Below are 55,390 nucleotides of genomic sequence, written 5' to 3'. Positions count from 1 at the left end.
TTGTCCTAGAGAGATCTACACGGTTATTAAAACGTTGCGCCAGGGTAAGCCTACATGAAATACAGCTTTTATTTTACGTGTTTCTAAAATCCCCTATCGAAAAAATGAATGGTGTAAAAATGATTGGAACCACTTCCCTGTGACCGCTAGGTTTCATGGGTATTATGACACCTCGACTGTGGGGCTCTATGGGAACGTCACACAGTTTTTCACAGGCACCATCAGGTTGGATGCTATAGGATTTCACAGTGGTTGGTTTTCAACTTTTGGCTCCACTTTTGCTTATGCGTCCCTGACATCCATTTCCTGGCACTTGCATTTGTTTAGAGTTGTGTCACTCACAACGCAGCGGCAACAATCACCTGACCCTACTACACTCAAATCACATGGTTTTCTCTGACTTGCATGATTCATGATGCCAACGGCTGATGTCACTACCTATCATGTTTAGATGCTGAAGATCTCTGAGATATGGCAGTGCTATGATACCTGTGGAGGGCACTGATGTTGTGATAAAATAGCTGTAAACTATTTTTATATGTGCGTCACTGAGAACTTGGAGACCATTATCAGCTTTAATGCCAAGACATGATTAATGATGATGATGATCTTGTTATTCGCTAATTACCTGTTGAGGGATTAGGACATTCTAGTGTTCGAACGACAGAGACATTTCCAATGAAATTATTTTGCAAATAAATATTCCCTTCTTATGCACCAAACTTTCCATTGCAAGCCTCGAGGCAGACGTCTAAGTGTCCTCTCTTGGACGAATGGCAGTTCCAGGTGAGTGGCTGTCTATAAGGACGTCTCTCACAGCAGCATCCTTTACATTCCTCCTCATCACTTTGTCCTTTAGCCTTGACAGGTCATTGAGGACAGTGGAGGCCCCTTACCACTGCCTCTGTATGTATCATTGTCAATATCATTTTTGCTGTCCATTTATTAGATTGAAAGTGTGAATTAATTTAGGCAGATGTCTTATCAGTATGTGCTAATTTTATGAGAATAGTCTTCTTCATCCAACTAGCTCCAATATGTTCATGCCTTGTACCGTATGGCTCTTTTTTCTGTTGGTAAAATAGTACCATTCATTCATACCTATCAATACACACTGAGGCAGGTCTCTAAGGTAAATAATTGACACATCGAAGCTACACCACCCTACCACCCACATGTGAGTTAGCGTACAGACTCATCCCTGTGCAACCCCTGTTTGCCCTGTTAGTGTTGGGTGTCAGCCATAAGGGGGTTGAAGGGTGATGAGAGGGGCGTCGCGGCGCTTGCTCATGAGGTGCCGCTGATATGGGGATTACCCCATGGCGCTGATCCATCCCTTCCAGCTCTCTCTCTCTCTCTCTGCGTTCTCTGGTGGTGCATCATCATCATCGTCTTCGCTCGTGGTGCCCTTCCGCCCCGCCAAGCTACACAGACACCCTTTCACCACCTTCATCGGGATTAAATTAGAGATCAAGTAGATGCATTTGCAACTTGCTCTCCGTGCCCGAACTCTTGTGTGTACATGCCCTGGGGGCCAAACGGTGCTCACTGTTAAGAAGCAGACTATTTGTTTTCCTTTTCTTTGGATTTGTGTTTTGCTCTCGGTATGTTGACTTTAGGCTCATGCTTTAAAGCTAGACAACTTTAAATCAAAGATTTCTTACATTGAATCGGAAAGACAGGAAAATGTTTAAGGACTAACTTACACAGTGCACAGTGGAGACCCAATGAATAAAATGGGTGATATGACAACAAACCTTACGCAAACCAGGAAGCAAACCATTTCCATTGCGAACGTAGGAAATCGTATTGTGCCTGGATGGTTACCAATTCCTTGACGTGAGGCTATTGCATTGTGTTCCAGTTTTTTTCTTTAAACACACAACTGATTTCCCCCAGCTATTGTGGCCTACACACAGATGTTCCCAGTGTTGCGTGTCTGCGGATGACACTGGTGAGTTGTAATGTTTTTATCTTCAACAAAGACAAACGAAATGCCTCATACAAAAGGCAGCTGAGAGGGCAAACAAACTGGTTGTTTCAAACACAGCTTGCACTCTCTCTCTCTCTCGGTCCCCGTCAAATCCATTAGCACTTCATTTTAGCACACAGACATAACATAATGTGCTCTGCTGCTCTCTACATGAACCAGGAAACAATGATTAACATGGATGAATGGGGGGGTGGTACAAGAGCAGGTTAACCTGAAAAAAAACAAGGGTGTCCAAGCACAAGCATGACACACACACACATATATATTCAAGCATGACACACACACACACACACACACACACACACACACACACACACACACACACACACACACACACACACACACACACACACACACACACACACACACACACACACACACACACACACACACACACACACACACACACACACACATTCAAGCATGACACACATACGTACACACACCTGCTTGTCTTCTCGTTTTACACCAGGTATATCTCATACCTGCTGACTTGGCTGGGGTTCATCTCTTTTGGAGGGTCAGGCAAGAATCAACACCCCCCACCCGGCAACAGGAGGACCAGTGGGGGCAACCCTTGCCCAACCAGCCAGCCTAATCCAGTTACAGTGATTTAGCGTTCACAAGGAGCTTATAGGCTGTTATGAGAAAGGGGGTCCAGTAGTAACGTGTCACTGTTTGGTTTGTGGATCTGGAGGGGTTCACAAGGTACAATGATGACACCTGTGGATAACATGGTCCCAGAACTGTTTGTGCTGTTTAGACAACTTCTATGGTTGTTGTTATGCTAAACTGGACCAGGCTAACTTGTGGAGGCCCCGACAACCTACTTACAGTTAAAATCGGAAGTTTACATACACTTAGGTTGGAGTCATTAAAACTAGTTTTTCAACTACTTTTCAACCACACAAATGTATTGTTAACAAACTATAGTTTTGGCAAGTTGGTTAGGACATCTACTTTGTGCATGACACAAGTCATTTTGCCAACAATTGTTTACAGACAGATTATTTCACCTACAATTCACTGTATCACAATTCCATTGGGTCAGAAGTTTACATACACTAATTTGACTGTGCCTTAAAACAGCTTGGAAAATTACAAAAAAATATGTAATGGCCTTAGAAGCTTCTGATAGGCTAATTGACATCATTTGAGTCAATTGGAGGTGTACCTGTGGATGTATTTCAAGGCCTACCTTCAAACTCGGTGCCTCTTTGCTTGACATCATGGGAAAATCAAAATAAATCAGCCAAGACCTCAGTACAACAATTGTAAACCTCCACAAGTCTGGTTCATCCTTGGGAGCAATTTCCAAATGCCTGAAGGTAACATGTTAATCTGTATAAACAACAGTATGCAAGTATAAACACCATGGGACCACGCAGCCATCATATCGCTCAGGAAGGAGACACATTCTGTCTCCTAGAGAGGAATGTACTTTGGTGCGAAAAGTGCAAATCAATCCCAGAACAACAGCAAAGGACCTTGTGAAGATGCTGGAGGAAACAGGTACACAAGTATCTATATCCATAGTAAAAACAAGTCCTATATCAACATAACCTGAAAGGCCGCTCAGCAAGGAAGAAGCCACTGCTCCAAAACCGCCATGAAAGGCCGCTCAGCAAGGAAGAAGCCACTGCTCCAAAACCGCCATAAAAAAGCCAGACTACGGTTTGCAACTGCACATGGGGATGAAGATCATACTTTTTGGAGAAATGTCCTCTGGTTTGATGAAACAAAAATAGAACTGTTTGGACATAATGACCATCATTATGTTTGGAGGATAAAGGCAGAGGCTTGCAAGCTGAAGAACAACATCCCAACCGTGAAGCACGGCGGTGGCAGCATCATGTTGTGGGGTGCTTTGCTGCAGGAGGGACTGATGCACTTCAAAGAATAGATGGTATCATGAGGTAGGAAAATGATGTGGATATTTTGAAGCAACATCTCAAGACATCAGTCAGGAAGTGGTCTTTGCTTGGTCGCAAATGGGTCTTCCAAATGGACAATGACCCCAAGCATACTTCCAAAGTTGTGGCAAAATGGCTTAAGGTCAACAAAGTCAAGGTTTTGGGGTGGTTATCCCAAAGCCCTGACCTCAAACCTATAGAAAATCTGTGGGTAGAAATGCATGTGCATGTGTGAGCAAGGAGGCCTAGAAACCTGACTCAGTTACACCAGCTCTGTCAGGAGGAATGGGCCAAAATTCACCCCTTATTGTATGAAGCTTGTGGAAGGCTACCCGAAACATTTGTCCCAAGTCAAACAATTTAAAGGCAATGCTACCAAATACTAATTGAGTTTATGTAAACTTCTGACCCATTGGTAATGTGATGAAAGAAATAAAAGCTGAAAAAAATCATTCTCTCCACAATTATTCTGACATTTCACATTCTTAAAATAAAGTTAAAACAGGGAATTTGTACTGGGATTAAATGTCAGGAATTGTGAAAAACTGAGTTTAAATGTATTTGGCCAAGATGTATATAAACTTCTGACTTCAACTGTATCTATATAAGAGGAGTTGGCATCGACGCTTTTAACTTTTCACATTTCATAAATTAGTTATGTTTTCCACCACTTTTGGTGGCGTTGTATCCTTGATCTGTGTCCTTGCAGCCACTATTCATTTTGTTTCGTTGTGATAACATGACATACATAACACTGATGGCCAACGCTCAGTTTCCCAACCTTCGTGATGATGAATCTGATGCATGTAGATACAGTAAATAGCATGGCTGTTGGCAGGGAGGACAGAGGCACACACACACACTCATGCGCGCGTGTACACACACACACACACACACGAAGGTCAATGTGATGAAATAGTAACAAGCTGTTCAGATCACACCGATAGAGAGGAAAAATGTGTCAGGACGTGAAAGAGAAATGATAGTGTTTATTCTCCCGGCGCCTTTGTGAGGAGACAGGCTGGACTGGGGGGGCCACGCCCTTCTTCTGTCTCGGTAGGCACTGTGGGAGTTTCTCCAGTTGTGAGACATCCTGTCCATGTCCTCAGCGTCTGCACCTGTCCTGTCTGTCCCCAGACAGTACCGTAGTCATCGTCAGTCTCTGTCGACCTCGATAATAATATTTAACATAACATGTTACATAGGTATATGGGGGGTTTAGGCCTGGTTTGCATTCACTTTGTACTTTCACAAATGTATTTGTAATAAACACAATAAATACAACAATTTGATTAACTTTGATTTAGAAGAAATCATAAAGAGTATGCACACCCCAAATAAATTCTGAAAGGCTTGAAGTAGCTTTTCCAAACAGTGGTCTGTTAGCCATGCTTGGTGTTGTGGCCTGCTGCCTTTGTCTCGGCCAATGCTTGACTTGGGCAGGAGCTCACCGGAGCTGAGTACCGGCACACCTCACAATTTCTACTGCTTGAGCTCCTGTTCCTTTTATAGAATATTATCTCAAAAGTATTGTGGAGATCCTGTCCCTAAATATAAATAGTACCGACACCTATTCCAGTCCTCTATGGTCTAGGCCATAGAGGACATACTATTAACAGTGGAGGTCACTTTGTGGTTTTACGTTATTCCTGTACTCTAACTGCTAATTCAGTAGAAGGGTTATTTTCGTTTTTTCAGATATTATCCATCAAGTTATGCTGTTTAAATATACCACAAACTTATGAACCTGACAGTTCTAGTTTTAAACATTCATTGTATGAGTGTGAATGTGGTTCTCATAAGTATGACAATTCTTTCCTTGTTGTAATATAGGTTGCGAGACAGGGTAACATTCAGTCTACATTTTTACAAACCGCACAAAAAGCCAAGAGCAGTTTCTTAGTCTGTATTTTCTCACCTACCATTCACAGCAGAGGAAGTCTTTCTGGTTCAGTTGAGAAGAATGAAGTTGGCTTACTCAAAGTTTATCTTGACGCAAGACAAGTGTGGGGTTGTTTTCTGTCATAACTTGTCTGTAGTTCACCGTGGCTGAATTTATTGAGTGCTTAAATATGTGAAGAGTTTATTTCCAAAATTCTATATCCACCAATTTTTCACATTTGTGTTATTTCATCAGAAATGATTGCCAATGGATACCTTCATGTGTGTGTAAAATATTACTGTTCTCAGATGTTTTATTTTGTCGATTTTATGAATGTGTTTTTTTGCAAAACGCTATATATCCATTGTTTAGCTGGATTGGAATGTTCATATCCTGTATATTTGACTGTGATGTGTTTGTCTCACAAAGCTATCTTAAGGTGGATTGCACTAACTGTAAGTCGCTCTGGATAAGAGCATCTGCTAAATGACTTAAATGTCAAATTTGAAAGTTTTACATACAGATCTCATATTACTGAATTGAATTATTATTATTTTATTATCTTATTTATATTGATGTCACAAATGTATAATTTGTACAGTTCTTTAAAAAAATGTAGTTATTTGTTACATTTGACTGTAAAACCTAGCAGTGCTACTTATTTCTCTGAGAGGCAGATATACAGCATTTTGCAAAAAAAATGGTTGATTATTTGTGTCTCTGGAATTAAACCATCAAGTGATAGATTTTAAACAAATACGTCTGTCATTGAACATGCCATAATAAGATAGTTAAAAAAACAGATCTTTTTCATAATTTCTTTAAACAATAAAAGCTCATTTACCAATGTTTATGAAACTGGATATATAGCATTTTGGAATTGAAACCCTTCATGTGTTGGTTGTAGGTGCAGCAGCAGTCTAGGTCTAATGTCTGCAACATATTCTGGTAAAACATTTAATCATCCTTCTAAACTCATGATAAGGATCGGATGACTGATCGCTGACCCCGAGACAGTACACAAGTGAAATGAAGCAGAACAGACGTTCTTGATGCTCGGATACAGGAAAGTGTTTGGTCACGTCTCAACCAAAAAGGATTTTCAGAGTCATTAGGTCATTGATGGATTTTTTTCAAGCATTGTATTCTCAATGTCAATTGTACTTTAAATTCAGCACTTGTATAATATGAAACTCATTCATTGGATGTACAAGTTTGTTATGGGATTCAGATTTTGAAATCATAGTTACAGTACATAAGGCGCATACATATGTAGGATCTTAATATGAGCCAGTTTGCTACATCAGGAAAATAATCCTGCAGCAACAGGAAATGTGAATTATTATGTGGATTATAAATAGACATTTTTGTAGGGGTTAATACATTTTTCGTGAAGGAAATTCAAGTCATACATTTGTGGAAGTGACAAACTTCAGAAGCCTTTTTAAACCGCAAATGCACAGCAATATTACATATATTGCAGGAAGGTTCTCCTGCAACCGGGGGATCAAATTAAGATCCTACATCTGTACATAGCACATATGTGCATAGAGCCCTATTTCATACGCTGTTAAACACTGTATGAAAGAATATTTGAACTAATGCATAAAATTTCATTTGTTCCTAGAACCAGGTTGAGTTTTTGATTGACATGTCCAGGTCCCATAGTCTTTTGTCAGTATGATACTGGTCAACTATCTTAGTCTGCCAGTCATCATATTTGCTATGTATCCCATACTTAAATTTATACATCATTGGTTAGCTACATGTACTAATCAAACACTGTGTTGATGCAAATCACTGGTTTATGCTGATACAATCTGGGACCATATTCATACGTTTGACTGTTTATCGCTAATGCTAAATTAGTAAACACAGGAAATGTAACTTCATGGGGATTAGGGATTAGTTCAGTCATTTGGAAATGAGGGCCGTGTTTATGTTCTGAGACATGAGGAAAGCCATTATTTAGACACCTCAGGGTGTTACTGTAAATGCTCTATGCTCTAAATACTCAGTGCTGCCTCATAGAATACCCTATGCAGGCATTGTCACTGTTAGCTAGTGCCCAACCACCTTGTCTGGTAGCAGTTTATAACAAAAGTGATGTAAAGAGGGCCAGTAAATTAGTTGACAAACTGTTATGATTGATAGCTTTAGCCCCATGCCATGTATTATGGTAACTAATACAAAGCCACAAATAGGTTGGCTAAAATAAAAACTACAATTTAACCTTACCTGGGAAAATGGGCTCCTTTTTGATGGCATTTCCTTCTGGAATCTTTTTTCTGGGCTCGGCAGGATCTTTGGCCCAAGTCATTGGTTTACAGACAAACAACCGATCCTTATTCTGCACAGGCCATATTTTCCCCACGTCCGTCTGCTCTTACCTTACCTGTGAAAATAGGCCCCATTTTGAAGCCCTTCCCTTCTCTAGTCTATTTTGAGTTAGTTCCTGGTGCCTGTTTGAGAACATTGGCTCAAGTCATTGGTTTACAGACAAACAACAGATCCTGACTCTGCAAAGATCCCAAGAATAGATGGTGATGATACCAGTTGGACATCTTCCTCTGGCAGTTTATACTATAAATGATAGCTTTACATTCTGGGTCCTCTCGTTAAGACCCGATAATGGAGGGGGGGTCAGAATTATTAAGGATTATTTTTCCATACTGACGCAGTCATTGACATGGACGTCCAAATTCTCCTTTGACACTTTTGAGTGTGAGGTCTCGGCATACCTTCAGAAATCCATCCACATGACCCTATACGAGATCCATTAACAAATCTTTCACTGTTGGGCTACTTTGTAACAGTTAGATGGAGATTTAACTCTCTCTGCCATTGTTCAGCCAATAAAAACAAATTGACACATGGATTTTACAGATTCCTGTACCGCATTTCTCTCTAGGCCTCTTTGGACTCATCTGTCAGGGCATTTATATTCCGACAGGTGTGGGGTGTGGGGGGGGAGGAGAATACGTACGATCCTCGGTACTGCAGGTGCTAATCTTTCCCCGTGCTGGAAGGCTCAGTTGGGGTTCAGGGGAGCTGTGAGAGGGGGAGATCTGAGACCGCGGCTGGTTTACTCCCAGCCCCGATGGAGCTAACCGAGCATGGCCGTCTGCTTTGTCCTTCATCAAACATATTTTTCCTCCATCCCCTTGCCTTCAAGGGGCTCTCAGCTCTCTGGAAGACTTAATGGTTCCATCAAAATCTTTGGCAAAGGTAGAGGAGAGATCTGGGAAAGTTTGATAGATGCGTTCATACTGGATGAAGGGAGGGGGACTTGAGTTGAATCTGTCAGACAACCGAAACAGGGAATTCATTGTGATAACTACAAAAAAAGATGCTATCTAGAATATTAAAGGGTTCTTCAGCTGTCCCCATATGAGAACCCTTGGTTGGTTCCAGGTAGAACCTGTTTAGTTCTGGTGTGATCATATAGTCCCAATACATTATCACTGCATATTGGCTTTACTTTAATTGACCTGCCAATGCATTGTTGTTCAGACCATTTTTTTGAGGTAGGCTATATGATCACACCAGTAATATATCAGTTGTGTATTACTTATGAGGCACAGCTGAGTGAGCTTACTTTTAAATCATTTGCTTTTTATTTTACTGGGCTGATGGTGCCTGCATCTAATGGTCAGTCTCAGCAGAGGGAGAGAGCAGCAGACTGAGGGTCCACCTTTTAACATCCCTCCGCTCTCCCTTTCCTCCTCTGACACTGATCAAAAAGAGACACCGTCTTCCAGCTGATGGGGAAACTAGTCGCACTGCATTATTTCTGCCTCATGGACAAATTCCTGTTGTTTCTCCTATGAACAGAGAAAGTTAAATATTCCTCAATATTAAAAAAGACCCAAGAGGCTAATAATAACAACGCAAGCTTATAGATACACTTTCAAACTCATTCATTACAGCTGCAGTGCTGGTTGTAGCGTGACTGGAAGTAGGGAGAACGCACATTTTGTGTGTTGACAGTGCTGAGTAAGAACTTATAAAAACTCACTCATAAAAACTGCAGATCTTTGCTGTATTCGTTGACTAGTCTCCCTCTAGTCATGGTTTTAAAAGTTTTGAAATCTCACAGTATCAACTTTGCTGTAGCTTTCTTTTACGCCTGATACGTTACTGCAGACACAGGAATCTGAGCCATCTGATTGGCCAGTGATAGGCCTATAGCAGTGGCAGTTGGTGCCGTTTAAGATGAGGGAGGATTACTTTTTTTATGGACATGGTCTTATTTTTATTACAGCATATTGGATGACTGTCATTCATATTCTATTCACCCAGCTCAATGAAACATAGATAGGTTTAGGCAACTGCATGACACTCACATTTTCCCTATACCCGTCACAACCTAGCCTATGAATGAAAGTTTACAACATAGGTGCACAGGTAGATAACATTTTGAGTAATCAAGGTGACAGACAGTGACACATTCAATACCGCTTTGCACACTTTTGCATGCATTCTAGCTGATCTAGGGTGTAATCATTAGTCCAACAGTTGCAAACTAGAGTTTCTATTGGACAAATTCAGTTATGTTTATCCCTGTTTCATTCCATTTGCTTCTGTTTAATATATATTTTTCAGCAGATTTGGCGGAATGAATACACCCTTGATCACACACTTCAGTTTCATAGCAGCCACATAAAAACAGCTTGATCACTTTTCTCGTTATAAATATACAGTGCCTTGCGAAAGTATTCGGCCCCCTTGAACTTTGCAACCTTTTGCCACATTTCAGGTTTCAAACATAAAGATATAATACTGTATTTTTTGTGAAGAATCAACAACAAGTGGGACGCAATCATGAAGTGGAACGACATTTATTGGATATTTCAAACTTTTTTAACAAATCAAAAACTTAAAAATTGGGTGTGCAAAATTATTCAGCCCCTTTACTTTCAGTGCAGCAAACTCTCTCCAGAAGTTCAGTGAGGATCTCTGAATGATCCAATGTTGACCTAAATGACTAATGATGATAAATACAATCCACCTGTGTGTAATCAAGTCTCCGTATAAATGCACCTGCACTGTGATAGTCTCAGAGGTCCGTTAAAAGCGCAGAGAGCATCATGAAGAACAAAGAACACACCAGGCAGGTCCGAGATACTGTTGTGAAGAAGTTTAAAGCCGGATTTGGATACAAAAAGATTTCCCAAGCTTTAAACATCCCAAGGAGCACTGTGCAAGCGATAATATTGAAATGGAAGGAGTATCAAACCACTGCAAATCTACCAAGACCTGGCCGTCCCTCTAAACATTCAGCTCATACAAGGAGAAGACTGATCAGAGATGCAGCCAAGAGGCCCATGATCACTCTGGATGAACTGCAGAGATCTACAGCTGAGGTGGGACACTCTGTCCATAGGACAACAATCAGTCATATATTGCACAAATCTAGCCTTTATGGAAGAGTGGCAAGAAGAAAGTAATTTCTTAAAGATATCCATAAAAAGTGTAGTTTAAAGTTTGCCACAAGCCACCGGGGAGACACACCAAACATGTGGAAGAAGGTGCTCTGGTCAGATGAAACCAAAATTGAACTTTTTGGCAACAATGCAAAACGTTATATTTGGCGTAAAAGCAACACAGCTCATCACCCTGAACACACCATCCCCACTGTCAAACATGGTGGTGGCAGCATCATGGTTTGGGCCTGCTCTTCTTCAGCAGGGACAGGGAAGATGGTTAAAATTGATGGGAAGATGGATGGAGCCAAATACAGGTCTCCTGAGGAATCTCCTCCCAGACCTGGACTAAAGCATCCGCCAACTCCTGGACAGTCTGTGGTGCAACGTGGCGTTGGTGGATAGAGCGAGACATGATGTCCCAGATGTGCTCAATTGGATTCAGGTCTGGGGAACGGGCGGGCCAGTCCATAGCATCAATGCCTTCCTCTTGCACGAACTGCTGACACACTCCAGCCACATGAGATCTAGCATTGTCTTGCATTAGGAGGAACCCAGGGCCAACCGCACCAGCATATGGTCTCACAAGGGGTCTGAGGATCTCATCTCGGTACCTAATGGCAGTCAGGCTACCTCTGGCGAGCACATGGAGGGCCGTGCGGCCCCCCAAAGAAATGCCACCCCACACCATGACTGACCCACCGCCAAACCGGTAATGATGGAGGATGTTGCAGGCAGCAGAACGTTCTCCACGGCGTCTCCAGACTCTGTCATGTCTGTCACATGTGCTCAGTGTGAACCTGCTTTCATCTGTGAAGAGCACAGGGCGCCAGTGGCGAATTTGCCAATCTTGGTGTTCTCTGGCAAATGCCAAACGTCCTGCATGGTGTTGGGCTGTAAGCACAACCCCCACCTGTGGACGTTGGGTCCTCATACCACCCTCATGGAGTCTGTTTCTGACCGTTTGAACAGACACATGCACATTTGTGGCCTGCTGGAGGTCATTTTGCAGGGCTCTGGCAGTGCTCCTCCTGCTCCTCCTTGCACAAAGGCGGAGGTAGCGGTCCTGCTGCTGGGTTGTTGCCCTCCTACGGCCTCCTCCACATCTCCTGATGTACTGGCCTGTCTCCTGGTAGCGCCTCCATGCTCTGGACACTACGCTGACAGACACAGCAAACCTTCTTGCCACAGCTCGCATTGATGTCCCATCCTGGATGAGCTGCACTACCTGAGCCACTTGTGTGGGTTGTAGACTCCGTCTCGTGCTACCACTAGATTGAAAGCACCGCCAGCTTTCAAAAGTGACCAAAACATCAGCCAGGAAGCTTAGGAACTGAGAAGTGGTCTGTGGTCACCACCTGCAGAACCCCTCCTTTATTGGGGGTGTCTTGCTAATTGCCTATAATTTCCACCTGTTGTCTATTCCATTTGCACAACAGCATGTGAAATGTATTGTCAATCAGTGTTGCTTCCTAAGTGGACAGTTTGATTTCACAAAGTGTGATTGACTTGGAGTTACATTGTGTTGTTTAAGTGTTCCCTTTTTTTCTGAGCAGTGTATATATAGCTAGCTCTCTCTCACTTCTTAATTTTGGAACAAACTGATTTGATCAAAAACTGTTAAACTATTTTCTTTCCCTCTTTGAGTCAACTACTCACCACATTTTATACACTGCAGTGCTAGCTAGCTGTAGCTTATATTTTCAGTACTATATTCATTCTCTGATCCTTTGATTGGGTGGACAACATGTCAGTTCACGCTGCAAGAGCTCTGACAGGTTGGAAGACGTCCTCCGGAAGTTGTCATAATTACTGTATAAGTCTATGGAAGGGGGTGAGAACCATGAGCCTCCTAGGATTTGTATTGAAATCAATGTACCCATTAGCCCAGCTAGTTGTCCTCCGTCTATACCATGGTGCTATGCTACAGAGTTCTGCTGAGGCTAATGTAGACCTTCATTGCAAAATGTTTTACTCAATTATTTGATTTTGTGTATATATTAAGTATAGTTTTATCTAAAAAGGACAACTTTAATGTTTCACAGTTGTTTTATTTGATTAAATTCACTGAGGAGCCTCCACTGGCCTATAGTGCACTTGAATTGCTCTCTGGGCCCGCCAGGAAGGGAGAGTTTGTACCTTCAGACACATGAAATGGTTCAAAATGGGAACATTTCACCTACCCGGCACGCAGGGCTGCTGAATCGGATGTGTCTACCGCACGGGAGAAAAAAAATAGGAACGCAAGGCTTTATCGTTGGGCTTTTTATTTAAATCTTTGGCGATCGACTAGGAATGCCTTGGAGATCGACCAATCAATTGCTATCAACCTGTTGGTGACCCCTGTCCTATGGGGACGAAGAACCCATTTGGAAACCTAGTCTAAGAGTGTACTGTGTTCCATCCACATTTTAGATATTACTCAAAAACTGATATAGCTTATATTGTAGTGACAGTCATTCAAGTGACAATACAATACGTTGTATCCATTTCCCATTGACCATTTAAACCCCTTTTGGGGGGCCCTAGTGGAGATGTTAAATACTGGCAGGTACATCGGACATGCTCTGCACTCTTACAAATTACACAACACTTAAGCTGCCAGACTGGGCTGTCTGCTGTCAACAGCAGTTATTGATATTACAGTCCAATGCGGCAGATGAAGGTTTAATGGGAAACAATAGGCACAGGTTTTGTTTTTGCAGGCGTTGTGGTGACATGGACTCTAGCGCTCAGCGCCCTTTAGAATCGGTTTCAGTTGATTTATGTTAATGATACATGGCCGCCGCATTCAGCAAAGCACCTGCATTCCAGCAGCCTTTCAGGCAGAGATATCAAGACCTGGTATAAAGAATAACCTGTCCCTAACCATCTATTCTTAACAATTATGTGACATCTTCAGACTGGCATGCCTGAGATTCTTGCTTCGGTTCACGGCTAAGGGCAAAACAACAGAATCCATCAGGTGCGACAGCTTCCTAGGCTAGCAGACTTACAGTACGTATCTGAAGACCAGATGTGTGAACCGTGGCATGATTGTCGTTGACTGTTGTTGTTTGAAGAAGAAGCTAAAAAAAAACAGAGACTTAACTTGTCGGAGATTGATGAGTTTTTAGTTAATTATTATTGTGTCACAGATCAGTTTCATCTGCATTTATGTCTGGGTTTGACTGGAGGTAGCTGTGGTGTGATGAATCAGCTTTGTGTAATCTAGAGGTGGAACAGAATGTGTTTCTGGGATCTTCAAGAGCAAACTGTATAGAAGTCACTCATCAATGGTTCTCACTTAAAGGGATCAGAAAAGCTGAAAGGCTCAGCATTTGAGGCCGTGTGTGTATGTACACGCTTTACTATACTTGTGAGTACCAGAAGTCCTCACTTGTAAAAAGGCTCATTTCGTTTTATGGATAAGGCAGTTAGGGTTATGGCTTAGGGAAAATAATATGTTGATTGGGAATCGATTGTTGGTCCACAAAATGTTTATGCGCCCATCAGTGTGTGTGTGTGTTTTATTTATGCGCCCATCAGTGTGTGTGTGCGTGTGTGAGGTACACTCAGACAGAGAGAAAAAGGGCTGTATAAATGGCCTATTTTTCTGGCCAGGAGCAGCTGAGGCCCTGCACTAATCAGCCTGAGTGACCTGTAGAGAGAGAGAGGCCTACAGAGCTAGACAGCACCTAGCCTGCCTGTGCTGTGTACCACTACCACTATCACTACCACCAGCTGCTAATGTAAAAGTAGTAGAGGGTCTGTTGAGGAGCGTAAAAGGCTGTCGCTCAAGCTGTTGGAAGGCTGGTTCAGTGGGCCCACCACCTGGGACCTTCCATCTTCATTTTCACAGGAATGCTTTTTGGACAAATACTCAAAGCCCCATTCTTTGAGGAGAAATGTTGAAAATGTGCAATGGTAAAAAAGAGACATGTCAATGCAGAAAGCAAATGTTTGTTGTTTTTGAAAGGGAAAATTGAACCATGAAGGTACAATACAATGCTTTCCTACTGGTAGTCTATGTTTACCAGTTTTACAGCAGAAATGTGCAATTTATGTAAAAAGCTGAGGGATGGGGCTGGAGAAATGTAACCACTCAAATTTATAGAACTATGGATGCAAGGACGTATTCTAATTTATAAAAAGATTTAACCATGTTTTGAGGCTATATAGTGATTGTTTACATTTACTTTGTTTACAAACATTGGAGGTAAGCAAGTTTATATTTTGGTTTTGGATCGGGTACGGCAGTTGAACTAAGCTCATGAGGCATTTATAAATTTACATTTACATTTAAGTCATTTAGCAGACGCTCTTATCCAGAGCGACTTATAAATTAAATTCTTAAAGAATCAATGAGTACATATCATTAATGTATAAGTCCAAAAATGGATGTATAAACTGCAGATTGGCCCTTTAAGTTACTTTAGTTTTCCCAATATACATGTTCTGTACTGGACACTGCAACCCTCGTTGTTCGCAATGCTTGCCAAGGCCCATAATGTGTTCAACAGTCAAAGGCATCGTCCCACTTCTGAGTGGCTTTTGGATCCCTTTGAAGCGCTATATGGTTGGAGAGATAACCTGGCACCTGCTTTTAAGCATGGCATATCTCTATCCCACTGTTTGTAAACAAAACCTCTTGAAGTATGATGGTGTAGGATGAGGGCTGGGGGAGGAATATAGGGGTGGCTGCAGATTCACCAACATTAATCAGGCACCCATCAGCCAGCCAGTGCTACAGCCCTGACAGCAGTGCCGTGGTTCTGTACCTTCTGAGTGGAGCATACTAGCTTAGTCAACCCCTCAGTGGAATTCAAGACAGGTTTCATGAGAGAGAAAGATCAAAGGTCAAGCAGGGGTCAGAGGCCTAGAGGTTAAAGTTAGCTGTGTTTGGGTGAAGAGTAAAAATGTCACATAATGTCACATATTATATGGGTTGTAATCCACGTGTTCTGGAATGTTCCCTAATTAGGTTATTTGTACTATTATTAGCTACCACCACCACTACTATTTGTAGTACATGTACTACAATACAAATCGTTGGTAGTGGTGAAAGTTATGTTGATAGGAGGATGATTATATGTTGAGGGTCAAAAACAGAACAATTTGACTTGTTTTTCATCCAGTGTGAATGTTAGTTTAACACAGCTTGAGTCAATGCTTGAAAGAAAATACTGACTTCTATCCAAGTTGTAACCTACAGAAACCATCTAAAACTGGACAGTGAAATACAGAGTTACACACACATCAGAGCCTGGTTCCTCTCTAGTTTTCTTCCTAGGTTCCTGCCTTTCTAGGGAGTTTTTCCTAGCCACTGTGCTTCTATATCTGCATTGCTTTTTGTTTGGGGTTTTAGGCTGGGTTTCTGTGTAGCACTTTGTGACATCGGCTGATGTAAAAAGGGCTTTATAAATACATTTGATTGATCACTCATTAGAAGAAAGCACTACAACATCAGTATGTAGGCCTGCAATTTGGTACCAGGAGGGCTGTATTCAATCCGCATCGCGGAAGTTCAGCTTTACAGCGTGATTGAAATGTAAAGGCAATGTTCCTGCTTTAGCGGAGACTGCATTCACAGCTGAATGTGTCAATTAAATCGGAAATGACCTTCACATTTCTACCTGCCGGGAATGTGTAATGCTTCAGCATTACAGATTTAATAGAGCCCCGAGTTCATTTTTTGAGAAGTGCTAAAAAGTATCCATTATCACAATTTCGTTGTAAATACTGTACTAAACAAGTGGAAGCTGAAACAGGACTGTGAAATAAAGCCAGGACCCATGTTTTTGTTAGACATACAGTCCTACAGAGGGGAATTGTATTGTTAATTAGATGTACAGATGCACCTCACAACTAAACAAGTTAGGTTTGATGAATCACTCAAATGAGCCAATCCTGTTTTGTGTTGTACTGCAGTACATTATTTGTGTAAGTAGGGCCTACAAATAATACACTGCACTGTACCGTGCACTGTAATATAATCTATGATTCTAATATACTATAAATCAGCCAAGTCTATAATCTTGAAGAGAAGAAACAGGCTAACAGTCTGTACCCATCGTCCTGGCTATCCAGTCTCATGAGCTCTACGTTACATTTAAACCTTTTTACAAATATGTTGTATATTAACGTTTATGTTGTCAAAATGTTGTATATTAGGGGTAGCTGGCCTACAAACCCAGCTTAATTACATAGAAAAGGCTACATCTCTGTACAATTAATCCAATACAAGGTAAGAGTTTTGTGAAATTTTGAAACCGAGCCGTTATTAGTCATCTGTGATCAGTCTGTCTGACAAGGCTTACATTATGTCTCCTGTCAGCACGCAGTTACACTTAAAAGGATCACACATATGGAGAAACTGATTCAGGGCACCACCTCGGTCCTTACAATAATAGAGAGTCATTTGTTTATCTAGATGGGACATCAGAGGAAAAGTCCCCGGCGGAGTCAGAGTGTTGAGCTTCGAAAAGAAGCGGCGCCACTTCCCTGCTGAACCGTCCGCGAGGAGAGATACTGTCAGCGTCAGGTATTACCGGCATTCTGAAAGGAGGGGAGAAAGACTCATCTCTTCTCCCTCTATCTTTCTCTCGTCTCTACCCCAGCGTGGAGGGAAATACTTGTCAGGGCGCCTCTGAACCACAAGATTGAAAGCAACCCGATGACAAACCTGACGATTAATTGCCCAACTTCATCCCTTTTGACACGAGCACATCCTTTTCTGAGTGAGTGAGTGTGTGTGTGGGGGGTGGCAATGAGCTTGTTTTTGACTTATGTTCCTCACCCCCCAGTATTTTAAGACAGTCGATAACAGTGTAATTACTTTGTTTAAACTGCAAGGTCTTGCAAAGGGTTGGAAGTAAATGAAGTGAATTTGACCAAACAAAAGGCAACATCCATAACCACAGCATCAGAATGTGTCAAATCTATGGTGGGAGCTCATTGAATTTTTATGTCACATAACAATGTTCACAAACTGTACAGTTGAAGACTGCATTTACAGTTGCACTGTACCACAAGCATTTTCATGATACTTTGTTGTCCATTCCCAGTCTATAGAACATTTATTTCAGTGCCATAGGAACATGATGTGATATTGTAACAGACAAAATACCTTAAGAATACATATTATTCATATTCTACAAACACATTTAATCCGATTTTTAAAAAAAATCCAAAGGCAATAATAACTACTTTGTGGCTTTTTCTTATGCATTAAATGGGGAAATGTTGGGAACATCCTAGAAGAGTCTAGACTCAATGTAGTGTCATCACTAGCAGTCCAAATGCAATCCAACATCTCAAATATATAAATAACAAGAGCTTTACAAACCTGATAAAAGGTGGCAGAAAGTCTGTTCCAAGCGTTCTTTCTGATCATTTGCATAACTATCAAATCACAGTCTTTGTTTTGGTGGCTTCCGCTTCAATTAGTAGTCCCCTCCGTCGTATCTAAATGGATGAGAAACCCTGTCGGGATAGCTGTTGGACGCATAGTTGCCGTAACGGTAAGTATCAAAGTTCTCAGCCCTCTCGATTTTAGCTGGCAGGGTTTCCGGCTGGTACGACAGCGCAGACTTGATGACCCCAGAATCTTCAGGAGTCTTGAGATCGGAGTAAGAGGTGGGCGAGGTGTCCTCGAGCAGGGAGCTGCAGCTGGGCAGGCCCTTGACGTCGTAGATGTTGTCGCTGTACTTTACCACAGAGGACTTGGGGCAGGGCTGGTAGGACACTTTGGTGGTGGTGGTGATGATGGTCTGCAGGGCAGCGGGCGTGGCTGGCGCTGGGCCAGGGTACCTGCACGGGTACTCACTGTTGTAGTAGTGGTGGTTGGTGTTGCCAGGAAACTGTCCATACTCGCCCCGCTCGCTGTACGTCCCCTTGCCCAAGATCTGTTTCCAGCCGTGGTGCTTGCTGGTCGTGTCATAGTTGTTGCGGTCGTGGCCCGAAAGGACCCCGGTGGTGTGGGGTGTGGCCGTGCTGGTACCCAGACCCGAGCTCACCTTGCTGGGCTCAGGGGCCTCTGCCTGGGGGCTACTGGGGTCCTTATAGAGGGCTGTGTAGGAGCCCGAGCCTAAATAGCTCGGCACGGCAAAGTCGTAGCCACACGGAGGCCGGGGCATGTACAGACGGTGGTTGGCCTGCTTCTGGAGTGTGGATGGGGCCTCACCCATGTTGGTGTGGGCATCGTAGGCAAACTTGTAGGGCTCAGGGTTTTGGAAGGGAGGGTAGTGCTGGGTCTGGATGGGGAAGTTGGACTCAGCGATGATGCTAAAGCGGTCTGGGCCCTCCATGCAGGACAGCTGGTGCAGGTTGGGGAAAGGAGTGCCCAGGTCGTGGTATCTCCCAGTCTGAAGAATATTTAGTACATATTAGTGATTGGCTAGGCAAAGACAGTCTACTGCATCTACCAATTTAATAAAAATGGCATGTGGGTAGTTTGTGAGTTATTTACTTTTCAGTCACATTGTATGTGCAAAGAAGTGCTTTTACGGTATTCAAAGTACAGGTCACAAAGTGCTTACTGTTTCTGTCACCCAAACTAAACAAACAACCACAACGAGAAAGCAATGGCAACAGTGGCAAGGAAAACATCTTGAAAGGAACCATCCACCTCTGGCTGAGCAGGTAAATATTCAAAGTACACTTGAACAAAAATATAAACACAACATGTAAAGTGTTGGTCCCATGTTTCATGAGCTGAAACAAAAGATCCCAGAAATGTTCCATACAATCAAAAAGCTTTTTTCTCTCAAATGTTGCGCACAAATTGGTATAAATCCCTGTTGGGGAGCATTTCTCCTTTGCCAAAATAATTCATCCACCTGACAGGTGTGGCAAATCAAGAAGCTAATTAAACAGCATGATCATTACACAGGTATACCTTGTGCTGGGGACAATAAAAGGCCACTAAAATGTGCAGTTTTGTCACACAACACAATGCCACAGATGTCTAAAGTTGAGGGAGCGTGCAATTGGCATGCTGACTGCAGGAATGTCCACCAGAGCCGTTGCCAGATAATTTAATGTTTAATTCTCTACCATAAGCCACATCCAATGTTGTTTTAGAGAATTTGACAGTATGTCTAAACGGCCTCATAACCGCAGACCATGTGTATGTTTTGCAGCGGTTTGCTGATGCCAAAATTGTTAACAGAGTGCCCCATGGTGGCAGTGGGGTAATGTTATGGCCATGCATAAGCCACAGACAAAGAACACAATTTCATTTTAGAGATGGCAATTTGAATGCACAAAAATACTGTGAAGAGATTCTGAGGCCCACTGTGAGGCCCATTTTTTAAAGATATCTGTGACCAACAGATGCATATCTGTATTCCCAGTCATGAAATCCATAGATTAGGGCCTAAGGAATTTATTTAAATTGACTGATTTCCTCATATGAACTGTTGCATGTTGCGTTTGTATTTTTGTTCGGTGTAGATATGACTATTGAGGGCAACGTTTCTTACATCTGTCTCCATCAACCTCCTCTTCTGGGAGAAGTGTGGAGAGGACATCCTCCTCTTCACTGCACTCCTCCGGACCTCCGTCTCAGACTTACTCTCTGGTCTGGGGTGGTCATGGACCCCCTTCGCCTGCAATCACATCAATACATACTAGGATGTTACTTTCTTGAAATTAGAAACATCTTTGGTCACATTTAGGATTACTCTTAACTAAATACATTGTAATATTTGTGAGGGAATGTTTTGCACAGAAGCTCATAACTAAAAATGGTTTGTTTATTGTTTGATTACTTTAATTAACTCATATCGTTACATTTCACTAATAAAACAACAAATCCAGGAAGCCATGTTAATGATAGTTTATTGCCTAATATCGCAAAATAGAAATAATAAAAACATACAGTACTTGTAGGTCTGCTTATAAACGGCTAATAAACATACATTGATAAGTAAATGTATGTATAAGATATGCTGTACTGTACAATACATTACAGTACTATACATGAATTATTGTATGAATAGTTATATTGTATTAACAATTGATATACAATGATTATCAAAAAGTTTATTAATGGTGACAGACTATTAAACAATGCTTAAAAAACAGTTAATAGAGAGACCTGCAAACGTGTTACCTCTCAATTTAGAATATGAGCCCACAAACCTGGAAGAATATAGCTTTTCCATCTATTCTCCAGAAGTTGGTGACGGGATAGCCACTGTGTCCTCTGCATGGCATCAGCTCCAGGGCAGAGTTACAGCTGGGGCACAGCTTCTCTGGAGAACAACCACCAATACACACAACCACACAGTTTTAAACAAAGCCATGTTGGCTAATAGTATAGAAGTGATTTTTGTATTCAAGTATTGTAAGTTTACTTATGAAATATTATACTGTTATGGGTGTGAGGAGAAGCATCGTCTATTATGTGGAGGGTGGTTGAAAGTGAATACTGAAAAATACATTTTTTACGATAAAAAAATACATATTTACTATGAGGGGTATTATTTTTAATTAGACCGTTTTTTTCAGTCAGACCAACAATATCTGAAGTTGTTTAATAAGTAGGTGTTCTGTATATAAAGCGTTATTGAGTTTATTTTATTGAAGCACCAAGTGTCAGATTTCTATAGTGTATCAAGGTCATGACGATGTGAAAGAATGAGTCAGATGTCAAGTGTTACCAGGTGTTAAGTTTAATAGTTTAATCTCTTTACAGAGTGAGTGGAATTATGGGCTATTCTCAAAAACAGCCTACAATATCGACAGGCCCAATAAGTAGACTATCATTATGAATAATTTAACTGAGCTCATTAAGCTTTGAGAATAAATAGTGTTTATTTAGACAATAGGAAATTATTTGATTCAACATCAACAAGTGTTTTAATGTCTTTCTTGTTTTTCCGAGGAGACGGGTCGCCAGGTGTATACCATATGCATGACAGCTGTGCATAATGCATTTACTTACTTTGTTGTTTTTGTCGTGCTTTGTCGCAGATAGCCGGTCGGAGCTGGAGTTTGCTTCCGTCCGCCAGCGTGCAATTTCGGCCACAGACTACCACGCCGAGGCAGGACTTCTTGAGAATCTGACAGTTGTGGTTGTTGGTGTTCCGCATGGCCCATCCGCTTAGGTGCCGCTGTGCGTTCTTATCCTCGCCAGTGTAGATGTAACGAACATACCCATCCGTCCACTCCTGGAAAGCGTCATACTGCTTTGTGTCCTGTCAGAATTAGGGAAAAATATAGATTTTGATAGATTCATTATTTTCAAGTGCTTTTTTATTAAAATGGATAATACGGTTAAAACAACAACTACAGGCCAATTAATATAATATTCCTGTAAATAGTGTTCATTGTGACGAAAACCAAAGATATGGACAAACTGCAAATGAATATGTTATTTGATATCTGAGCTATGAAAGCATAGGCTATAAGGCAAATCATGACAACATGCGTGTCAACTAATGTATCATTAACTCTGCATATCTTTACAAATGAAAACTGATTTATTCGATTCAACCGTGAAATACTTTTATTTTATAGACTACCAAATGCTATAGAATGTTATTTTAAATAGCTGTCACTGAATATATTTTAAATGATAGCGTCAACTGGCGTATGCAAAACGTCGACATTAGCCTACCTGAGGCAGCTTTGGGTCGTTGATATCCCACGTTAACTTCATACCAAAGGAAGAAACACAGTCGGGGTCTTCAAACTGATCCGAGGACTTTGACATCTTAGAATCTCACAATTTTACGGTTTTGAACTTGACTCATAGCAGGACCCACCAATACAGATACCGTCCCGTAGCCGCGAACCTTACGAAATCACTTCCTTTGTCAAAAATAAAGCATATGACAGACAACGCTAAAAATGAAAAAGAATTAGAGAATATATGTCCAGAAGTACATGATCTTTATCCGATTTCCTCTGTCTTTTCTCGGTGTTAATCCAAAATTCCCTTGTGTCCTGGGGAGTGTGTCACGCGATGCCAACGGAATAGCAAGGTGAATGACTGTAGGTAAGGGCTGTCTCGTCTATGTAAAGGAGGAGGCAGGACTAGGAAATATGTCTAGCCTCAGCTCTGTTGAGGCTGAGCGCTGTGCACTTTCAGTTCACCTGATCCGTGGCACTGACCTCCACTTACTGCATGTCCGTTTCCCCGAACGTTTATTTCTAGCACTGGGTATGCATGAAACATAAAAAATATTCGGCTATTATGCTGTATCTCTATGTTGAACTGGAATACACACAGACGTCATGAAATTTCCCAAGGCCGCCCACAAACGATGGGAATTGGCCTGGGCTGTTTCCTGTGGGTCTATATTGTTATTTTTCGATGATGCTTGCAGTTCTGACAGGAATATTATCTGTTGTAAATTTCAAACCTGTTGGTTAGGATTCGCGAGTCCTCTAAACTCGCAAATAAGCAAAAATATATGTGAATAATCTGAATGTGAAATAGCAACATTCAACGGTTACACAAGTAGCCTACATTGACAGGTGTCAACAAGTGATCTATCTGAGATCATTAAGAGTTGTTGTATGTAAACCTAAAGCCACACTGACGTGTAAACATCAAAACAGCTGGGGCTGCACATTAACAATAAACAAAGCATCAATCATTCGGCATTGTTAACGAATGTCATGTTTTAGAGATTTTTGTAGGCTACACCAATGTCTTTACCTATTGTTTTATTGTGGAATGTTGTTCACTTTTCTTTTATTTGGGAATCAGAATTTGGATATTTTCCCGACAGCATTTGGCAGAGTATAATACACATTTGAAGCATGTCAGGGATTTGTTTGCATGTTTCCATCCGTCAAATTGGCACTGTTACTACTTGAGGCTGATCAAAACATAGGCTACTGTATACGGTTAAATGTATTTTTTTCCGATTATTATTCTCCTTCATGCGAAATTAAAATCTATTGCTGTCCATTAGGCTATTCATTGAGCGAATTACCAGAATACCTAAATAGAACCACTGGCGTAGCACCCCCATCCAACCCAAACATATAACAACATGTATTATTTATATATATTTATTTAATCGTTTGTTTGGGGTCGCCCCAGAGGTAAGCCCCCGCCCCTCAAACTCTCCAAAAAAAGTGTTTACAATACAAAATAAACTGGCCATAATGGATATTAACTGGAAAAGGATCTTCTGAAGTTTCTTGCAATAGCCCTCTGTGACTAAGGAATATTTCTCTCAAAACGGTGATTCCTATAATATGTGTCTGGAGATTTGGTCAACTTGTCAGATTTGTCCAAAATTAAACAGTAATGAGTAGGGTCAGCTATAACATAATTATTCATGTCCTCGTTACATGTAGTGCAACAAGGCCACTCTGTAAAGTTCTCTACTGTTGATAGATTTAAACAAACAATATTGTAATCACCAAGGTCACAACCATAAACTGTCAGCTCCATCTGACTGATAGGTTAAACTAGAATATGCATTTTGGCACAAATATGTTACATTTAATTAGGTTTTAAAGTCATACAGCAACTGAGGGAAAACAAAATTGCTACTGTGTATACCACTTGAATGAAGTAGAAAAAAATAATTTGTCAACTCAGTAAGACAACCAGTCAGATTTTTCTCTAACTTCAAGTCCGTCACATTGCTGAAACATCTGATAGTGGTAAAAAATCCACGATAAAAACTATTTTAACTGTGAAAGTCCCATTTTAATTGATCAAAATTCGAATGTTATGCACAACTTTAGATGTTTGTTTGGCCATTATGTATCCTCCATATGCAAATAAGATCGAATGGCTTCACACACAAAAAAAAACTAATGTTTTTCCGCACAAAAAAGACTTTCAAACACAATAATGGATTCAAATTGCTGTTATCATGAAAACGTTCACAGTTTCACTTAGTTTAGGTTGAATTACCCGTAACGAAAAGGAGATTACAGCATGTATTTATTTGGACAGATTATGGTCCTTCATGCGCGTCTTTTCTAGCGATAGTTCACTAATTAGATTCACCTGTGGCAAAATGGTCCCAATAGCTACACTCGCACACCGCTAATTATGAACGTAAGTTTGTTATTTTTTTTAAACAATTATATGTAATCGTTTCTTCGTGACTTATTGCCTAGCTGCCTAAAAAACGGCAATATTATCGTAAAACATGGTAAATTATGGAAATGAATTTAGATTAGCTTATGTTAGTGAATAGGACCCCATTGAAGAGACCAGCGGTGTAACGCTAACTATAGGCCTATCTATTACAATCATATTGATCAAAACGATGCGTATTTTTCACATTTTCTATCAGTTCGAAATAATTTTGGAGGATGCTTTCGTCAGCAATAATGTTGGAGCCATCACAGCAGCACTTCTGAGGGAGAAAGCCTCCAAGTCGTTGGTTAACAGATTGAACAAAGTCGCTAACAAGGTAGCCTATTTTCTCACATCCACATCCATCAAATTATTTAACCCTTTGTGGGTATGGAATTCCTGCTTGAAGTAGCCTATTTATATAAAACAATGATCAGTAAAACCTTACCAAAGCATATTGGTTCCACAATAAATGTGCTTTACAGTTTTGTTAGAATTGTTAACATTCTCTTCCCCGTTCTCCTCTGTGGATTGCAGGAACTTGACAGAAGTGTGTTCAAAAGTGTCACTTTGCTTTTGAGAGCAATTGAAGATGTGTGCCAGTATGATGAAGACTGCTTTAACTGCCTGGCCAGGCAAGGTCTCGTTTACAAGATAAGTATTTAACACACACACATATATATATATATATATATATATCTCTCCAGAGATGTTCAAATGTAATTTATCGGGTTCTGATGAGTCTATTTGACTGTGTTTGTTCATGTCCACGTGTTGACGTGGTTTGAAAGAGCTGCAGACTTTCTGAAAATGGAAGAATACAAAGGTGTGAAGGACCTGCCCAGCCTTATTGAGACCTTTTTTGATTTTTTCCTGGTAAGGTGTGAGTTGGCCAAATTTTAAGTCAACCCCTAGCCCTACCCACTCATGTAGATCGGAAAATATTGGATGTCTAAACAATGTTAATTACTTCACCTTGCCTTATGATAGACTGGGTGGGTAGTTTGCAACGTTGCTTTCCTATCTAGGTTAGCAAAATTACAAACTTTCTCAACAGTTTGTCCAGAAATCCTGATTCGAAGACTCCTGGAATCAGGAGGGAATAAGCAGGAAATCCGTGAATTTTGGAAAAGTTACAGGAAATTTGCGACGCTATCCTGATCAAATAATTTCAGATCTACATAAGTGTCTAGGGCAGAGCTCTCTAACCCTGTTCCTGCAGAGCTACAGTCATGTAGGTTTTTGCTCCAACCCTACCTAATCTAGCACACTTGATTCTAATAATTAGCTGATAACCTGAATTAGGTTAGTTACAAATGGAGTTGTAGTGGAAAACCTACAGGAGGGCAGCTCTAAAAGAACAGTTGGAGAGCCCTGGTCTAGGGTCTTTTTAGAATACATTTACAGTGTTATTCACTGCATCAGCCAACTAAATACTGTTTTTTTCAGCGTTTGCCTCCTTCTGTTGAAGGTGAGCTTTTTCTCTCATTTTGATAATTCTACAATTGCCATCCCTTGCTTTGTTTTATGCTGGTAGCTACAGTAATGCTGTTTGTTTTTTGGGGAAAGACAGAGGTGAGCTCACCAGCGTCTTCCTGCTGCATGTTGGAGTGGTTGGGACCGACCCAGACGTCACGTTTAGTCTGAGATTAGAGGTAAGGCTGTACAGTCATTGAGAGCGATGTTGTTGGTTCAGAAGGTTATGAAGAAATACACTTTGTTCACTAAAAAGGGAGACTGTCTAATAGAAAAGCAGGAATAACGTTACTAAAGAACTGGATATATTTTTCTAAACATTAACATCTGCAATTCTATTGGATGTTACATTGTTCTTGTCTCCAAAATGATAACAAATACTTCACTGTTTTCTTTCTATCCATTCAGGCTATAAGAACGATTAACTCGATCCTCGACAATACCACAAAAGAAGAGAGGAGGAAACTGAGCATGTCCAAAGACCATTGTCAACTCCTGTAAGCTTTCAGTCATGACAGAATCCTGTAAATACGAGAACATGGAGAGGAGGCCTTTCCAACATTGAATTGGTTGTCTGAGGATGCATTGCCCCCTAGTGGATATATTTATTCTACATTGCATTTTTATTTTCTTTCGCAAGATCGTGTTCATGCAGTTTGACGTTTTTTTTCCCCCAGTGAACAATTTGCAAAAGTCATTCTCAATGTGGGCGGTGAGTGACACTTCAGTTGTTTTTTTAAATGGCATGCAATTCACTGTATGAAAAATGCATATTTGTCTGTGACTGACTTGGGTAGTGGTTTTGTTCAGACTATGAGATGCAGGTGGCCCTATCCGAAGCACTCTGTCGAATGACTATAAAGAGGTCGAGGAAAGAGCTGACCAGCAAGTGGTTTGCCAACCCAGTTTTTGCAGAGGGCTTCAACGCAATAAACGATACAGAATTTGAGATAGTAAGTTTCTCTAAGTCGGAGTTCTAACTTCCCCCATAAATAATTCTAATGTTGATAGTGGCATTCAAAGAGGACTGTTATTTGGGGTAAAACATGCATGGCTTAACTGTCAGACTAGCCTTGATTTTTCTTCTTCTCTGTTGCAAAATAGGACTGCAGAACTTTTCTCAATGACTTGAACAGCTATTTTGGAGATGAAAGAAGGGGAGTCCACACTATTTTTCTCTACATTTCAAACACCTGCATCATTATTCTAATTTCGCATTATTTAAATACAAATATATTATTCTGTAAAGAATAAATCACATCAAACACAAGTTTAAAATGGTAAGATAATGGCCTGTTTCTCATAGGGTGTTCACGTTCCCCTGCATCTGTGTGTTTCTTGACACCACTGAGGTAAGACCAGCAGTAGTCCCAGGATCACTGCTCCAAAGTCATAAGGGGATGACACTCCAGAGAATAAAGATGCACGTGTGGCAGTTACAAAAGTCTTATTTAAAGCTAACTGTGTCTTATGTCATGCATGGGTACCTCCAATTGGGTCTGATATTCCCCTCAGGCAATGGTGTGTAACACTTACACATTTTTGTCTTCAGCTGTTCATGCCAGAGGATGAGAAACTGGAACATTTCTGGGTGGACTTCAACCTAGGAACGTCCTGTATCAGCCTCTTTGTCAACAACCCCGAGGTGAGACTGACCAGACCACACACACCAGTGTACGTCAGCGATAAATGAATGTCAGTAATGTTTACTTTAATGGGTCGCTCCTAGATTTACAATGTCCTAAGTGAGGCTTTTTAAATTTGTTTTCCCCCTCTGCCATGTCGTCTGGCGCTACAGGGTTCACTGTGGGAATCAATCCATTTGCTAAGAGCAGACGTCTTTAGGTTCAGTGTGTGTGGTGAGTGGAGAATTAATCTTACATCATTAGCCCTTCAGTTTGATGCTGAAATGAGGATATGGGACTTTTCCTTTATTTGAGAAGTAACGAGCTGCATTTTATATTGTTTACAATGATTCTCCTTCCAGACTGTGATAATCAGACCATTCTGACTGTTCACCTGTCCAACCCCCTCACCTATCGCATGACCAAGGGAAAGATGGTCCAGATCATCTTCGATTCCAAGCATGACATCCTGGACGCTGCCAAGAGAGTCTTTGAAAGCAAACGACTACTGGTAACCCCTAACATGACAGTTGAATTATGAGGACAATGCTTTACCAATAAAGTTACGAGCATGAGATGCCCATTGTTAAGTTATGAAAGTAGGCTATGTCATATTCTTCCTTTTCCCACAGCAAAGTGTACGTTCGGATGACCAGCCATCGATACAACACGTCATGGAACCTTTGCAATCAGATATGTTCAGTTCTTTAATCTCATAGACTGTGATGTATCAGACCAGATCACATAGGTTATGCTATATTAATTTCCACATTAAAGGGATGCTTTGGGATTTTGGCAATATTTGTTAACATATACCCATGCACTTCCAGTCAGTAGTTAGCATTGGCTCGCAAAACTACCTCGAACTTCCTTCATACTGTACATAGATACAGTTGAAGTCAGATGTTTACATGCACTTAGGTTGGAGTCATTAACTTGCTTTTAATCCACTCCACATATTTCTTGTTAAACTATAGTTTTGGCAAGTCGGTTAGGACATCTACTTTGTAAATGACACAAGTCATTTTTACAACTATTTACAGACAGATTATTTCCCTATCTCAATTCCAGTGGGTCAGAAGTTTACATAAACTAAGTTGACTGTGCCTTTAAACAAAATAGATGGCAACATGAGGGAGGAAAATGATGTGGATATATTGAATCAAGTGTCCTTTTTTTGTGTGTCCTTTTAAATGACCTTGACTCTGGGGGTAGAGGTAACATATATATATTGTAAAGTGGCTGTCCCACTGGATGTCATAAGGTGAATGCACCAATTTGTAAGTCGCTCTGGATAAGAGCGTCTGCTAAATTACTTAAATGTAAATGTAAATCCAGGACACTCCAGTATGGTGTATGTGTTTAATTTTGTGGATGTTCATCCATTTTGTTTAATTTGTTACAAATTCCAATTTGTTTTGGCTAAGTTAGCTAGGGAGCTATGGTTATGGGAAGGATTAGCTAACATGCTATGTAGTTACAAAGTTGCTACAGTTGTCTGAGATTCGAACACACAATATTTGGTTTGCTAGTCTTCACCCTACTTTTGTTTTTGCTTTAAGGAACCCGTCTTATGTAACCGATCATACCAATATCAGTGTCTCCATTTACCATGTTAAGTCAAGTCTGAGACCAGGCTGCTGTAAAAGAATGTATGAATTCATGGAATGTATTTCTCCATTAGATCTTGACGTGCTAGCTGCATTGGAGACCTCATCACTGTAAGTACCCTATGCTTTATTTGGCAGTCTATATGGTTATTTATGATACATTGGGTTTTTAAGATGAGCAACTGATTTTCCGCCAAGGTCCCCTACTCTGGCAACTGCAGGCAGCACAGAGGTAAGCATTAAAACACATGAAGGGGTAACTTAACCATATTCAGTGGGGCTCCTTCAACCTAGTCCCACAGTGTCCAACTCTGTCAAGATGTATCATTATGGCACATGGTAATAAAGAGTTGACTGCTGCATAAATAGTATGGGAGTACTAATGATTGTTTTGTCCTATAGATCCCTGCTGTAAACCAGACCAGTCTGGCAACAACTCTGTCTCAGTGAGTGATCACAGCAAAATGTTTTTTCAATGGTTCACCAATACTGCACTCGTTCTATACTGTCATATTTCCGTCAAGTAATTGATTTTCTCTAATCACAGGGAAAGAATTGAAACTTCACCGGAGGACATATTTGAACTGTGTGCCAGCTCTGACACTGAGGTTTGCTATTTGAGTCTTGTCATCTTATGTCTGCTGTGATGCTATTTGAGCAATGCTTTCAATGAGACGAGTATTAATCAAGACAGTGGATCTAATGACTGTAGATGCATTGAAAAAATATACACAGTAGAAGTCGGAAGTTTACATGCACCTTAGCCAAATACATTTAAACTCAGTTTTTCACAATTCCTGACATTTAATCCTAGTAATAATTCCCCGTCTTACATCAGTTAGGATCACCAATTTATTTTAAGAATGTGAACTGTCAGAATAATAGTAGAGCGAGTGATTTAATTCAGCTTCTGCCTTTCATCATATTCCCAGTGGGTCAGAAGTTTACATGCATTCAATTAGTATTTGGTAGCATTGCCTATAAATTGTTTAACTTGGGTCAAACGTTTCGGGTAGCCTTCCACAAGCTTCCCACGAGAAGTTGGTTGAATTTTGTCCCATTCCTCCTGACAGAGCTGGTGTAACTGAGTCAGGTCTCTAAGTCTCCTTGCTCGCACATGCTTTTTAGTTCTGCCCACAGATCTTCTATGGGATTGAGGTCAGGGCTTTGTGATGGCCACTCCAATACTTCGACTTTGTTGACCTTAAGCCATTTTGCCACAACTTTGGAAGTGTGCTTGGGGTCATTGTCCATTTGGCAGACCCATTTGCAACCAAGCATTAAAATCCTGACTGATGTATTGAGATGCTGCTTCAATATATCCACATAATTTTCCTCCCTCATGATGTCATCTATTTTGTGATGTGCCCCAGTCCCTCCTGCAGCAAAGCACCCCCACAACATGATGCTGCCACCCCCGTTCTTCGCGGCTGGGATGGTTTTCTACGGCTTGCAAGCCTCCCCATTTTCCCTCCAAACATAACAATGGTCATTATGGTCAAACACTTCATTTGTGTTTCATCAGACCAGAGGACATTTCTCCAAAAATTACAATCTTTGTCCCCATGTACAGTTGCAAACCGTAGTCTGGCTTTTTTATTGTGGCTTTGGAGCAGTGGCTTCTTCCTTGCTGAGCGGCCTTTCAGATTATGTTGATATAGGACTCGTTGTATTGTGGATATAGATACTTTTGTACCTGTTTCCTCCAGCATCTTCACAAGGTCCTTTTGCTGTAGTTCTGGGATTGATTTGCAGTTTTCACACCAAAGTACATTCATCTCTAGGAGACAGAATGTGTCTCCTTCCTGAGCGGTATGACGTCTGCGTGGTGCCATGGTGTTTATACTTGCGTACTATTGTTTGTACAGATGAACGTGGTACCTTCAGGCATTTGGAAATTGCGCCCAAGGATGAACCAGACGTGTGGAGGTCTACAATTGTTTTCTGATGTCTTTGCTGATTTCTTATGATTTTCCCATGATCTCAAACAAAGAGACATTAGGTAGGCCTTGAAATACATCCACAGGAACGCCTCCAATTCACTCAAATTATGTCAGCTAGCCTATCAGAAGCTTCTAAAGACATGACATCATTTTCAGGAATTTTCCAAACTGTTTAAAGGCACAGTCAATTTAGTGTATGTAAACTTCTGACCCACTGGAATTGTGATAGTGAAATAATCTGTCTGTAAACAATTGTTGGAAACATCGTGTCAGGACATCTTCTTGTGCATAACTGACTTGCCAAAACTATAGTTTGTTAAAAATATATTTGTGGAGTTGTTGAAAAACGAGTTTAAATGACTCCAACCTAAGTGTATGTTAACTTCTGACTTCAACTGTACATTCAATACGCTTGGTTGGTACTCCCCTCTGTATTTATTTGGACAGTGATGATAAAATTGGTTAATTTGGCTCTATACTAAGCATTTTCGATTTGGAAACAATGTTTCATGAGGCGACAGTGCAGACTGTCACTTTTTTAGTTGAGGGAATTTTCATGCAAATGTTTAACCATTTTAGCGTTGTCCGGGTTAGGGAGGGATTGGCCGGTAGGGACATCCTTGTCTCATCGCGCACCAGCGACTCCTGTGGCGGACGGGCGCAGTGCACGCTAACCAAGGTTGCCAGGTGCACAGTGTTTCCTCCGACACATTGGTGTGGCTGGCTTCCGGGTTGGATGCGGGCTGTGTTAAGAGTCCATGCGGCTTGGTTGGGTATCGGAAGACTCATGACTTTCAACCTTCGTCTCTCCCGAGCCCGTACGGGAATTGTAGCGATTGGGGGGGTAAAATAAAAAAACAGGTGGTGACCATGAACCCGATGGTCACTGACAGAGCTCCAGAGTTCCTCTGTGGAGATGGGAGAACCTTCCAGAAGGACAAACATCTCTGCAGCACTCCACCAATCAGCCCTTTTTGGTAGAGTGGCCAGATGGAAGCCACTCCTCAGTAAAAGGCACATGACAGCCCGCTTGGAGTTTGCCAAAAGGCACCTAAACTCTCAGACAATGATAAACAAGATTGAATATCCACGTGACAATGCTCACGTGCACAAAGCGAGGCCCATATAGAAATGGTTTGAGATCGGTGTGGAAGAACTTGAATGGCTCGCACAGAGCCCTGACCTCAACCCCATTGGACACTTTTGGGATGTATTGGAACGCCGACTGCGAGCCAGGTCTATTCGCCCAACATTAGTGTCCTCACTAACGCTCTTGTGGCTGAATGGCAGCAAGTCCCCCGCAGCAATGTTTCAACATCTAGCGGAAACCTTCCCAGAAGAGGGGAGGCTGTTATCAGCAAAGGGGGAACCAACTCCATATAATTGCCCATGATTTTGGAATGAAATGTTCAATGAGCAGATGTCCACATGCATTTGGTCGTGTGTGTGAATTTTGTACGTGTGTATTTTGACATTAACTTAGTGTCTTAAAGTAGGTGTAAGTTTAGTATCTGGTCCCATATTTCTAGCACTCAATGATTAGCATTTGTAGGTTGTTTCTGAGTTCTTTTTGGGCAAAACAAAAATGAAGGGTGAATGATGTCTTGTCACTTTTCAATTGTAAATAAGAATGGAAAAACTTTCTGAACACCTACATTAATATGGATGCTGTCATGGATAATTAATTCATCGTGAATGAGTGATTATCCATAATCATGGTAGGTAGCATCCAAATTAATGTAGATGTGTTCAGTGACCTCTTCCATTCTTATTTACAATAAGTGACTCCAAAATGACACTACATTATTAACCATTCAGTTCCTATTGGGCACAACATAATCAGAAACCCAACCCAAACTGAAAATGCATGTAAATAAGTTATTCACTAAGGGAATTTGTCCAAATGCGTATGAAAAAATGGAGGGACTAGATGCATAAAGTGCATTCATTTCTAAACGGTAAAATGGATATCTATGAAAATACCCTCAAGTAGTTGACATTCTGTACTGTACCTCGTATGAGAAATGTTATCTCAAATCCAAAATGCTGGACTATAGAGACAAATGTAGCTTCACTGTCTCTAAATAAATACGGAGGGGAGTGTCCAAGATCATAATGAAAACCTGCCACCTTCTGGAGACCACAGGAACACTGCTTGTGCAGTCAGATCATGTCACTGAAAACGTCTGATGTCTTGGGCCTCGGCATCACCATCACTGCATGTGTTAACGTCTGACTGCCTCAGGTCACTGTTGAAGTAACTGAGACTATTGGTGCCACGTATACAGACTTGTCACATGTCAGGAAGCCAGAGAGTATTACATTCTTGACTGCTTTGAAGAGGTACCAGGTCAGTTTGTAGATAGAGAAATGTATATAGACTACTTATTGTCAAATCAAATTTTATTTGTCACATACACATGGTTAGCAGATGTTAATGCGAGTGTAGCGAAATGCTTGTGCTTCTAGTTCTGACAATGCAGTAATAACCAACGAGTAATCTAACCTTTCAATTCCACAACTACTACCTTATACACACGTGTAAAGGGATAACGAATATGTACATAAAGATATGAATGAGTGATGGTACAGAACGGCATAGGCAAGATACAGTAGATGGTATCGAGTACAGTATATACATATGAGATGAGTATGTAAACAAAGTGGCATAGTTTAAAGTGGCTAGTGATACATGTATTACATAAAGATGCAGTAGATGATATAGAGTACAGTATATATGTATACATATGAGAAATAATTTAGGGTATGTAAACATTATATTAAGTAGCATTGTTTAAAGTGGCTAGTGATATATTTTACATCAATTCCCATTATTAAAGTGGCTGGAATTGAGTCAGTGTGTTGGCAGCAGCCACTCAATGTTAGTGGTGGCTGTTTAACAGTCTGATGGCCTTGAGATAGAAGCTGTTTTTCAGTCTCTCGGTCCCAGCTTTGATGCACCTGTACTGACCTCGCCTTCTGGACGATAGCGGGGTGAACAGGCAGTGGCTCGGGTGGTTGTTGTCCTTGATGATCTTTATGGCCTTCCTGTGACATCAGGTGGTGTAGGTGTCCTGGAGGGCAGGTAGTTTTTCCCCGGTGATGCGTTGTGCAGACCTCATTACCCTCTGGAGAGCGTTACGGTTGTGGGCGGAGCAATTGCCGTACCAGGCTGTGATGCTCTCGATTGTGCATCTGTAGAAGTTTGAGTGCTTTTGGTAACAAGCCAAATTTCTTCAGCCTCCTGAGGTTGAAGTGGCGCTGCTGCGCCTTCTTCACGATGCTGTCTGTGTGGGTGGACCAATTCAGTTTGTCTGTGATGTGTACGCCGAGGAACATAACTTACTACCCTCTCCACTACTGTTCCATCGATGTGGATAGGGGGGGGTGTTCTCTCTGCTGTTTCCTGAAGTCCACAATCATCTCCTTAGTTTTGTTGAGTGTGAGGTTATTTTCCTGACACCACACTCCGAGGGCCCTCACCTCCCCCCTGTAGGACGTTTCGTCGTTGTTGGTAATCAAGCCTACCACTGTTGTGTCGTCCGCAAACTTGATGATTGAGTTGGAGGCATGCGTGGCCACGAGGTCTTGGGTGAACAGGGAGTACAGGAGAGGGCTCAGAACGCACCCTTGTGGGGCCAGGTGCCAGGTGTTGAGGTTCAGCAGGGTGGAGATGTTGTTACCTACCCTCACCACCTGGGGGCGGCTGGTCAGGAAGTGCAGTACCCAGTTGCACAGGGCGGGGTCGAGATCCAGGGTCTCGAGCTTGATGACGAGTTTGGAGGGTACTATGGTGTTAAATGCTGAGCTGTAGTCGATGAACAGCATTCTCACATAGGTATTCCTCTTGTCCAGATGGGTTAGGGCAGTGTGGTTGAGATTGCATCGTCTGTGGACCTATTTGGGCGGTAAGCAAATTGGAGTGGGTCTAGGGTGTCAGGTAGGGTGGAGGTGATATGGTCCTTGACTAGTCTCTCAAAGCACTTCATGATGACGGAGGTGAGTGCTATGGGGCGGTAGTCGTTTAGCTCAGTTACCTTAGCTTTCTTGGGAACAGGAACAATGGTGGCCCTCTTGAAGCATGTGTGAACAGCAGACTGGGATAGGGATTGATTGAATATGTCCGTAAACACACCAGCCAGCTGGTCTGCGCATGCTCTGAGGGCGTGGCTGGGGATGCCATCTGGGCCTGCAGCCTTGCGAGGGCTAACACGTTTAAATGTTTTACTCGCCTCGGCTGCAGTGAAGGAGAGTCTGCATGTTTTTGTTGCGGGCCGTGTCAGTGGCACTGTATTGTCCTCAAAGCGGGCAAAAAATTGATTTAGTCTGCCTGGGAGCAAGGCATCCTGGTCCGTGACTGGGCTGATTTTTCTTTTTGTAATCCGTGATTGACTGTAGACCCTGCCACATACCTCTTGTGTCTGAGCCGTTGAATTGAGATTCTACTTTCTCTATACTGACGCTTAGCTTGTTTGATTGCCTTGCGGAGGGAATAGCTACATTGTTTGTATTCGGTCATGTTTCCGGTCACCTTGCCCTGATTAAAAGCAGTGGTTCACGCTTTCAGTTTCACACAGTTTCACTCGACTGGCTATTGTGTATGTTTAGTGTGTCAAGTACTAAAATGACTTTCCTCAAGGGCATCTGGTTGGCTATATTTCCCTCTACATTTAAATATCTCTGTGTGTGTCTGTGCTGTTTGTCTGTTTTGCAGGTGGCCAGAGCAAAAACAAGGCTCTTCAGCACTCAGTCTCTCTCCTCTGGCGGGTAAGGCCACAGTCCCAAACACTTGTCCAAAAGACCTCTACAGGACACTTAACAGTTCTGTTCCTGTTATATTAGTCACAGTTGTCTGAAACTGTATCTGTAGTTGATGTTGTCCCTTGGTAATCGTGTGGTCACTACTAGTTGGAGAGGACTAGTGCAATTACAGTTCATTGATTGATTGTCAATCTCCATGTCCTTCTGTGTTCTCTTCTGCTTCAGGTCAACACACTCCACCCCAACCAACAAGGAGAAACGGAAGCAAAAGGTTTGCATAACAATTTTCACTTTTTGATCAAAGTATAATGTTATTGCACTCTGAATGGGATTTGCTGCTAACCATTTGAAATCGTAGCTATTTTCCACCAATTTCATTCATACTGAAGCCCAGTGTTTCCAAACTCCAGTCCTCCAGGACCCCCAACAAAACACATTTTGTTGTAAACTAAAACACCTGATTCAACTTAAGGGCTTGACGATTAGTTGACTAGTAGAATCAGGTGTGCTTGTCCGAGGCCACAACAAATATATGTACTGTTGAGGGTATGGGGGACCGGAGTTAGGAAACACTGCTGTAGCCAGTGGCGTTGTTTTGAAACTGTCCTATTCATATGAATGAATAAGGTATTGAACTTTATTTATATCCTCTGTAGTCTAAATCAAAAGACTCTCCTCCCCCTGCTGAGGCTGGCAGCAGTGTGATCCTGTCCCAGCGGGCCAAACACGACTACACCAGGAAGAAGCCCAAAACCAAGAGCAAACTGAAGAGTGAGCATGCCACGACCCGACTCCCCTCACACCCACTCATTCTGTTTGAGTGCTCTGAGCTGCGTTGGTCTAGTAGACACCCTGCTGTAGCCCGTCTCCCCCTCACTCTCTCTACAGTTCTACCCCTGTCCTCTCCCAGCAGTGCAGACGAGGCCTCCCCTGTCAAGGTAACAAGTCTCTCCTTTATTCTAGGTTAGTAACTTCATAGCTAATGGCAGCCAGAGCCCTATTTCACCTAGGCTACCAGACATTACCACCCCTTAGAACAGACTGTCATTAACATGTTGGGTAGTTATCAAAATGGATAGAATGATTTGGTATGCCAGTGATTTTTTTTTTTTATAGGTACAGTATGGGATCTACAGTTTGCTGCTTCAGTGTCTTTAGATATATTTTTGTCAGATGTTACTATGGAATACTGAAGTATAATTACAAGCATTTCATAAGTGTCAAAGGCTTTTATAGACGTCATGAAGTTGTAGAGTAATATTTGCAGTGTTGACCCTTTTTTCAAAATCTCTGCAATTCGCCCTGGCATGCTGTCAATTAACTTCTGGGCCACATCCTGACTGATGGCAGCCCATTCTTGCATAATCAATGCTTAGAGTTTGTAAGAATTTGCGGGTTTTTGTTTGTCCACCCGCCTCTTTAGGATTTGACCACAAGTTCTCAATGGGATTAAGGTCTGGGGAATTTCCTGGCCATGGACCCAAAATATTCATGTTTTGTTCCCCCGAGCCACTTAGTTATCACTTTTGCCTTATGGCAAGGTGCTTCATCATACTGGAAAAGGCATTGTTTGTCACCAAACTGTTCCTGGGTGGTTGGGAGAAGTTGCTCTCGGAGGATGTGTTGGTACCGTTCTTTATTCATGGCTGTGTAGAGTTTGGAGATATGCAAAAACATTATCCATATCACGATAATGATGAATTGAACAATGTTTATTCACCTGCACCAGTTATGCGTGTAGATTACCCTTAGTAGGGCTGAGACTAATCAGTCCATTGTTTGGTGGTTAGCACATGAATGGTCTCAGGATGCTTTACTGTTGGCATGACACGGGACTGATGGTAGAGCTCACCTTGTCTTCTCCGGACAAGCTTTTTCCCGGATGCCCCAAACAATCGGAAAGGGGATTCATCAGAGAAAATGACTTTACCCCAGTCCTCAGCAGTCCAATCCCTGTACCTTTTGCAGAATATCAGTCTGTCCCTGATGTTTTTCCTGGAGAGAAGTGGCTTCTTTGCTGCCAATCTTGACACCAGGCCATCCTCAAAGTCTTCGGCTCACTGTGCGTGCAGATGCACTCACACCTGCCTGCTGCCATTCCTGAGCAAGCTCTGTACTGGTAGTGACCTGATCCCGCAGCTGAATCAACTTTAGGAGACGGTCCTGGCGCTTGCTGGACTTTCTTGGGCGCCCTGAAGCCTTCTTCACAACAATTGAACCGCTCTCCTTGAAGTTCTTGATGAATGGTTGATTTTAGATGCAATCTCACTGGCAGCAATATCCTTGCCTGTTAAGCCCTTTTTGTGCAAAGCAATGATGACGGCACGGGTTTCCTTGCAGGTAACCACGGTTGACAGAGGAAGAACAATGATTCCAAGAACCACCCTACATTGGATGCTTCCAGTTTGTTATATGAACTCAATCAGCATCACTGAGTGATCTCCAGCCTTGTCCTCGTCACCACTCACACTTGTGTTAACGAGAGAATCACTGACAAGTCAGCTGGTCCTTTTGTGGCAGGACTGAAATGCAGTGGAAATGTTTTTTGGGGGATTCAGTTCATTTACATGGAAAATAGGGACTTTGCAATTAATTGATATTCATCTGATCACTTTTCATAACATTCTGGAGTATATGCAAATTACCATCATACAAATTGAGGCAGCAGACTTTGAAGATTAATATTTGTCATTCTCAAAACCTTTGACCACTACTGTAACTGTAATGGCATAGGTCCAGTTCTTGGTTTGCCTCTACCTCGGTGTGATATGATAGGTTGTTGCTGTTTGACAATATATGTCCACTACATCCCCTTTTTGTTTTGAACAGCACCGTACACCAGCATGCAGATCAGCGGGGGGAACACCAAGTACAAACATTGCAGAACGGCTATTTGACAAGCTCAAAGAGGAAGAATCTCTGGAGTTTCCTCCTCCGTCCAACCAGATATCACGAGATTCAGGCAAGCTATATCCTGTTCCTTTGGAAAGTATTCAGACCCCTTTTTCCACAATTTATGTTACAGCCTTACTCTAAAATGGATTAAATAAGTAAAAATTCTCAGCAATCTACACGGAATACCCCATAATGACAAAATGAAAACACGTTTTTAGAAAACAAATACTTTTGTTACATAAGTATTCGGACCCTTTGCTATGAGATTCAAAATTGAGCTCCGGTGCATCCTGTTTCCATTATCATCCTTGAGTTAGCTCACTGTTCCCCGGTAGGCAGTCATTGTAAATAAGAATTTGTTCTTAACTGACTTGCCTAGTTAAATAAACATTACATTAAAAAAATTTTTTTTTTTTTAATCTACAACTTGATTGCAGTCCACCTTGGGTACATTCAATTGACTGGACCTGATTTGGGTAGAGGTCCACCTGTTAATATAAGGTCCCACAGTTGACAGTGCCAGAATGTCTGAACAAAAACAAAGCCATGAGGTCGACGGAATTGTACGTAGATCTCCGAGACAGGATTGTGTCTTGGCGAAGACCTGGGGAAGGGTACCAAAACATTTCTGCAGCTTTGAAGGTCCCCAAAAACACAGTGGCCTCCACCAAGACTCTTCCTAGGGCTGGCCGCCCGGCCAAACTAGCAATTGGGAAGAAGGGCCTTGGTCAGGGAAAAGACCAAGAACCCGATGGTCACTCTGACAGAGCTCCTCTGTGGAGATGGGAGAACCTTCCAGAAGGACAACCATCTCTGAAGCACTCCACCAGTCACGCCTTTATGGTAGAGTGGCCAGATGGAAGTAACTCCTCAATAAAAGACACATGAGAGCCCGCTTGGAGTTTTCCAAAAGGCACCGAAAGCATCTCCGACTATGAGAAACAAGATTTTCTGGTCTGATGAAACCAAGATTGAACTCTTTGGCCTGAATGCCAAGCATCACGTCTGGAGGAAACCTGGCACCATCCCTACGGTGAAGCGTGGTGGTAGCATGCTGTGGGGTAGTTTTTCAGGGACTGGGAGTGGTCAGGATCAAGGGAAAGATGAACTGAGCAAAGTACAGAGATCCTTGATGAAAACCTGCTCAGGACCTCAGACTGGGGTGTAGGTTCACCTTCGAACAGGACAACGACCCTAAGCACACAGCCAAGACAACGCAGGAGTGGCTTCGGGACAAGTCTCTGAATGTCCTTGAGTGGCCAAGCCAGAGCCCGAACTTGAACCCGATCGAACATCTCTGAAAATAACTAAAAATAGCTGTGCAGCGACGTTCCCATCCGACATGACACTGTTTGAGAGGGCCTGCAGAGAAGAATGGAAGAAACTCTCCAAATACAGGTGTGCCAAGCTTGTAGGGTCATACCCAATAATTGATGCTGTAATCACTGCCAAATGTGCTTCAACAAAGTACAGAGTAAAGGGTTTCAATACATATGTAAATTTGATATTTATTTTTATGAATTAGCAAAAATATCTAATTGGTTCTTGCTTTGACGTTATGGGTATTGTGTGTAGATTGACACAAAAAACAATGATTTAGTACATTTTAGAATAGGCTGTAGCATTACAAAATTTGGACATTTGGAAAAAGTCAAGGGGTCTGGATACTTTCCGAAGGCATTCATCAGAACAAGGCTGCATCTGAAATGGTACGATATTCAATATAGTACAGATGACCAGGGCTCATAAGGGCAATGTTAACTATGGTTGAATTGATTTTATTTTTGTCATTTAGCAGACACTTTTATCCAGTGTGACTTACAGGAGCATTCGGGTTAAGTGCCTTTCTCAAGCTTGGCACATCGTCAGATTTCTTTCCACACCTAACACCCACATCGCAAACTGTTTCTCATGGATTATGGGGCTATAGTTAGACCTGTAGCTGATGTGAAACCTGTATGGGATTTTCCCTTCAATACAGGTATACAGCATGTCAAAATAAAAGTCCCATACAGGTCTCACATTAGCTAACAACATTGCATTCCTTGTAGGCTTCCGTGATGTGACTGGGGAGGACTGGGACGAATCTGTGTTTCCCCGAGAGGAACAAGATGCATCTACACCTACTGTAAGGTACTCCGTAGTACTTGCCTGGTGCCAGATCTGTTTGTGATCTTTAGCCAACGCCATAGACTACAACCATAAGCATTGGCACAACAGCACAAACAGATCTGGCACCAGACTCATGATACATCCCAATAACACATGTTTCACCTCTCCAATAGGAGAATCCCTTTCCTATTCCTAAATCTTCTCTTGGAAGATTTACTAACAGAGAGAACCTCCATTTATACCCTGGTGCTAGTTATTCTATTGTTTTGTTGGGTGTTTACTGTACTGTTGTTTCTAACTAATGTGTTATAACATGTATATTATGAAAATCTATACATGTAATCTGTTACAATCAGTGCTTGAATTGGAAAGGCGCTCACTGGAGCTGAGTACCGGCACCTACATTTTTCTACTGCTTGAGCTCCTGTTCCTCTAGAATATTAGCTCAAAAGTATTGTGGTGCTCCTGCACCTAAATATAAACAGTACTGTCACACAAAATGAGTACCAGCACCTATTTCAGTCCAGGCCATAATGTAAAATTATTATTTCAGGACCATGTTCCCAATCAGGAGGCTGGAATTCATAGGAAGAGGCCTTGGGCCTCAGGTATGTCTCTGAAGTCTCTCTGTAATGACTTGACATGTACTGTTGACCAATCTGGTCTTTTAAAAAAATTCTAAAAGAGCATCTGTTTTCAAATACTTACCTTGGTTGTATTCATTAGGCATCAAACTGAATTTAAAGGACTACCTGAACTTGTATTATAACAAAAGTTTGTACGTTTTCATATGATAAAACACTTGATAAAACATGGCCCTCGCTGAAGGAGAAATTACCATAAAGGTGTGGACTGGAGCTGACCATGGTCAATGGCCATGTTGTGGTCATATTACTCAGCAGAGGGTGTCGACTCGGGAGGTGCAGCGGAGAAGAAGAGTGTGCCGCTAGAAAGTGATCCAAGGCAAAGACCCAGGGCCTTCTTTCCCTCAGAACCTCTCGAGGAGGCTGCTGGTAATACATACATACAGTTGGAAGTTTACATACTTAGGTTGGAGTCATTAACTTGTTTTTCAACCACTCCACAAATTTCTTATTAACAAACTGTAGTTTGGCAAGTCGGTTAGGACATCTACTTTGTGCATGGCGTAAGTCATTTTTCCAACAATTGTTTACAGACAGAATATTTCATTTATAATTCACTGTATCACAATTCCAGTGGGTCAGAAGTTTAGATGCACAAAGTTGACTGTGCCTTTAAACAGCTTGGAAAAATCCCTAAATTATTTATTGGTGTTAGAAGCTTCTGATAGGCTAATTGACATAATTTGAGTCAATTGGAGGTGTACCTGTGGATGTATTTCAAGGCCTACCTTCAAACTCAGTATCCTTGGGAGCAATTTCCAAATGCCTGAAGGTACCATGTTCATCTGTACAAGCAGTAGTACGAAAGTATAAACACCATGGGACCACGCAGCCGTCAAACCGCTCAGGAAGGATACGCATTCTGTCTCCTAGAGATGAACATACTTTGGTGCCAAAAGTGCAAATCAATCCCAGAACAACAGCAAAGGGCCTTGTAAAGATGCTGGAGGACACCGGTACAAAAATATCTATATCCACAGTAAAATGAGTCCAATAATCGACATAACCTGAAAGGCCGCTCAGCAAGGAAGAAGCCACTGCTTCCAAATCCGCCATAAAGCCAGACTACAGTTTGCAACTTCACATGGGGACAAAGAACGTACATTTTGGAGAAATGTCCTTTGGTCTGATTAAACAAAAATAGAACCGTTTGGCCATAATGACCGTTATGTTTGGAGGAAAAAGGGGGAGGCTTGCAAGCTGAAGAACACCACCCCAACCCCAACCGTCTTATCTCAGTTCACTGGTCACGATGGCAACACCCATCCGTAGCACCCGCTCCAGCAGGTGTATCTCACTGATCATCCCTAAAGCCAACGCCTCATTTGGCCGCCTTTCGTTCCAGTTCTCTGCTGCCTGTGACTGGAACGAATTGCAAAAATCGCTGAAGTTGGAGACTTAACTCCCTCACCACTATCGGTAAATAGCCCACCCATTTTTACCTACCTCATCCCCATACAGTTTTTATTTATTTACTTTTCTGCTCTTTTGCACATCAATATCTCTACCTGTACATGACCATCTGATCATTTATCACTCCAGTGTTAATCTGCAAAATTGTAATTACTCGCCTACCTCATGCCTTTTGCACACAATGTATATAGACTTTTTTTTCCTACTGTGTTATTGACTTGTTAATTGTTTACTCCATGTGTAACTCTGTTGTCTGTTCACACTGCTATGCTTTATCTTGGCCAGGTCGCAGTTGAAAATGAGAACTTGTTCTCAACTAGCCTACCTGGTTAAATAAAGGTAAAATAAAAACGCACAGGGTTGCAGCATCATGTCGTGGGTGTGCTTTGCACACCTGACTCAGTTACACCAGGTCTGTCAGGAGGAATGGGCCAAAATTCACCCAATTATTGTGGGAAGCTTGTGGAAGGCAACCCAAAAAGTTTGACCCAAGTTAAACAATTTAAAAGCAATGCTACCAAATACTAATTGAGTGTACAGTCATGGCCAAAAGTTGAGAATGACACAAATATTAATTTTCACAAAGTCTGCTGCCCCAGTTTGTAGGATGGCAATTTGCATATACTCCAGAATGTTATGAGTGATCAGATTAATTGAATAATAAAAAGTCCCTCTTTGCCATGCGAATGAACTGAATCCCCAAAAACATTTCGACTGCATTTCAGCCCTGCCACAAAAGGACCAGCTGACATGTCAGTGATTCTCTCGTTAACACAAGTGTGAGTGTTGACGAGGACAAGGCTGGAGATCACTTGGTCATGCTTATTGAGTACGAATAACAGACTGGAAGCTTCAAAAGGAGGGTGGTGCTTGGAATCATTGTTCTTCCTCTGTCAACCGTGGTTACCTGTAAGGAAACACGTGCCGTCATCATTGCTTTGCACAAAAAGGGCTTCACAGGCAAGGATATTGCTGCCAGTAAGATTTCATCTAAATCAACCATTTTCGGATCATCAAGAACTTCAAGGAGAGCGGTTCAATTGTTGTGAAAAAGGCTTCAGGGCGCCCAAGAAAGTCCAGCAAGCGCCAGGAAGACTTTTGGAGGATGGCCTGGTGTCAAGAAGGGCAGCAAAGAAGCCACTTCTCTCCAGGAAAAACATCAGGGACAGACTGATATTCTGCAGAAGGTACAGGTATTGGACTGCTGAGGACTGGGGTAAAGTAATTCTCTCTAATAAATCCCCTTTCTGATTGTTTGGGGAATCTGGGAAAAAGCTTGTCCGGAGAAGACACGGTGAGCGCTACCATCAGTCCTGTGTCATGCCAACAGTAAAACATCCTGAGACCATTCATGTGTGGGGTTGCTTCTCAGCCAAGGGAGTGGGCTCACTCATAATTTTGCCTAAGAACACAGCCATGAATAAAGAATGGTACCAACACATCCTCCGAGAGCAACTTCCCCCAACCATCCAGGAACAGTTTGGTGAGGAACGATGCCTTTTCCAGCATGATGGAGCACCTTGCCATAAGGCAAAAGTGATAACTAAGTGGCTCGGGGAACAAAACATGAATATTTTGGGTCCATGGCGAGGAAATTCCCCAGACCTTAATCCCATTGAGAACTTGTGGTCAAATCCTAAAGAGGCGGGTGGACAAACAAAAACCCGCAAATTCTTACAAACTCCAAGCATTGATTATGCAATAATGGGCTGCCATCAGTCAGGATGTGGCCCAGAAGTTAATTGACAGCATGCCAGGGCGGATTGCAGAGGTCTTGGAAAAAGTGTCAACACTGCAAATATTGTCTCTTTGCATCAACTTCATGTAATTGTCAATAAAAGCCTTTGACACCTATGAAATGCTTGTAATTATACTTCAGTATTCCATAGTAACATCTGACAAAAATAAATCTAAAGACATTTAAGCAGCAAACTTTGTTGTATTAAATATGTCATTCTCAACTTTTGGCCACGACTGTATTTAAACTTCTGACCCACTGGGAATGTGATGAAAGAAATAAAAGCTGAAATGTAGCATTCTCTCTACTATTATTCTGACAATTTCACATTCTTAAAATAAAGTTGTGTTCCTAACTGACCTAAGACAGGGAATTTTTACTGGGATTAAATGTCAGGAATTGTGAAACACCTTAGCCAAATACATTTAAACTCAGTTCATGTAAACTTTTGACTTCAACTGTGCATATGTACAAGGTGTGGGCACACCTACTCATTTCAAGGGTTTTGCTTTATTTTTACTATTTTCTACATTGTAGAATAATAGGGAAGACATCAAAACTATGAAATAACACACATGGAATCATGTAGTAACCAAAGAAGTATTAAACAAATCAAAATATGTTTTATAATCAAGATTCTTCTCGAAGCCACCCTTTGCCTTGATGACAGCTTTGCACACTCTTGGCATTCTCACAACCAGCTTCATGAAGAATGCTTTTCCAACACTCTTGAAAGCGTTCCCACATGTTGAGCACTTGTTGGCTGCTTTTCCTTCACTCTGCGTTCCAACTCATCCCAAACCATCTCAATTGGGTTGAGGTCGGGTGTTTGGAGGACAGGTCATCTGATGCAGCACTCCAGCACTCTCCTTGGTCAAAAAGCCATTACACTGCCTGATGGTGTGTTTTGAGTCATTGTCCTGTTGAAAAACAAATGATAGTCCCACTAAGCGCAAACAAGATGGGATGGCGTATTGCTACAGAATGCTGTGGTAGCCGTGCTGGTTAAGTGTGCCTTGAATTCTAAGGAAATCAGACAGTGTCACCAGCAAAGCACCATCACACCACCACTACCACGCTTCATGGTGAACCACACGTGGAGAGCATCTATTCACCTACTCTCCCACAAAGACAGTTATTTGAACCAAAAACCTCAAATTTGGACTCATGAGACCAAAGGACAGATTTCCACCGGTCTAATGTCCATTGCTCATGTTTCTTGGCCCAAGCAAGTCTCTTCTTATTGGTGTCCTTTAGTGGTTTCTTAACAGAAATTTTACCATGAAGTCTTGATTTTACGCAGTCTCCTCTGAACAGTTTATGTTGCTGTGTCTGTTACTTGAATTCTGAAGCATTTATTTGGGCTGAAACCTGAGGTGCAGTTAATTGCCGATTTCTGAGGCTGGTAACTCTAATGAAGTTATCCTCTGCAGCAGAGGTAACTCTGGATCTCCTTTTCCTGTGGTGGTCCTAATGACAATCAGTTTCATCATAGCGCTTGGTTTTTGTGACTGCACTTCCGTATTGACTGACCTTGATGTCTTTAAGGTAATGGACTGTTTCTCATTGATTATTTGAGCTGTTCTTGCCATGATATGGACTTGGTATTTTACCAAATAGGGCTATCTTCTGTATACCTCCCCTATCTTGTCACAACACAATTGGTGCATTATGAAGTAAAGAAATTACACAAATGACCTTATAACAAGTCACACCTGTTAATTGAAATGCATTCCAGGTGACTACCTCATGAAGCTGGTTGAGAGAATGGCAAGTGTGTGCAAAGCTGCCATCAAGGCAAAGGGTGGCTACTTTGAAGAATTTCAAATCTAAAATATATTTAGACTTGTCAACACCCATTTGGTTACTCCCCAATTCCATATGTGGTGTTTAATAGTTTTGATGTCTTCACTATTATTCTACAATGTAAAAAATAAAAACCCTTGAATGAGTAGGTGTGTTTAAACTTCTGACTAGTACTGTACATACAGTGCATTCAGAAAGTATTCAAACCTGACTTTTTCCACATTTTGTTATGTTACAGCATTATTCTGAAATAGATTAAATGTTTTTCCTCATCAATCTAAAACAACCTTATTTACATAAGTATTCAGACCCTTTGCTATGATACTCGAAACTAAGGTTAGGTGCATCCTGTTTCCATTGATCATCCTTGATGTTTCAACATCTTGATTGTGGTCCACCTGTGGTAAATTCAATTGATTGGACATGATTTGGAAAGGCACACACCTGTCGGAGCAAAAACCAAGCCATGAGGTCGAAGGAATTGTCCGTAGAATATTTGTATAAATTAGACTTCTGTATTTCATTTTCCCAAAAATTGCTAATGTTTAAAGAAAACAACATGTTTTTGAGATTTTATTTAGCCAATTTTAAATTCCGGCTGTAACACATTAAAATGTGATATGTCGAGGGATAAGAATATTTTCTGAAGGCACTGTATGTTACTGGTTGTGCAGGCGTTCATTCCAACCCCATCTGTTTCATGCTTTCCAGAATCAATGAGCAGAGTGTTGAATGAGGAGGTGGAGTCTGAGATGGAGATGGGCTCTGGAGTCATCGCTGCTTTCCAGACCTTCAAGAGCCAGCTGAGAGCGCACTTCTCGGTGATCACATCACACAGACTCGTGCAACACAACATAAACTCAGCAAAAAAAGAAATGTCCCCTCACTGTCAACTGCTTTTATTTTCAGGAAACTTAATGTGTAAATATTTGTATGAGCATAAGGTTCAACAACTGAGACATGAACTGAACAAGTTCCACAGACATGTGACTAACAGAAATTGAATGTGTCCCTGAACAAAAGGGGGGGGTCAAAATAAAAAATAAGTCAGTATCTGGTGTGGCCACCAGCTGCATTAAGTACTGCAGTGCATCTCCTCATGGACTGTACCAGATTTGCCAGTTCTTGCTGTGAGATGTTACCCCACTCTTCCACCAAGGCACCTGCAAGTTCCCGGACATGACTGGGGGGAATGGCCCTACCCCTCACCCTCCGATCTAACAGGTCCCAGACATGCTCAATGAGATTGAGATCCGGGCTCTTCGCTGGCCATGGCAGAACACTGACATTCCTGTCTGACACTGACATTGTCCGTGTCAGACTGAGTACAGGCCTTGGTGTTACACTCATTCCTTCGGCAATAAACTCAAATCTGACCATCACCCCTGGTGAGACAAAACCTTGACTCGTCAGTGAATAGTACTTTTTGCTAGTTCTGTCTGGTCCAGCGACAGTGGGTTTGTGCCCATAGGCGACGTTGTTGCCGGTGAGGACCTGCCTTACAACAGGCCTACAAGCCATCAGTCCAGCCTTTTCTCAGCCTATTACAGACAGTCTGAGCACTGATGGAGGGATTATGCATTCCTAGTGTAACTCGGGCAGTTGTTGTTGCCATCCTGTACCTGTCCCACAGGTGTGATGTTTGGATGTACCGTTCTTGTTCAGGTGTTGTTACCCATGGCCTGTAGAGCTGTCTTAGGCGTCTCACAGTACGGACATTGTAATTTATTGCCCTGGCCACGTCTGCAGTACTCATGCCTCTGCAGCATGCCTAAGGCACGTTCACACGTCTTCAAGAGAGCGAGAGTTGCACCCCTTCTGAAAAAACCTACACTCGATCCCTCCGATGTCAACAATTACAGACCAGTATCCCTTCTTTCTTTTCTCTCAAACTCTTGAACGTGCCGTCCTTGGCCAGCTCTCCCGCTATCTCTCTCTGAATGACCTTCTTGATCCAAATCAGTCAGGTTTCAAGACTAGTCATTCAACTGAGACTGCTCTCCTCTGTATCACGGAGGCGCTCCGCACTGCTAAAGCTAACTCTCTCTCCTCTGCTCTCATCCTTCTAGATCTATCGGCTGCCTTCGATACTGTGAACCATCAGATCCTCCTCTCCACCCTCTCCGAGTTGGGCATCTCCGGTGCGGCCCACGCTTGGATTGCGTCCTACCTGACAGGTCGCTCCTAACAGGTGGCGTGGCGAGAATCTGTCTCCTCACCACGCGCTCTCACCACTGGTGTCCCCCAGGGCTCTGTTCTAGGCCCTCTCCTATTCTCGCTATACACCAAGTCACTTGGCTCTGTCATAACCTCACATGGTCTCTCCTATCATTGCTATGCAGACAACACACAACTAATCTTCTCCTTTCCCCCTTCTGATGACCAGGTGGCGAATCGCATCTCTGCATGTCTGGCAGACATATCAGTGTGGATGACGGATCACCACCTCAAGCTGAACCTCGGCAAGACGGAGCTGCTCTTCCTCCCGGGGAAGGACTGCCCGTTCCATGATCTCGCCATCACGGTTGACAACTCCATTGTGTCCTCCTCCCAGAGCGCTAAGAACCTTGGCGTGATCCTGGACAACACCCTGTCGTTCTCAACCAACATCAAGGCGGTGGCCCGTTCCTGTAGGTTCATGCTCTACAACACCCGCAGAGTACGACCCTGCCTCACACAGGAAGCGGCGCAGGTCCTAATCCAGGCACTTGTCATCTCCCGTCTGGATTACTGCAACTCGCTGTTGGCTGGGCTCCCTGCCTGTGCCATTAAACCCCTTCAACTCATCCAGAACGCCGCAGCCCGTCTGGTGTTCAACCTTCCCAAGTTCTCTCACGTCACCCCGCTCCTCCGTTCTCTCCACTGGCTTCCAGTTGAAGCTCGCATCCGCTACAAGACCATGGTGCTTGCCTACGGAGCTGTGAGGGGAACAGCACCTCAGTACCTCCAGGCTCTGATCAGGCCCTACACCCAAACAAGGGCACTGCGTTCATCCACCTCTGGCCTGCTCGCCTCCCTACCACTGAGGAAGTACAGCTCCCGCTCAGCCCAGTCAAAACTGTTCGCTGCTCTGGCCCCCCAATGGTGGAACAAACTCCCTCACGACGCCAGGACAGCGGAGTCAATCACCACCTCCCGGAGACACCTGAAACCCCACCTCTTTAAGGAATACCTAGGATAGGATAAGTAATCCCTCTCACCCCCCCCCATTTTAAGATTTAGATGCACTATTGTAAAGTGACTGTTCCACTCGATGTCATAAGGTGAATGCACCAATTTGTAAGTCGCTCTGGATAAGAGCGTCTGCTAAATGACTTAAATGTAAATGTAAATGAGCAGGGACCCTGGGCATCTTTCTTTTGGTGTTTTTCAGAGTCAGTAGAAATGCCTCTTTAGTGTCCTAAGTGTTCATAACTGTGATCTTAATTGCCTACTGTCTGTAAGCTGTTAGTGTCTTAATGACCGATCCACAGGTGCATGTTCATTAATTGTTTATTGTTCATTGAACAAGCATGGGAAACGGTGTTTAAACCCTTTACAATGAAGATCTGTGAAGTTATTTGAATTATCTTTGAAAGACAGGGTCCTGAAAAGGGGACATTTCTTTTTTTGCTCAGTTTACAATCATGGTCCCTAATGTTACCCTGGTCCTGGAGAGCTCCAGCTTGCTCCATTCTAATCTCCAACCCAGAATTATCTTGTGTGCGCTGACAAGCTACTGTCACCCAGAGACCAGCCCGGCATTAACACACGATTCCTCCAATCGCTTACCCATCAAGACCTTTAAAACTAGACACTAGGAAACAGTTGACTATGGCGCTATTTGATAAAGGTTGCTACCATTCATGTTTCAGATGACTAATCCCCCTTTCCTATTGTTCCTACAGTCCAGATACAAGAAAATTGAAGCCCGCTCCCTGCAGTCTCTGATGGACTGTCAGAAAAACGTCACTTCTCTCCTGGGTGCTGTCCATGACAGCAGGTAAAAACTATCACTTGGACCAGTCTTAAATAATAATGGATTCAGTAATAATTGATGTCATTTAGATGACTCAAGTCACTTTCCACTTGGGAACTTGCCTCATCCATGGGTGCAGTTTATACACAGTGATTGGAAATGCCACTCATTCTTCTCTTGTGATTGTTGGAAGGTTCCAAAGTGACATTTTTCCTGTTTGTGCAGGCTGGTCCACCTGGAGCGCTTCCAGGCCACCGTAGTCCAGGAGCTGGGCCGCCTGGAGAATGACTGCATCTCGCTCAAAGAGATTGAGTGTGAAACTGTGGTCTGTCTTCTGTCTCTCTGGCTAGCACACCGTCCTCATTGAAAAGCATTACTTAATTTGATGTTACCATTACTTAAACCTGGGCAGCGTTAGGGCAAGCAAAGGAAAAGATTTGTAACAGAATTACATGTCTTATGGACAGGTGGTTCAACTCCTGTTGTCTGCCTTATGGTGCCTAATGAACACGACCCAGGCTGCCTTATGTTCATAATGAGATCATTTGTGGCTGATGTATGTACTGCAATGAAGATGACTTGGAAAGTAGGGAAGGCGAACTGCACAAGAACCAGTTGACAGTACCTCCTTTCTCCCACTAGGGTTCACTTTTGCTGCCACTACATCATAATGCTTTCTGGCCCACTCCTAGGAGTTAGGGTTTGGTTCAAATTGATTCAAAGGGTTCACATTGTTTTGTTAACTCCTTTAATTTTTCAGAACTTTTGGCAGAGCGAGTCTCAGTCCGTGCGGTCGTTCTGTGACCGACAGCAGCAGAGGTAAGCAAGCACTAAACGGCCAACTGACCTAACCTCAATGCAGGGATACAGTACATGTTACATCACATGTATCTAATAATAATAGCCATGTCAGATTGAAAGTCATGCTCTCCCATGTCCTTCCAGGTTAGAGTCGCTAGGAGAGCCCAGCGATGGCTTGAGGAGCAGCATGTCACAGAGGGAGGAGGCTGCAGCACCACCGGTACACTTCTGACCCACACAATGTATACCATGCGTCACATGACACGTCCCGAGGAATAGTCTGTCCACCCTGCCCTTGTATTTTCAAATGGCAAATTAGATATTGTATTATAACCTATAAACACAGACATGGGTCACCCATCAATTGTTTTTTTGGGACGATGTCTGTGAAAACAAGAGTAAACACACTATGTACACTGCAAATCTAGCCTGGGTGATGCAGGAGAACCCGTCACCTCTGTAGTCGTGCTCTTGGTTGCGGTGTGAATCATGGTCAGAGTTACTGTGTTAGTGGACTTCGGATGTACTCGGGCTCCCCCAGGATGAGTTACAGCCCACACTGAACCAAGCAGAACTGAGCCAGCAGCAGCACTCCGTAACCCACCTGACTCCTAGAGTATCAAAGACAATATTCCCAGCCTGAGTACAGTCAGTGTAGAATATGGCTGTTTTGGATTTCTAGGTCTGGCAGTATTCCTGTAACAATATTGAACATGGAATTACGTTGGCGTAAAGGGATAGGTGACTTTTTGGAGTTGGGAGATTCTGCATGTGGCTAAATAACCAGCCAATGATCTTATTGTTTTGATGGAATTTCAATATCATATGCAAGTTGAAAATAGTTACACTTTTAAAAAAATCTCTTTTTACAATTACAATAAAGATGATTTCTCTCTTCCTCTCCCCAGGAACCTCCAAAGTAGAAAGCCGGTGACAAAGGAAATAGATAAGACTCTCCAGGTCCTGATGAAACCAACACCACCTTGGACCTTTACGCTGACATTGAACCATGAGTGACGTCGTACAGACGCGTAATGGCTCATAGACAATGACCAAAGTTGTCACACAGGCAATGACCTACCTTGCTCATTTTTTTCTGCCATTGTTCAAAATGCACTCAATTAGAGCTAATACATGAATAGATGAAGGATATTAATAGGCTGATGAATTTCAGGGACTTGGTTAGACATCAGAGAGCAAGGCAGACCATGCGTGTTTATTCTTTTTTTTTTAAATAACTTTTGTCATGTTTGTCGATAGCCACTCAGACATTCAGTGATTGATTGAGAAATGCAATGTATGAAGTCTACGAAAGTCGTCAAGAAAGCCTGTAAAATATAGTTTTTCTAAAGAACCAGTCAAATGTTTACTATGTTTTGCACCCATAAACTTACATTCAAATACAGTGGGATATATCAGGTAGGTTTAGCAGTGTTTTAAGGCATCTTTAGTTTAACAATGATTTGAGTGAATGCTCTGGAGGGATATTTTTGTTGAGTACATTACCGCAGGCTATATTCAATAAAGGCGTAGTTGTGGCCAAATATATTGGCACCCTTGCAATTTTCTTAAATAATTCACTCTAAAATAAGTTAATAACTTTTGTAATGTTCAACCCAGTGATATTGGATTTTTTCGTTTATAAAAAAAAATGTTTTTAGAAAATACAGGCAAATGGCATGGACAAAATGATTGCCACTCTGGAGCTAGTACTTGAATGCTCAGTCTTTGGCCAAGATAACGGCAGACAAATGCTTCTTGTAGCTATCAATAAGCTTGCTGCACCTTTTCTACTGACAATTTGGCCCACTTTTCAGCAGCAAATGGCTCTAATTTGTCAATGTTTGAGGGGTACCCTCCACCAACTGCTGTTTTCAGATCTCTCATAGGTTTTGGATGTGATTCAGATCTGGACTTGTCACTGGCCACTTCACAACAGTCAAGCATCTCTTTTCCATTCCTGGGTGCGTTTTGTGGGTCGTTGTCGTGCTGGAAGATCCACAACCATTAACGGAGACAGTTTTTTGGCTACTGGGTTGAACATTGGACTCCAACACATAATCTGCTGATTTCATGATGCTTTGTGCACATTCAAGGCCCCTAGAACCAAAAGCAATGTAACCCTGCAGCATTATCAAACCCCATATTTGAGTGATTTTCATTGAAAACTTAATTTGGTTGTCAGTAAACAGCGCGGATCTGAAATTGCCATAGAACTAATTTGTTTCTTTGGTCCACATAACATTGAAGTGTTTAGTAGTTTTTATGTAGTTAAAGCAGGCTTTCTTGTCTCCATCAGCAGTGTGGTCTTCCTATGTTTACCATCAACCAAATAAAGCGTTCAAAGAAAAGAACACCTTTCCTACAATTTATTAGAACGAGGCTTGATAATGCTGTGAGGTTGCTTTGGTGCTGGGGTCCTAAATGTGTGCAAGACCTCATGAAATCTCTCGTTTGAGTTCAAAGTTCAACCAAGTGTCCAAAAACGCTCTTTGAGCAGGACAACCTAAAACACAAACAAAAATCTCCCTGGAATGGTTCAAGAAGAAACACTGGACTGTTCTGGAGTGGCCAGTGAAGAGTCCAGGACATGGTTTCCCAAAAGCATCTTCTGGTTAAGTTCATTATAGAATTGATGGTTTTAAAGACTTGAGCCTTAAGATGCAAATGGGAAACCGGGCCCAGATTCCAATCCATAAAATCCAAGATGGCAGCATGTCAAGTTGTTTGTCTGTGACTAGGAGATTGTTAACCTACTAATAACCTATTAGTTTATGGTGGAGCAAATCTACAATTTCCTTGTGTTGTGTAAACGATTTAGTTTTGCTGGTGTGAAGCTCGCGGGTCTCCTTCAACTAGGATACACTTTAAAAAAACAGGGAAAAAATTACATTTATTTTTTGCTATTTGCACTTGTTTACTTGACGTTTACCAAAGTACCCCTATCTGACTGGCCTGGGTTCTATCCTCAGATTTCCGTTAGCGTGGTGTCTCGTCCAAGCTGCTCCTCTTCGCTCTCCGCCTGGCTGTCAGAGGCAGCTCAACAACCCCCAATCTACTCCCGCGCACACACTCGCATACAGACTGATACATGCACACAGTCCCTCCTTACCTTTCATTGGTCACCATTTCTTACATCGCTCAGAGAAAATGACAATTTTCGTAGTATTGCTTTATGCACTTGACTTTACTGAACTCTGGAGAAAACATTGTCGCTGGGTGAGTACGTCTGACAATGTGCTCTCCCGTCCATTAGATATTTTATCTGCGAGAACTCGCTCTTTTTCACTCGGTCCATTTGTGCATTTGTGGCATGATGTGACCAGTACGAACTTGTCACAACCAAAGTCTAA

General features: G+C 42.2%; 2 protein-coding genes across 7 annotated transcripts; one reads left to right on the top strand and one right to left on the bottom strand.

Moving 5' to 3' along the window:
- Nucleotides 1-17,002: 17,002 nt before the first annotated feature.
- Nucleotides 17,003-23,321, bottom strand: gcm2 (glial cells missing transcription factor 2). The gene is made up of 5 exons (XM_046355045.1): nucleotides 22,820-23,321; nucleotides 22,145-22,397; nucleotides 21,340-21,452; nucleotides 20,679-20,804; nucleotides 17,003-19,559 (listed from the first exon to the last, which is right to left on the bottom strand). Exons 1-5 carry the CDS (start codon nucleotides 22,913-22,915, stop codon nucleotides 18,639-18,641), a joined length of 1,509 nt encoding a protein of 502 aa, XP_046211001.1. The 5' UTR covers nucleotides 22,916-23,321; the 3' UTR covers nucleotides 17,003-18,638.
- A 1,835-nt stretch (nucleotides 23,322-25,156) lies between these two features.
- Nucleotides 25,157-53,583, top strand: sycp2l (synaptonemal complex protein 2-like). Of its 6 annotated transcripts, none has more exons than XM_046355807.1 (32): nucleotides 25,157-25,231; nucleotides 25,473-25,592; nucleotides 25,793-25,910; nucleotides 26,028-26,131; nucleotides 26,705-26,726; nucleotides 26,825-26,910; nucleotides 27,140-27,228; nucleotides 27,409-27,443; nucleotides 27,542-27,684; nucleotides 27,836-27,888; nucleotides 28,038-28,083; nucleotides 28,284-28,376; nucleotides 28,530-28,590; nucleotides 28,719-28,867; nucleotides 28,989-29,049; nucleotides 30,041-30,077; nucleotides 30,165-30,198; nucleotides 30,369-30,412; nucleotides 30,514-30,574; nucleotides 36,624-36,676; nucleotides 36,896-36,941; nucleotides 37,327-37,608; nucleotides 39,500-39,632; nucleotides 41,617-41,693; nucleotides 42,231-42,285; nucleotides 42,577-42,690; nucleotides 47,990-48,099; nucleotides 51,166-51,260; nucleotides 51,462-51,561; nucleotides 51,997-52,055; nucleotides 52,182-52,257; nucleotides 52,946-53,583. In XM_046355807.1, exons 1-32 carry the CDS (start codon nucleotides 25,226-25,228, stop codon nucleotides 52,958-52,960), a joined length of 2,577 nt encoding a protein of 858 aa, XP_046211763.1. In that variant the 5' UTR covers nucleotides 25,157-25,225; the 3' UTR covers nucleotides 52,961-53,583. The 6 variants fall into 6 exon arrangements, with proteins under 6 accessions (XP_046211763.1, XP_046211765.1, XP_046211762.1 ...); XM_046355809.1 differs by lacking the exon at nucleotides 25,157-25,231 and having other exon boundaries at nucleotides 25,306-25,592; nucleotides 37,327-37,441; nucleotides 37,559-37,608; XM_046355806.1 differs by lacking the exon at nucleotides 25,157-25,231 and having other exon boundaries at nucleotides 25,306-25,592; nucleotides 42,580-42,690.
- The last annotated feature ends 1,807 nt before the right edge of the window (nucleotides 53,584-55,390 follow it).

Source organism: Oncorhynchus gorbuscha, linkage group LG07 (assembly GCF_021184085.1).
Source record: "Oncorhynchus gorbuscha isolate QuinsamMale2020 ecotype Even-year linkage group LG07, OgorEven_v1.0, whole genome shotgun sequence".
Taxonomy (NCBI): Eukaryota; Metazoa; Chordata; class Actinopteri; order Salmoniformes; family Salmonidae; genus Oncorhynchus; species Oncorhynchus gorbuscha.
The sequence above is the reverse complement of the archived record's forward strand: the minus strand, read 5'-3'. Positions and strand labels throughout refer to the sequence as shown.

Bases quoted from the DNA above. Each gene is read 5' to 3' on its own strand.
- sycp2l (XM_046355805.1), top strand. From the start codon at position 25,446: ATGCGTATTTTTCACATTTTCTATCAGTTCGAAATAATTTTGGAGGAT. The intron at 28,084-28,283 runs GTAAGACCAGCA...TTTTGTCTTCAG, and splicing joins TGTTTCTTGACACCACTGAG to CTGTTCATGCCAGAGGATGA. The intron at 28,868-28,988 runs GTAACCCCTAAC...CTTTTCCCACAG, and splicing joins TTGAAAGCAAACGACTACTG to CAAAGTGTACGTTCGGATGA.
- gcm2 (XM_046355045.1), bottom strand. From the start codon at position 22,915: ATGTCAAAGTCCTCGGATCAGTTTGAAGACCCCGACTGTGTTTCTTCC. The intron at 22,398-22,819 runs GTAGGCTAATGT...TAATTCTGACAG, and splicing joins ACGACCCAAAGCTGCCTCAG to GACACAAAGCAGTATGACGC. The intron at 21,453-22,144 runs GTAAGTAAATGC...GTTGTTCTCCAG, and splicing joins AGCACGACAAAAACAACAAA to AGAAGCTGTGCCCCAGCTGT.